General features: G+C 39.1%; 2 protein-coding genes across 3 annotated transcripts; one reads left to right on the top strand and one right to left on the bottom strand.

Moving 5' to 3' along the window:
- The first annotated feature begins 16,110 nt into the window (after positions 1-16,110).
- On the top strand, positions 16,111-55,899 carry LOC146659600 (uncharacterized). Its single transcript, XM_085424208.1, has 3 exons — positions 16,111-16,278; positions 54,580-54,687; positions 55,251-55,899. Exons 1-3 carry the CDS (start codon positions 16,111-16,113, stop codon positions 55,686-55,688), a joined length of 714 nt encoding a protein of 237 aa, XP_085280334.1. The 3' UTR covers positions 55,689-55,899.
- Position 55,900: 1 nt separating this feature from the next.
- LOC146659599 (uncharacterized) lies at positions 55,901-66,881 on the bottom strand. Of its 2 annotated transcripts, XM_085423695.1 has the most exons (14): positions 66,671-66,881; positions 60,378-64,371; positions 59,985-60,022; positions 59,599-59,683; positions 59,409-59,499; positions 59,180-59,268; positions 58,972-59,099; positions 58,826-58,877; positions 57,889-57,986; positions 57,651-57,787; positions 57,502-57,567; positions 57,268-57,314; positions 56,954-57,102; positions 55,901-56,235 (listed from the first exon to the last, which is right to left on the bottom strand). In XM_085423695.1, the coding sequence occupies exons 3-14, from the start codon at positions 60,007-60,009 to the stop codon at positions 55,913-55,915; spliced, it is 1,290 nt and encodes a 429-aa protein (XP_085279821.1). In that variant the 5' UTR covers positions 60,010-60,022; positions 60,378-64,371; positions 66,671-66,881; the 3' UTR covers positions 55,901-55,912. The 2 variants fall into 2 exon arrangements, with proteins under 2 accessions (XP_085279821.1, XP_085279820.1); XM_085423694.1 differs by lacking the exon at positions 66,671-66,881 and having other exon boundaries at positions 60,378-65,525.
- Positions 66,882-72,089: the final 5,208 nt, after the last annotated feature.

The raw sequence follows: 72,089 nt of genomic DNA, 5'->3' as shown, positions 1-72,089 counted from the left end.
TTGTTTGCCATTTTTGCAAACGATTCCCATATCGACTCCAGTCGCCTCGAGTGATGTCACCACGTTGCACAGCATCATTTACCTGGCAGGAAACACGGCGCCTAAGCGGCACAAACGCTCAAAAGTTTGATTATACTTTACGAGAACGGATGCCAACAGGGCAACTTGCAATACTTGCAAAGTAGATATTTCATCAATGGGAGGAAACACTACGAATATGCAAAAGCATTTGCTCACAAAACACACGATAACCTTTAATGAATGTCGTGCTTTTAATTCCGACTCGTGAATTTCAACCCAGCAGCAGCGGTAACGTTCGCACGTCCTCTCCCGTTAATATGGCAAATAAATAATCAACTAACATTGTATATTATGTTAGTGCGATCTACCTTATTAAAAAAACTGCTATTACTGTGCGTGGAATTTAGATGACCATGATGAGAGAGACAGAGTCTGGCTGGCTCAGATGCTGGCACTTCTCGCTGCAGTCTACTGGTAGCATCTGCTTTCAGGCCAGGATAGATGAATGTCACCGAGCAGTGACACGAGCAGCCACACGTTGCAAAAACAACAACAACAAAAAAATACATCGGCAGGAAACCTGTTCACTGGGAACTTCATGGCATGGGTTTCCAACTCTGAGCTGCTCCTGTAGGTTTAATGTTTAAATGTCCAGGTATTTTTCTCTATATAGTGAATAAACTAATATAATTTTGCCCGAGAGGGCTTTACAATATTTAAATCATGGAACATTCTCTATACTCAAAACTCTTCACTACTGGAAATACAACTTTGAAACAGCTATATTTAATTTTAGGTTTTATTCCTGGAAGAGCATAGCTGTAATAGACGTATTTAGACAGAAAAAAATAAGCTTTCTAGCATGTCTCTAGTATTGTCACAGGGTCAGTTTAATTGTTTTCCAAAAATTGCTAACTATTGCTAACTAAACCTTGTGCAAGTGAAAACAAAACTTAATGCCCTGGCTACATTTAATGTGTTATCCTGTATGTAGACTGCTCATGGAGCATACAGTATGCATAGCAGAACTTAAGCCTAGAGCTACAGTGCTCATATGTTCATATACATTGCAGCACAGGCTGACACATCTTTTTTAAAGGTCTATAATGAAGTATTGTTCTGTCCTCACATTACTTGACCTCAATGCAGCCTTTGATAGTGTTAAACATAATATTTTACTTTACAGGCTTATAGTTTTGGCTGGTGCTGCTGGCTCCGCAGAACACTGTTTTTCCTACTTTTTACCTGGAAGGGCTCTGTTGGAGTGAGCAAGTTCTTCTTTAACACTAACCTCCTCAATGCTAGGTACATTATTATATTACTTCTACATCCTTTGTTAAGCCAAAAATAATTTGATCTTAAATAAATGATATTTTTCCTATAATTTTTACGCTGATGACATTCAGTTACATATGTAATTTAAGCCTCACCAAATGGATAGGCTGTCCACCCCAGTCCTTTGTTTATCACAGATCAGTAACTGGCTCTCCAACAGTTACCTTGTTTAGACCATTATCATAGCTCTTCCTGAAATACATTCAGGAATCAGTCAAACTCTTGCTTCCTTTTGCTCATTGGTATTGATAACATAGATGTAATATCTGATTCTTCCATGGGTTTTGATTCACATATCTCATTTTCCTTTTCCTTTATTTAAGAGATATTTCTAAGCTGCATGCTATAATCTCCTGGTATGCCCTCTTTTCTGGATTAAATAAATCATCTCCTTCAAACCTCCAAGAGACACAAAATGTGACAGCCAGATTAATTAATTCTCAGTAAGCTACATTACTACTGTTTTCTACTCCTTATAATAGACCCCAGTTGATTTTCAAGTTAATTCTCATACTTACCTACAGTGACCCTAATTGACAAAGGCCAGACTCCAGTCTTATTAGCTGTTTTTTGTTTGAGATTAAAGACTAGGATGGCCTAAGATGCTAGAACAGACAACTTCAGCTACATTTTGCTGACTTGGTGTCAGCTTGGCGTTCTTCAAAAAGCAGTTTGAATCTTTCCTGTTTCCCATTCCTGCTTCACTATGATCATTCCTAGAATTTTAGTTTGTTGAACGGTGCTTTGTGGCTTCATGTCTTTGAAAAGCACTTTATACATAAACTTTACACTGGTCACTTTAAACCACTACAAACTGTAAATTGTAACTTCTCCTAAGACTTCCCCTAAGACTTAAGCATATATTTATTTTCTTACTCTTTTTATATCTATTTATTAGCTTTTTTGCACTGATGGAACTGGAGCCTCGTCATCTCGTCTCTCTGTATGCTGCAATCCAAAGGGGACACTTCATAATTTTGATCTTTTTTTTTTTTTAACTTTATAGAAACTTCACATTTTTTGCAAGTCACATATATAATCAGTTTAATTAAAACTAATATGAATGCTTCATGACTCAACCTGCTGAAAAGAATAAATAAAATAAAACAGTGTGCTGAGTGTTGGGACTGGCTGTGCGGCTGACAGAGCTGGATCCAAGTACAAGACGGAAGCACGAGGAATAAACTAAAACAAAGTACAAAATAATACCAGTCAAAAACAAGGTAAGCCTATCCTTCAAACCAACAAGGAACTCATACTTTGAGGGAGGATGCAACAAGGAGCAGAAGGAAACAGACAATTCAAATACATGAGAGGAGATGAGGGCAGAGTGGACACACCTGGGGAACACAGCTGACAGAATCTAACTAATGAGACAAAACTGGACATAATGCACACAGGATGAGAGACTATCACAATAAAACAGGAAATCACTATGACTGAGACCAGGGCTAAGACCAACCTTAGACAAAGACAGAAGAGAAACAGAAACATGACTGGAAGGACAGAATAGGAATACAAAAAGGAATTAATAAACCTATGAACTAAGCAATCAGAAAATATAACATTACACGAAACAGGAATTATCATTATTATGAGAATTATGATGAGAATAATCAAGCCCAGGGACACAATATAGCACACAATATAACCAGAAGACTAAAAAACACAGAACGTAGAACCAAAATGCAACACAAAAAAATACAAACTCAAAACCCTTAGTCCAAGACCTAGGAATCTGTTAAACTATGTAATGCAGCACAGACAAAGGAGCACAAACATTTAAAGCCTTGCTGATTATTTTGTTTGTCACTGCAGCTCAAAGGGTTCAGGTTGTTGTAGATTTATAACATGGTTCATCAAAGTGAAACCATCTGATAAGAAAGACTGAGATTACTGTGGGAGTAAAATGTCTTATCTTTATGCTCATAGCATGTTGGATGTGAAAATGATCCTGCAGCTAAGAGAGTAGTTACAGTCTATCACCTAAAATCACATTTTTAACAAACTCATTTCTTTTTACCAGATTGGAATTATGTCTTTCTTCAAGGCATTCAAGACTTTTTCAGTAGTAAAAAAAGTGACTATTATCTTTCTTTAACCTCAACCTAGAGCTCTGATCATCTATGTATAATCATAAAAGAGCTTTGTCTGATCATTTTACTCTCACAATGAATATTCCAATTATACATTAATCAACATGTGCTTATTATGCTGATTTGAAAAACAAATTATACTCTGCGCTGCATGTAACTGTATACAGTTGCAATTTCAGGAGAAGTGTATGCTAAGCAAAATATGTAAATATCTAAGTATACCTGCTGCAGGGGCTCTGCATAACATTAATGTCTGCTTGCTCCTTTTTTCTATCATTAACTTTATGCATTTAGACTATTTCTGGCAGGCACCCATGAGTAATGTAAGCTTAAACATTTTTCAAAGTAACATGCCATACGAAATGCAATATTTATCCACCAAGATAGAAGATCTCTTCTTCCTTCTTTTCTGCAGCAAATTAATCTGGATTTCACCTACAACAGGTGCTAACTGTCATGGTCCTGAGTCTGCCGACTCAGTGTTTTGTGTTTCTTTATGCTTTTGTTTATCCTGAGTATGTATTCTGTTATGATTTGCCATTTGTTAGGTTTCTGTTCTGTGCTTACCCTGGTCCCACTTCTGTGATCTGTCTGTTTAGTTAGTTTAGGGTCTTGTCTGGTTCTTTGTGTCTGAGTTTCCTGTTTTATTCTGAAGGTCCCTGTCTTGTGTGAGTGTGTTCAGTTTACGTTTCCCCTGTCCCGTCAGCTCTGACACTAACAGAACCAAGACATCACGTAAAGACAAGGTAATGTATTGGGAATGGCTGAGAAACTTTTTAAAAATAATAACAACTTTCAACAATCCCAGGAAGGAGAAGCTAGTACAAAATAAGAAAATATGATTTGCGAAGGCCATATTTCATGATAAGCATGTTGCCATAGGGTGTTTTGGTCCCACTGCTGCGTTGTTACTGTGCTCTTTACAGGATTAGTAAAAAATAAAGTTTAACCTTCAGCATGTAAATGTTGAAATGCAAATACTGCCCACTCACAGACTACCAAGGAAAAACCATGATCTAAAACTCTTCACAAGGTCAGGAACTGGTTTCTTATCATAGTCTGAGACAAATGGAGAACCTAATTTTGTAATGTAGTCATTTTAAATTTAAAAATCAAAGTTTCATTAACCTTTATTGTATTCAGCCTCATCCATGAAACCACAGAAGTCTCATACATCCCTCTTAACGTTATTAGTAGCATGCAGGACTCCATAACTCTTTGTTACAGTGGGGCAAAAAAGTATTTAGTCAGCCACCGATTGTGCAAGTTCCCCCACCTAAAATGATGACAGAGGTCAGTAATTTGCACCAGAGGTACACTTCAACTGTGAGAGACAGAATGTGAAAAAAAAATCCATGAATCCACATGGTAGGATTTGTAAAGAATTTATTCGTAAATCAGGGTGGAAAATAAGTATTTGGTCAATAACAAAAATACAACTCAATACTTTGTAACATAACCTTTGTTGGCAATAACAGAGGTCAAACGTTTACTATAGGTCTTTACCAGGTTTGCACACACAGTAGCTGGTATTTTGGCCCATTCCTCCATGCAGATCTTCTCGAGAGCAGTGATGTTTTGGGGCTGTCGCCGAGCAACACGGACTTTCAACTCCCGCCACAGATTTTCTATGGGGTTGAGGTCTGGAGACTGGCTAGGCCACTCCAGGACTTTCAAATGCTTCTTACGGAGCCACTCCTTTGTTGCCCGGGCGGTGTGTTTTGGATCATTGTCATGTTGGAAGACCCAGCCTCGTTTCATCTTCAAAGTTCTCACTGATGGAAGGAGGTTTTGGCTCAAAATCTCACGATACATGGCCCCATTCATTCTGTCCTTAACACGGATCAGTCGTCCTGTCCCCTTGGCAGAAAAACAGCCCCATAGCATGATGTTTCCACCCCCATGCTTCACAGTAGGTATGGTGTTCTTGGGATGCAACTCAGTATTCTTCTTCCTCCAAACACGACGAGTTGAGTTTATACCAAAAAGTTCTACTTTGGTTTCATCTGACCACATGACATTCTCCCAATCCTCTGCTGTATCATCCATGTGCTCTCTGGCAAACTTCAGACGGGCCTGGACATGCACTGACTTCAGCAGCGGAACACGTCTGGCACTGCGGGATTTGATTCCCTGCCGTTGTAGTGTGTTACTGATGGTGACCTTTGTTACTTTGGTCCCAGCTCTCTGCAGGTCATTCACCAGGTCCCCCCGTGTGGTTCTGGGATCTTTGCTCACCGTTCTCATGATCATTTTGACCCCACGGGATGAGATCTTGCGTGGAGCCCCAGATCGAGGGAGATTATCAGTGGTCTTGTATGTCTTCCATTTTCTGATGATTGCTCCCACAGTTGATTTTTTCACACCAAGCTGCTTGCCTATTGTAGATTCACTCTTCCCAGTCTGGTGCAGGTCTACAATACTTTTCCTGGTGTCCTTCGAAAGCTCTTTGGTCTTGGCCATGGCGGAGTTTGAAGTCTGACTGTTTGAGGCTGTGGACAGGTGTCTTTTATACAGATGATGAGTTCAAACAGGTGCCATTCATACAGGTAACGAGTGGGGGACAGAAAAGCTTCTTACAGAGGACGTTACAGGTCTGTGAGAGCCAGAGATTTTCCATGTTTGAGGTGACCAAATACTTATTTTCCACCCTAATTTACGAATAAATTCTTTACAAATCCTACCATGTGAATTCATGGATTTTTTTTTCACATTCTGTCTCTCACAGTTGAAGTGTACCTCTGGTGCAAATTACTGACCTCTGTCATCATTTTAAGTGGGGGAACTTGCACAATCGGTGGCTGACTAAATACTTTTTTGCCCCACTGTACATGTCACTCCTCATCCATCCAAATCCTCTCAGCCAGAATAAAACGATATGTTTATCTTGTCTTTTGTGTTTTTTGATGGCTTATTAAGAATTATGCACTGCCGAGTTCAAAGTGATGATTGGCACCATGCCCGTGTTCTTACAGGAAAATGTACAGCAATTTAATTGATTTATTGCAAAAAGGCTCTCAAAAAGAGGTGTGTATATGCTCCAAAAAGAGTTTCTTATGATGTTCATACTGCTTGGATTTCTCATGGTTCTGATGGACAAAGTTTGACTTGTCATTGGTCAGGATAGATTTCATTCACTACAGATTTCAAACTTACATTTAGGCGCAATAGTTCCACAACTGAAGCTTTCTATGATGCATTTCATGTACTGCAGTGTGCTTTGAAAGTTTGAGCCCACGCCAACCATTTGGCCTTTTTTGCCCTCGTGGGATGAGGTTTAGAGACCAGAATTCACGCTCTGAGACCTTTCGTCTCCTTTCCACTGGACGTTTGCTGATTGGAGTCTTGTGTTCTTGATTTAGAAAGTTTTGCTTCTGTGCTTTTTTTTTTTTTTTTTTTTCCCTGGAAAAAAAATCAAATCTGTCATGGTCCCTGTGCCTCACCAGCTGATTCTGTATTAGGCAACATGTTTTCTCTCTCTCTCTCTCTCTCTCTCTCTCTCTCTCTCTCTCTCCTGCCGGGGCGATGCTCATTATGGGCTCCCGCCCCTGGCCCACGCACCTGCTGCCGATCGGGATAATCACAAGGCCGATTTAAGACAGCAGCACTGTGTCACTCGTCGCTGGATCGTTGAGTTATCAGCGTCAGTCGCTCAGTAGATTGTAAATAAGGATCTGTGAGTTCGTTCCGTCTGTTCGCCTCTAACTATAATCTCTGTGTACAGATCTATCCCGGACCTTTCCCTGCCTGCCTGTCATCCCGTGGACGAGTGAGTGGATGGTGTTTCCCCAGTGTGGGGAGTGAAGAGAGAGAGCCTTTGGAGGACGTCAGATTCCCGTCTTTTCCCTCACATACCCCGGAACCCTGGACCCCCCTCCCCTCCCTCCAGCACTTTGTAAATAGCATCACCTGGTGTCGTTGTGTAAATAAAATCTGTAAATCCTGTAAGGAGTCCCGGTCTGCGCCTGAGTCCGTTAACTGAAACCTGACAAAATCAAAATCAAATCTAAACTTTTGCTTGGCCTTATCGTGCTTTTGAGTAAAGGCTTTGGAAATAGGACAGCCCTTTTTTTCTGAGAATAAAATTTGATTTCATACATTCTTTTACTTAATTTTGATATTTAAATATTGATATTATCGTGTATTTGCCACTTTTTCAATACTAGGTTGTGGAGGCAGCAGCTTAAGCAGAGAAGCTCAGACCTCTCCCCCCCATCCACCTCTTCCACCTCATGGGAGATGGATGGGAAGAACACTCAGGTGTTCCAAGGCCAGCCAAAAGACATAATCTTTCCAGCATGTCCTGGGTCTACCCTCTTCCTCCTCCTGATAGGACATGCCCAGAACACCTCAACAAGGCAGCACCCAGAGGGCATCCTAATCAGATGCCCGAACCCTCTCAGTTGACCCCTTTCAAGGAGAAGCATCTCTACTCTGAGCTCCTCTACGTTCCACAACATACCAGTGCAGCATCTGCATCACTGCAGATGTAGCACCAACCCATCTGTCAGTCTCTGAACCTTTCCCCTCCATGGTGGTCAACATTCTCCTCCCTGAGCTAGAGTGGGCACTCCACCCTTTTTAGTTTTACCATGGCCTCAGATTTGGAGGTGCTGATTCTCATTCCTGCCACTTCATAGTCAGCCGTGAACCACTCTAGTGTGAGCCCGAGGCCACCACCTAATGCCAACAGAACCACGTCATCTGCAAAAAACAAAAACAAGATCCTGAGGCAACCAAAGTGGAAACCTTCATATTTCCCATTCATCAATATGCTAGTTAACATAAATATTTATTTGTCAGTACTTTTGAAAACTTCTGTATCCTCAAACCTTCTTAATATTTCTGTTTGCAGTGACTCTTTCCTGCTGCTGAACTGAGAGACCTTCAGAATGGCTGCCAGAGGGTGCATTGCATAACCACGCTCCCTCTGAAATACATCATATTATTTTCATACAGTTTAAACAAATGGATCATTCATTCCTCTAAATGTCATGAGTTATTATCATGTGAATATTCTTATTATGGAAAAGAGTTAAGAAGTTGGACAGAAAGTTACATAACACAAAAGCATTATGGTGCACTTTTCGGAGAGACAACCGCACTGAAATCTATTGTTAAGTTTAGTATGGATCCAAATGCAGAATAAAAATGGCAATAAAACAAATAGAGATTTATAGCTGGCAGTTAGTGTTCAGGGAAAAAAGTGAACAAATTCAAAATGATACAGACTGCAAAAAATAACACAGGAAAACAGGAGGGAGATGTGACACAGAAGAAAATAGTCAAGACAGCCGGAAAGACTTGAAGTACAGCCCAACACAAGACACCAGAGAAAACTAATTATCAACATCAAACAGGAAGCAAGTAAAACAGAAATGCAGAATCCAGAATATTAACAGTTAACCAGACGTCAGACTGAGAAACAGAATTTAAAGAACAAAAGGAACAGACAAGAAAAGACTTAATCTACCATTTAAAAAAATCTAAATGTGAACCAAAATGCAAGATATCGATTTTGAATCTAGAATAATGGAATCAGAGACTCAACAATAATATTATCTGCTCAACTGAAAAAGAAATCAGAATAAATATATAAAGTAAAAAAAAAATTAAAACTGAATTCAAATGCAAAAATAAAACAAAAACATATAACTATGTCTACACAGTTTGTCTACAAAACGAAACAACAGCGTAAAAAGAGTAGAGCAGGACAGTTCATAAGGTTCATTTGCACAATTAAACAACAGTTGAGAAAAAGTAGAACATAAAGTGACACCATGCTGTTGCTGACTTATGGGACTGTGTGAGTCACTCGTTAAAAGTACAATGCACTGAGCCATAAACCCTCTTCTACTGTCAGGCAAATGTCCAGGCGTTCAGCTAAAACTTTAATTTAAGTCTAATGTAGATTACAGCAATTTAATTGGTCTATCCAAGAAACTGTCGGATCCGCAATTTCCTGTGACCGTTTCATTTTAAGAGGTGCCACTGTGACACATGTTGAACATCGTAACGTCACAAAAGAAAGGGCTAGGCTTTTTAAACATCCCCCATTTAAGCTTCCTTTAAGTTACAACCAGCCCAGGGATTATACAATTCTGCTGCTTTGTGCAAAAAAGGATGCACGTCTATTCTTTTAGTAAGGCACATGGGCACTTTCGGTAGATAAAGTCACAGCAAAGTCTCAAAAGAGCTGACGCAGATGTGATTTGACGGACTGATCAGTGAGCCCTGCTCACGCTCCTTCAATCACTGTCTGACTCTTCAGCCTCATTGTCTACGCATCACTAAGCATGACTACACATCTGTATGCATGACCAAAGACACACATCTTTGTCTCCCTGAACTTGTGCTGAGTTTCCATGAATTTCCAAGCCCCTAAATCCTGAGACAAAAAGTAAAGTCAGATAACATGCCTGCCTCTTCTGGAGGAAGGATGCCCCTTGTGTCTCTGTCATCTTTCTCCAGTTAAAGGGAATAATTTCCCCATCTTAACCGAGGCAAGACAAGGAAGGCATGTGCTGTACATGGTGCAAAGCTAGTTTTTATTCTGTCAAAGCTTTCAGTTTGCTGAGTCAGTCAGCAGTCTCTGATGGGCTGAACATTAAAACATTTGTTGGTTAATTCAGTGTATTGCATTTCTATAACTTAAGGTTCATCTGTGTGTTATAAAAAAGCTTGTAAAGCTTAGAGGAGAAAGACTTTTTGCAGTGCTAAATGCTAATTAAGATAGGGAGCTAACCGCTAATATGCTCGTAAGTCAGCAACAAGCCAGGAGTAGTAGAAGTGCTGTCAGTGCCACAATTTATTTAATTTTAACTGTGCTGTTTATCCCATTTTGAAATGTGACATGTATAATTTAATTCAGAAAGGTTTGATAAAGGCGGCGAAAAGCTCTTAGCTGTAGTAAGGTATATATATTTGCTTTGGTAAAGCCCAAAAGAAAATAGAAGTTGTCTAAAAATTTATATTTTACATGCTAACTTGCCTCCAGCACTAGAAACCCGCTAGCTCTAGTTAACAGTTTTAAATAGGCCAAAACACTGATCTTGAATTAAATCTTTCACATGAACACGTTGCCAACAGGAAGGAGTTCAAGATCACATTTAATCAATAATTTTATTTAGAATCAAACATACATTCATAAATGTAGGCAAACTGCAAAAGCCACAACGGGGTTTTAGAAATAATACAAAAAGAAGAAAAAGGAGCCATATGCTTTCTTCATCTATAGGTCTATTTGCATATGGCACGTCTGTGTGTGATTTTTTGCTTATATGACTGTGTTTGTGTTTGTATGAGTGTACGTGGCTCATCTGCTGCCTGTCTGTGATGCCAGTGACACGGCCATAACCCTGAGCCCTAGACCACTACCAGCAGCTGAGACAGTGCCAGAGGGAGGGAGTCGCCAGCTGGAGGGAGAGGATGAGAGATATACCCTTCAAAGTTGGAGCAATGATACAGCCTCTCAACACACTTTGTCTTTGCAATTCTCATTATGTCTCAACTATCAGCAGTGCAGATGGGAGGATATGCAATAAGCATCACTCACTCCGAAAGCAAACCAGTGTGAATTTCAATGCTCCCTATCAGATGGTTGATCTCTTAGTGTTCTTTGAAAGTCTTCTGTAATCACATTTCATTGAGCTATGGAAAGTTGTGAGGGCGGTGCCTGAAAAGACACACAGATCTCCCCCTGCTTCTGGCTTACTTTTATCACAAAGGTCCAGGTTGTGTTGGTCTATACTAGCAATGGGACAAGTAAAGAAACAAGATGGAGGACCCCTTTGTGCGAAAAGTTTTCTTTGGAGACACAAGACTCCAAAGAAAAATTGATGTGTCACTGCTTGTAGAGTATATTTACAATTGCGACCAGAAATTATGGTGTTAAATGAACGAAAGCCAAAAAAGCTTTGCAGATCACCTCAGCACCTGCGCTACATTTACTTTACAAATAATGTTTGTTCTCACAGGTGGTCAATAATGAAGAGAGTTGATTTGGGACTATAAGGAACATTATCGTGCAAAAACTGCTGATCAGAACTTTCTGTTGATAGCTGGCTAACTACAGTTTTTACTCACCAAAGAAAAGTGCTGAGCGCTTGGAAATGAATGACATTGTTAAATATAAACTGAACTCCACAACTACAAACCCCTGCATCAAGTGTTACTTTATTGCCATGGAGGAAAATGTGTGTCTGATTGACAACAGGACTGCCTTTAATGTCAAGACGTCTTCTTGGGCTTCTTAAAGTCCTTTTGTGGGATGTGGTGCTGCAAAGCACCCGCGTGTAGGGATGCAATTTTTCTGTTGAGGGATCACAAAGCCTCAATTGGCACTGACAGGGAAATCTGTAGGGGTATGATTGTGAGGAATTCACTGCCTGATCTGGACTCAACTGGGTTTCTATTTTTGGACCTCGGTGCTGATTACAGTCTATTCATAACGGACATCATGTTCCAGCATGAGGTTATTTATTGGTGCAGTTTTTTACCAGCACACCGTGTGCAGTGGCGGTATGTTTTGGCCCCTTAGGTGACGAGAGAAGCTGAACTGCCAGCTGATCATGACCAGGCAGTAGGGAAGGACGCCTGGTGTACAAATCTGTACAGTGTGGCCCCAGTCCAAGAAATCTTAAAATCCAACCTTCAGCAGACAACAGTTCAAAGCAGCAGTGGTGACGCCGAATCATAATGAGCCTTATTCTGCACCTCTTAGACTTTGCAAAACAATTAAAAACATTGCATAGCTGTGCAAGAATGTATGCAATGTATGCATTATTATAACACTTATGTTGCATCTCTCTCACACAGTGTCTATTACATTATCCATATATAAATATGGAGAGGCAGGGTTTATGTGTTACATCACTTGAAAATCAAAATCAAAACACCTCTGCCAAGAAAATGGTTATGTTTCCCTGCTCATCTTCTCCAGATACATATAAGGCTTTAGACTATTCCTCTATTATTAACATAATGAAAAACACCTTTCAACTTCAACCAAATTCAATACAGTATATTTCTTTTGCCCCCTGCTAGCCATTAGAAAAAAAACTTAAGTTACTTCTACATTCACTTGACTTTTCAGACTCAAGGTGTACATTCATGTTTTTTATTAAATAATACACTCAAAGCTTCTGCAGTGTCCTAAGTTAGGAAATCTTCCAAAAACTAGCCACTTGCAATGACTCTTGCAACTCCTGCATGTTGAATGGGCCCACTCAGAACCGTATATCATAAATCATAAATGGTGAGAGACGTGTAGAAAGGTAAGTTTGTCTAATTTTATTTGACCAGTTCTGCAAATCGATGAGCAGGAATTCTATCGGGCAATGTTGTAGCATTTTTGGATCATCTAGGGAGGAGGTTAAAGGTGGTCTTGTCAAATATTGATTTGACAAAACCCATCATAACAGCACTTTTTCTTTTGTTGAACTTGAAGATTTGCAGGTTAAATCTGCCAGTCAGAGCTAATACTGAAATCAGAAATACATTCCTAACAAAAGAAGTGTTTCCAAGTCTTGACTGAAAAAAAAAAGACTTTGCAGACAAAAGGTGGAAGATAAATTCCAAGTTGAACTAGGAGAAACAGCCACAGAGACTGACAGTACATCTGTCCAGTTACAGCTGTCTCACAGTACCAATCGATTAGCTGATGCAGATACACAGTGCCGTACCTGGCAAAGGCTGGTGTACATTTTCTCTCCCTTCCCCTGAGTTGAATATATGCATTTTGGGAAGACAAGGGTTTCCTCTGTGTGTGAGGTGTGTGTAATGAATTAAATCAGACTGTGAGCTTCACTGCCTAAGTAACTGCCCTTCTGCACAGGCGAGAACGTTATAGAATGACATCGTACACTTTTCCTTGCATTCACTCTCCACTCGACTGTAAAAGGGCTTTAATGTCATTCCATTAAAGTGAACTAAAGCAACAGACTGTAACATAGACTTGCATTATCTGTATGATAATTTAAAACTGGTGGAGCAATGCAACATGTCAGCTTGAAATCGTGGAGGCTTCTCTGGAATACAGAGAGAAGGATTAATTTCCAACAACGATTTCTTTATTTTATTTATTTTTTAAGCAAACCATTTCTTCCTTTCCATACTCCCTCCCAAGAGAGTCGGTAAAACGAAGTGATGGAAAAAAAGTCCTCTGAAATCCTTCTCACTCATCAAGAAGTCTTATCAAAACCATGGAATGTGATTACGCCTGAGATAAGAAGATCTAAGTAATTATACAGAAGGATATGCTGTCTCTTTTAGGCTGTTGACCAAATCCATTATGTATGACTTAGTGGTTGCTTAGTGAACATAATCCATGATTACTGCACACCTGGGAGGTGGTGTTTGATATATTTCTGTGGATTAAAAATGGAAAATCAAGGCGATTTGTGATACACTACTGAAGAACATTTCTTGAGCTGACAGGCTGTTGTGAGAAGAGAATTAAAATGAGAAGAGACAGTCTGAAGGTTAGGACGCTCAGAGATTCTTTTATGCCTACTGAGAAGGTTTTAGTGGAGGAATAAAAGAAGCGGTGTCTTTGTCTAAAGGACATTCATTTTGTGGCCATCATTTCTGTCTTTACTCGTAATATTTTATCTCAAGACTGATTGCTGAGATCTGTTCAACAAGAAGTCAAACAGGATGAGAAAGATGAGCTGTCAGACAAACATCCAGAGGTAAACAAACAGACAATTTATTGGTTGAACCGCATATTTGAAGGGGAAATCAAAAGCAAACACACGCAAAGTGTCTATTATAAAATCTCAATTATACAGCAAAAAAATAAAAAACACAAACTGTGAGCCACCATTGTTTTAAAACAACTGCCAAAATGGAATTGTACCATTGTGCATAATAAAAGTGAGCGAGAGGAAAAAATAATAACTATTTTATAACTATATTTATGTCCTTTATTCATAAAGCTTTCTCTTTCACAATTTTCTTATTCACCAAAAACATGCAAATTAAACATGATTTAAGAAAATGATTAGAAATGGAAATGGAATAGGCATATCCGGTATTGTCAACTTACGTTTGGTGACACACTTGCAGCCAAATGCTAACACGTTGTCAGCGTAAAGCTCATTACTGTGAGGGTAGACACAAAGTTCACCAAACTAAACTATGAGGGAACCCTCATGAAAACACTGGCAAAAGAATAAAGACACTTAAATCACCATTATCCAGTTGAACATGGACCCTTTAAATGAGCTCACAAAGGCAAAATGGCTAAAGCTAAAGTTCGCTGCTCCATGCCAGCCACAAGCAAAATGCCTTGGTATGAGCCTTGGTATGAGCAGAGGATCAAAGTAGTTATGAGGAAAGTTAAAGAGAAAAGCAGCTGCCTATCTGCTTTTTTGTGGTAAGGTGCTGGTGTACAAAAACTCATCTTCAGTTCATTATTTCTACGTCTTCACAGAGATTGCTGAGAGTTGTTGTCTAAGTCAGAGAAGCTCCTGTAACTTCAGTTTAGGATAAACTGTAAAGGCTAATCATTTCTTTTATTGCAAAAAAAATATTTTGCATTGAAGAAAATTCGATTTTTGCTTGTACATACTGCGAGTTAGTGGAAAGAGAATTAGAATCAGCAGGTTATGCTTTGGAATTGGTCAAGAGAATTGCAATCCATTCATCTCTAATTGCGTTGTGTGAGAAAAATGCAAAAGGGCCCACAGTCTCTCACAGCATGAGACACAAAAGTCTTATGAGACATACTGTACATATAATAAGTACACAAGAGATTACTTTCGCATAGGGAATGGTGGGATATCCTCTGTTTACTTTAGTTCTGGACATTCTGACTATGTGTTTTCACTAATACTGGTTATACTGAACAAAACACTACCCACCACTCTCTTGGGGTAACTACAAACTGTACTCCTCCCAAAACTGCATGCCTCCCGGGGCTTTTTTTCTGTTTCTATGCATACTGCTAGTTAGAATGCTAACTTGATATTTGGAGGGAACACAACTACAAATGTAAAAATTGGAAGATGATTTGATCAGAGATGTGTATGTTCTGTTGGGTTTTATAACAACAAAAGAGAATTTACAAGCTTTACGGTCCTGGCTATAGAGTGTGACTGAAAGCACATGCTTTATGCACACAGACACACACTTACACATGTGGTGTTCAGATCCAGTGTACCCATGGATTATAAAAGTCTGGAGGAGATGTGTCCTTTCATTCTGTCCTTAACCTGCATAGCCTGTTGTCAGCTTGTGTGTGTTTGTGGGATGAGGTAGGGAATGGGGGCTGTATTTGTATCTATATCTATATGTGTGTGTGTTTGTGTGAGAGAGAGAGGAAGATGTGAGAAAGATGAGGGGGGAGAAATGGGGCTGTATTTGTTTCTATGCCTGTTTCTGTGCCTCTGTGTGTTTTGTCTTTCTGTTCCTGCGTTTCCTGTGCAAGGTTCCTACATTGTTACATTTTAAACACCTACACCTTTCTGCTCTCCCTTTCCCGCACGCTTTGGTCTCGGTTTTTCAGGATCTATTCTATATTTCCTCATGTTCTGTCCCAGCTGTAATTCGGGGGTGTGACACAACAGAGAAATATCTTTCATGTGTTGCTCATTGTTGATCAAGGTGGCAAAAATGTTCGTTATTCAGAGAAGCTCAGGGATTTTAGAAGAGAAAGATGAAGAAGACTTCAGAATATGGGGCCTTTATTGGACAGGACAAAGCAGACAGTATGCTGGAGGTTGGGGACAGAGTGAGAGGGAACGATACTCGCAGGAAATGGTCTGGGTCACGTCCCTGCAGTGAGTACTCTAGCCTTCAGTACACGGGTCACCTGCTCCACCAGGTGAGCTATAGAACCACTGTCTAATCAGTCTGACAGTCAGTTTGCAGACGATGTTGAGACTGATCATCAGTCAGCTCCAAAAGAAGCCAATCGCAGCCAGCAAGGGGAGAAATATCGATGTCAAAAAATGCTGAGCGTGAATGGCCTTCTGTGATATAGACTGACATGAATCTGCTTCTACTTCATTAAAAAACAACAAAAAACCCCAAACATTAATAGTGATGAGAGACCTTGCTATATATATATATATTTGCTCATGCTAAACATGTCTTTCGACTTATTTCTTGGTTATGATGGACTTTTGTTTTTTATTACATTTTGTCAGAAACATGAATAGTAATTTTATTTATAAATGTGCTTAAAAGAGGTAAATTCTAAGTATTTACTCTATATGTGTTCTCTATTGCATGGCAATGATATAACGTACATTTCTAGTATCTGTAAATAAATTGTTATGGGTGTTGAATAAGCAAGGAGCCACCACCTTTAGCCCGAGTTTTCCTGTGGACTGCATCTCCTACTGCTGTGTGTGCACCCACATTACTTGCATATCCTAATCTTTTATTTTATTCCACTTTGATTTCAGATTCTACATTATGTACATTTGTGTAAATGTCTGTGCTTGGGGAGATTTCTTTATTAGTTTTGACAGTCCAGATTACTGTTGTATTTTTTTATTATGGGTATTCTTGATGGTTATGGAAAATGCTATAACAATCAATGTGTGCTTAAAATATAAAGCAATACATGTATACATCACTGAGAGGTTCACACTTTGCTTTAAAGTACTTACACTCACAAAGACCCACAAAATGAGGTCAAAATACTTCTTGCAAACAACAACAATAATTTATTACCTTACCTTAATTTAGGGATGTTATAGATCAAGAGATCATGATTATCTTTTTCAGCGGCAGAAAACAAAAAATCTGGTTGTGTATTATGTACATTCTGTTTTTAGACATTTTAGTCATTAAGATAAAGTTTTTCTTTTTTCACAGTGACACTGAATATAAGAAAAAAAAAATAAATGACTTACATTGTAAAGGATCAACAATATGCTAGAGGCCCCATGCTTATTTTTTCAAGTGCACACAGACTAATGGTGGCAACAAGCGATAGCCATCTGGAGATTTCTGTGTCCTCAGCACCTATAGTATTCATCTTGTATGTCTCGTCCTGCTTTCTTCTTCCCCTTTATTATTTCATAGTTGCTCCAGATAACAAAAAGAGAAAGCAGACAGAGCTACAGATAAGAGGGACAATGAGCCAAAAAGGAATGGAGAAAAAAAAAGAAATACGAGGACAGCAGAGTGCTCTGACTGCTGACAGAGACTCCACAAGGAAAGGAGAGCGTCTGGTGGCCGGGCCTTAGTCCATGGGGCCCGGCCGGGAGGCCCTGGCGGACTGACCCCCGGCTGCCAAGACTGGCAATAGGGACATGGAATACATGTATTACAAGTATCGTTATTACTAATGGAAACAGAGGAGTAACTAAACATCTGACACAATGAATAAAAAGTGGTGGAGGGACCTGAAGAGGCTATGCTGCTAGCGAGTAGGCTACAAGCTAAGCTAAGCTAGCAAATCCCTAAAGACACAGTGAGTGAATACTGTTAGTGAAACACCACTGTGCATTGTAATAAGATCAGGAAGTGATGCTCTACCGAAAGAGAAAGAGCCAACAACAAGTGAGATTGCCACCCAAAGGAGCATGGACTGGTACCCTAAAACAGCGGTCCCCAACCCCCGGGCCTCGGACCGGTACCAGTCCGTGAGTCTTTTGGTACCGGGCCGCGAGAGTAGAGGCTCAGGTGTGAAATGTATGGTTTTCAGGGTTTTTATCGGTTTTCAGCGTTATTTTGTTATTGTTTTTATCGTCAACTCGGTTTTCCTGGGTCTTTTCACGTGTGTTATGAATAAATCTTCTTTTTTTTGGTACCGGTACTAGTTTTATTTTGTTGTACTTATCCGCGACACCTTAAAGGCCAGTCCGTGAAAATATTGTCGGGCATAAACCGGTCCGTGGCGCAAAAAAGGTTGGGGACCGCTGCCCTAAAAAATGAGCCGAGTCAGAGCTTAGTAGGCACTAGTGGAAAAGGGGCATTTGTGGAGTGGTCCAGAAGAAATGTTCCTCTTTTGAATTTCAGCAAGACAAAAGGGATTGCGGTTGACTTCCACAGGAAAGATTATGTTGACTAAGCCCAACAACATCAAGGATCCATCAGCATTTGTCTATCTATCAGTCTATATTATCTTTTCATGTCGTATAGAAAACTGTTGGTATAGCATGATCAGCCAAATATAGCAGGTAAAGAAGAACACACTTCCCTACCCCTCACAGTTATTTTTCTTCCTGCAATTGCAGGCTAGTGGAGTTCCAGTTCACATGGCTTTCCTTTAGTTTTTTTTTTTTTTTTTTTTTTTTTTTTTCTAAATGACATCAGAAACAGCAGTATGCGACATTACGTGATGGCAGAGCTTCAGTTCATCCTTTGTCATTTTTTTTTTTTTTTTTTTTTAATAAATAGGACAGGGGGAATGAATGAGAGAGAGAGGGGGAGAGCTTTCCTTTAGTTTTTAAAAGAGAAACTGCTGTACCATTTTCTCAGTATTTACTTGCAATAATTTCAGCCACAACAAGCTGACAGATGGATTTATAATGTCAACTGTGGTTTATGTTAGTAAATCATTCCAAAAAAATGATTTTATCTTCATTGTTTTAGGGTTATTTCAGTAGAGGCAAAAGAACATTAGTTATTATAAATAATAAAGAACACTATTTTCCTCCCCACATTGTTTGAAACTATATTAATTTTGTTGGTTGGATTGAAAGGTCGTCAAGGGGGTAATAAATCAGCACCACCAAACAAGAACATTAAAGGTGGGTGTTCCAATTAACTTGCGGACTATGCCCACTTTCAACATGCATTGCCTTTAAAAAAAAATATTATTAATAATTGCTTTCTAATTTTATATTGTTGTAATGAAAAGAGCTGGATGTGTGACCTGACAGTTCTCTTTTTCATACTACAAAAATTTTGCTTTGGCATTTGATGTAAATCGTGCAGAATTGTCTAAGCCATATGATTTTCCCAGGAAGCAAGCAATGTGTTTAATGTTCATTTATTTGCTTTTTTTTTTTTTTTTTTTTAAATGACATCAGAAACAGCAGTATGCGACATTACGTGATGGCAGAGCTTCAGTTCATCCTTTGTCATTTTTTTTTTTTTTTTTTTTTTAATAAATAGGACAGGGGGAATGAATGAGAGAAAGAGGGGGAGAGAAAGAAAGAAAACCAAAGGGGAGAAGAGACGGTGAGAAGGGGGGGGAAGAGAGAGAAAAAAAAAAAAGAACTCCTGGGTCACCTGTATGGAGAAAAAAAAACAAACAAACAAACAAAAACAAACAGAGGAGACAGCAAACAACAAAGAGCAACATAATAATAGAGAAAACAAAGCACCATCACAATAAACTAGCTAGTCATAGATATCAATATTTACTAAATAATAAACGATATTGTGCAGCACGCAAGATAGACAGCGCACAGTGTGCTTTGAGGCAGCAGCCAAGAAAGCTTTAGTCCGCGTCTGTGAATACCCATGTGTGCATACCTGTGTGGATCAGCATGCTTGCATTCCAAAGGTTTCTCCATGTAATGATCTGCTAGGGAGTGTGGGGGGGCCACAGCCCCGTCCTCCAGGGTGTGAAGCGGGTATGGAGGAGATCAAAACTCCAGACATCCAGAGGCCCCCAGAACACAAGAGACCATGGAAGACCAACAGAGGGGCAGCCGCGCCACTGTTCCAGTAAGAGCTGAGGAGAGTCCCAGATGAGGGCTCGCCCAGCAGCCGCGGAGCAGAAGTCAGGGGGAGTTGCAGTGACGCGCCCGTGAGCTCCGCCGGCCCCCAGCTGTGCCTGAGTGACCGAGCCCCAGGCCGAGAGGCCGGGGGCACCCCACCTCCAAAGGGGCCCGAGCGAGCCCCAGGCCCCAGGCCCCGACAAGCGGCCGCCAAGGAGTGAGCCGGTGTGTACCCGGACGCCCACCCCCAGACACAAAGAACCACCAACACACCGACACCTGAGGGAGTCCGCCACCGGCAGGGGAAGTGGTGGTGGGTGGAGATAGGCCTCCAAACCTTGGAGGGCCTGAGGTGTCCCCAGAGAGGTGGCGTCTGATACCCAACCTGACATATAGACACAGACATACAGGCACACACAGACACAAACATCCATTCCCACCCTCATGCTCTCATATGCACTCACTCCACACTCAACCAACGTGGAGACAGACATAAAGAGACGCTGTACACACAATCACACTCCCCAAGCGTACTCTACAAACCGGGTCTAGGTACCCTTGCCCCTGGAGGGGGGAATTGCACCCAGACCCCCTGCGGTGGGGAGAGGCAGACCACCCCGACTCCGCAGCAGCAGGGAGGCCCCACACCCCAGACCGCAGTCGGACGGCCAACTCCTCCTACTAGCCCTCCCGCTCCAGCAGGCCGCAGAGAATGGGGGTGGGAGAAGACTCCAAACCTCCCTCCACCCGCTCATTGTAGTGTTGATGCATATGTGTTCTAAGGTGCAATTATCATTTATTTGCTTTAAAGTTTTATCGTAAGGTTGAATTTCTTGTTCACAAATTCTGTCTCAGATTCATTCTTGTCAGAGACTGAAGCACAAACAAACCAGATGATTCAGAGAAATAAGTAAACCACATGGACCACCATGGTCTTTCATAACAAACCAGCTTTTCATGGGTAATATAAGCTGAGGATCAAGCTTCCCTGTTATGTTGATGAGTGCAAATAATTATTCAGTAATTGAAAATTGCAGTCACAGTGGTAGTACTGCTAATGAGTTCGCTGTACTCTATATTATCCTGATGGTAACCATAGAGAGGCACAGAGGGGGAGGGCAGGCTGTCAAAGAGGCATGCAGTGCAGTGCTTCAACTCTGCCCCATACAGCCATGATGAAGTGGCTCAATCTATCTTGTTGGCTCCCAGTAAAGAACAGGCTCATTTGGCCGCTGTGCTGATGACAGATGGGAGACGCCACAAGCTTTTCCCTCCAAAAGGCCGGGACCCCTGGCTTTCAGATCTGTGGACTGAATTCTGAGTGTCGGGGGGGGTAGTCACACCAAGTCTTGGGAGGGTAGATGATGTCACCGTTTATGATCCACTGCTGCTTGATAGCGTTTAATGTTTGGATACTGATAAACATATCTGTATATCTATACTACTACTAATATTTTTAATTCATAAATATATTTAAGTTGTGTTGACTTTAAGCAGTCAATGTGTACTGCGTTTTACATTCTTTGCATAATAACGCATTTAAGTATTAAGATGTGGATAACCAGAGAATATATCTTATGTAAGTATAAAGGCTAAAAACTGTTTTGCAAAAAAGATAATTAAATTTTCTTTGGAATACTTTGGATACTCATAAACTATCTTACAGTGCTGAAGCTATAAATGAACACTTTTAATGTGTTACTGACACAACAGCACTACGCAGCTTATCCCAGCACAAGCAGTGCATTATTTGATTGTTTTTTTTCACTCTATGATTTAACAATTAAAGCATTAAATGTCCATGTAAGATGCACCGAGTCACCCTCATGTCAGTTTGTGGGAGTGTCATATATCTGTGTACTGGCCAGAGGGGCCGATGGCGCGATATGGCAGCCTCGCTTCTGTCAGTCTGCCCCAGGGCAGCTGTGGCTACAACCGTAGCTTGCCTCCACCAGTGTGTGAAAGTGAATGAATAGTGGCATTGTAAAGCGCTTTGGGTGCCTTGAAAAGCGCTATATAAATCCAATCCATTATTATTATTATTATTGCAAAGGAACATAGTGCTATACAGATAGACATGTAAAAAATTTATACTTTATGTGCTAAAACAACCTTAAAATTATTTCATTATAGAGAGTTTGCTTGTTATAATGTCTGTGGTCTCGAAGGCAGGGCCTAGACTAAAGAACCAGCAGCAGCACAATCACAAACAAGACCAGCCTACAGATTTCTGCATATTTTCAGAATGTTCTTTGGTGACAGTACAAAGCTGCAATATGTATAGAACGGTCCATGACACTCTTGAAATGTGTAAAGATATAATTTGATTTAATTAATGGTGTCTGTTATTCAGAATAACACTGCATCCCAGGTTTTAATGGTTTAACGTATGTAAAGTATGCCCGTGTCCTCCACTTGCTCTCCTCTCTGCAACATTACCCCTAATGTCACAGCAAACATGAGCAAAATACTAATTAAAAAAAAACAGGGTTGGGTAATGGCATTGTCTCATACAAGATATTCATAGTCGTCACAAACTTCATCTGCGTAATTACACCTCCCAGTTCAATAATGCTGAGAGCAAGGCACTAATTGCCTTCTGTGTAATTGTGTTACCTTTCTCCTGGTGTCTTACCTTCACTGGAAGAAATTAAAAAAGCTTATAGGGCTGACCATCTGCACCACGCAAACTAGCGTGAATCAGACTCTACACTCTACACTGACACTCATGCAAATATTGTTGCCATTTAACATCGCTAAGCAGGTAGAAAAATGACTATTGATGACAAGTTGTTAGTGAATAATAGGGTTAAAATGCAGTGTGCCATAGGTGCATTATACTGTGCATCATTTTTTATTTTTGAAATCACATTATAGCTTCACAGTCGATATGAAAGACTTGATAAATGCTGTCACTGGCACAGAAATTGCCTCAGTGCTTGAAGCTACTAACACACACAAGCATTCACGCCAACAATGTGGCATAATTCATCTCCTGAAAAATATTGATAATTTACATGCATTTGTGGTTTAGATCATCTAAAAATTATGTAAATGTATTGAACAAGATCCAGGGGGTTAGAAACTGCAGTGAACTCAGAAAAGAAATTGGAACTTTGGTTTCAAACGAGCACTATAGTTAACATTTACATCGACACTTAAACTTTATGAGTTCTGGGACTCAGGCAACAAAAATTAAAAAATATTAGCGGATATAGATTTGGTCATACTCTTGCCTATGTCAAGATCTCTTTCATTGTGGCAGCTATTGTGTTTTTAGACTGATCTGTGGAAATCCTGTTATGATCACTTTTGGATCATCAAAGTCAAATTTCACAGTAGACCTCAGATTTTGGCCACACCATCCTGTCACACAAAATTTAAGTCTTTATTCAAACATGCATCTTACATCAAAATACAACATATGACATGTACACCTAATATCTTTAATACATCTCTGCCACGGTGCTCTGTTTCCACCTGTCTAAAACTGTTGTAATACGGCAATAACAGACTTCCATGACTACAGATCAGTGGCATTAACACCTTATGAAATCCTTATAGAGACTTGTGCTGAAATATATCAAGGCTGCTCTCCCACCTGAAATAGACCGCTACCAATATGCTTAAACAACAACAGATGAACAGATTATGTCAGCTCCACCACCTTCCAAATCCTATTGGTCCACCTGGAACAACCAGAGACATATAAAAGGTTATTCGTGGACTAGAGCTCTGCCTTTAATACAATCCTTCCAGGCAAACTGTCCAAAGGTAGATAGTGTGGTGGAAGCCTAGGTTAGAAATCTTCTGGAACAAAGGACTTTTCAACCAACCAATCACACTCCATCAAGGTGGGCCAACACTGCTCCTCCTCCCTGTCTCTCAATACAGTAATCCCGCAGGGCTGAGTGCTGAGTCCTTTTCTGTAGTCCCTGTAAACACGCGACTATAAGCCTACCCACAATACCAATGCCATCATTAAATTTGCAGATGATGTAACTTTGGAGGGTCTGATCAACAGAGCAGATGAGACAGGATACAGGGAGGAGGTGCAGAAGTTGACAGACTGGGTGCAATTAACAACCAGACTTCAAACAACAAGAAACAAAGGAGCTCCTCATTGATTCCAGAAGAAAAAGGGTGGATCACCAGCCGCTGGTGATAAATGGGAAATGTGTAGAGAGGGTGTTAACATGTAAGTTACTGGGCACATATATAGCGGAGGACCTCACGTGGACACACAACACAGACTGTTTGATCGGAAAGGCACAGCAGCAAGTACACTTCCCGAGGACTCTCAGGAAGATCAACCTGCCACGTCTGCTGGTGTCTTTCTATCACCGCTCCATTGAGAGTGCCCTGACCTATGGCATCTTAGTGTGGTACAGCAGCCGCTCTGTGGAGGACAAAAAGGCCCTGCTGAGAGTTATCAGAACTACAGAGAAAATAACAAACACACACCTACCTGCCCTGAACAATATCTTCACATCCTGCTGCCTTCAGAAAGCAACAACCATCATAAAGGACTCATCACACTGTGCCCACCATCTCTTTGAACTTCTGCCCTCAGGCAGACAGGACATCACAAACACACATGACTCCAGTTTTGAACACTTTTTACACAAATGTCACCGCTCCCCTAAATGCTACTATGAAGTCACCCAAACAATGATTTGGGAATGACATTTATGTTTGTAGCATATATTGGCACATTGAAATGACTCTGCCTGAGTGAATTTTATTTACTTATTCTCTTCTGCTATTATTACTTTTACTATTTTTATACTTTATAAAGAGATACATTTTTAAGCAGTGCTGCAGAGTAATTCTATTTTATATTGTACAATGACAAATAAAGGGACCTTGAACCTACACCCACTGAACAAGATATTTCAGTCCAAAAGAACAGCCAAGTAATTGATGTCATGTCCCAATTTATGTATATAAAGGTGTAGTTAAAACATATCAAATTAAAGACGAAAGTAGTTCAATTAGTTAAAACTCTTTAAAAATGTCTACAACTATACACACTGATTCAGATTGTCATATTGTCTTGAAGCGACTGTTGTTGTAATTTGGTGCTATGTAAATAAAACTGAATTAAAGTGAATATTTTCAGTTTAATTGAGTTTCTCATTCCAGTTTCTCATTCCAAAAGGGACCAGAGGTTAGTCAGAAAAGTTCAAAGAATGACAAAAGGATAATTTAACCTATACCTCTAAAATATGCACTTAACTAGGGAGAAAAAAACAAATTGATAGAACACAATGTTCTATCAATTAACAAGCAATCGTAGTTAAAGAGCAGCCATACCTGTCATGTTTCCTGCACTTCACAGTTCACGCCCTCTGTCTAGCTTGAAAAAGATATTTTTATCCTATGATTATGAATAATGCAAACACTAATCCGGTCTGATAGTCCACTCAGGACTATAATGTGCAGGTTGAAACCCGTGGCAGTTGAATGGAAACCTGTCTAACACAATAGGCTGTAACATGAAAAAAATTCTTGTTTCAAATTAAACAGACTTTCAATCAGCTCCATTTGGACTTACATTTTATCTGTTGGAGGTATATGCTCCCTATTCCCAGCATGACTCAGTGATGTGTCCAAGTTATTTTTAACATAGTGTGCATTTCAACTTTTCCTTCTCTCCCTCATAGGATTTGAGCCCTGATTTTGTTTTTGCCTGTGTCTCAGTCCCCTTCACTATCACTAGTAAGAAAAAAGTGGCACTTGTGTATATTGAAAAATAAAGTAAAGATGAAAAGTGGTGGAAAACTGAAATCCTTCACAAACCACAGAGCTTCTTGTCGCATAATGGATTTGATCTTGTTGCATTTCAATACCACCAAAACAGTCAATTAAAGCACTCAATTTAAATAAAAAAATTATATCAGAATCAGAATCAGAATCAGAATGGGTTTATTGCCAGATGTTGAGGTTTACAACATTAGGAAATTGCTGCGGTGCTTCAGTGCAGACAATAAGAATTAAAGTGCTATGTAGAAAGAAGATATGTGCATGAGATATACATGAGATATATACATGAGAATAAGAATTATGAGTGCTACGTAGAAAGATATATACATGAGTGCAGGTGGTGATCAGTGCCAAACATGAAATGATGCAGTGACACAGCGTAGGGTCATGTGTTGGTGGCGGGGACAGTCATGTGGTTATTGTTCATGTGTCCAACAGCAGAGGGGAAGAAACTGTTTTTGTGGCGAGAGGTTCTGGTGCGAATATAGTGCCAATTCACAATAACACTCACCTCAATGCACTTTATATTGTAATGTAAAGACCCTACAATATTCAAAAGAAGCCCCAATAATCAAACAAGCCCATATGAGAAAAAAATCCAGAAGAACCAGGCTCGGGAAGGGACAGCCATCAGCTGTGACTAATTAGCTCATTTAGATACAGTGGGCCCAGTGAAATGTGCTAGTTTGTGACCAGCTTAGAAGCCGGGAGTTGCTCCATTCATTCATCTACTTATCGTTCATCCATTTTTGTTCCCTTCTCCCATGTTGGGTTGCAGTAGCAGCAGTTCATGAGGGTATTGCAGAGGTCATTTTCTAGATCCACCTGGGAGATCTCATCTAGACTTGAGGCGATACACAACAGTCTGGTCTGTACCACAAGGAGAGAGAGAGCCATTATCTTTCACTTCAGGGAGCGTGACTCCAGTAAGTGGGTCATTATGGAGTTTCACACTGAGCTTCAACTGTTATTTCCATTATTCATTAATATTTTAATTTATTTTTTAATCTATTAACCTATCAAGTAAAATAACTATTTAAAAATGTGCGAGACAAAGGTGCATCACAGCAGCCAAGCAATGGCCAAAAAAGTCAGATAAAGGAATGAGACTTCAAAATTCAGCATATCTTCACATTCCAGTGCCTGGAAGAAAAGAGAGGCAGTGTATTTTTCAAAAATAGCGTACTATCGTGCATTTCAATAATAAAACATAAGACTGACAAAATGAAGGAGAAAAAAAAGACTTATAATTGTCTAATCTGCGTTTAGAGATGTGCAAACCAAATTTCAAAGCCCTTCGGAAGTGTTTGTCGGTAAACTAAGTTACTAAAGGCTCAGAATGGCAATTCATTATCTAAGTGGTAATGTAGCTATAGGGCTTTTGGTTGTTGATTAAATTCTATCATATTTAATTCAGACTTGTCACTTTTTCATGAATTAAGTAGCCTACTTGGTTCTTGACTCTGTTTCCCAGGTTCTTTTCTGTCATTTCTCACACAGTCGAACAGTAAGACGCATCTCCTGACAATTTTGTGACACGGATCAGCAGTCAAAATCAATAAGTGGTTTATGTCCCACTTGGTCAGCTGTCTTTCTTTCTTGTTTTTCTTCCTTCTGTCTCTCTGTTTCTCTTTCTGTCAGTAAAACAAAACCTTTGTTTACTACTGCATGCAAATAAAAATCAATAAGTAATTAAAAAAATAGTTCAGTATCAAATTTTCAAGACGATTTTGAGGGACCTTAAATTACATATAACGGTTGGGAAGACTGCTGAACTATTGCTCAAAGTCATGTGAAAACACTTGTGACTGTCAGATATTGTTTTGTCATTAAATTAATGGTTCAGTAGTCAAACAGGTGATGAAAATGTTTCTTTTTCAACAAAATAAAACACAAAACTGAGCAGATCTTAAATGATAGTTCAGAAACTGATAAGCTGAAATCCAGGATAATGCATATGACATTCTTACATTCAGAGTAATAAAAGTGAGTTGTATCACTGAAAGCACCTGAATACTTACAAAATGGACCTTGAGCTGAGATTGCATGGAAAACCCTGTCAACTGTTGTGCAAAGCACAGAAAGAATAAATGAAGCTAAATGGGGAGGCCTTGCAGTTATTCTGCTTCACTGCAGAGCAAGACTTTTACTGGTCATTGAATGGATTTGTCTCAGTTTCTTCATGTTTTCATCCTCTTTAAGATTAAGAGTTTGGGAGTTAATGAGAGTTTCCCACTTCAAAGTTATTTGTGGTTGAAAAACGTTAGGCTTTTTCACATGAGCAAAGCAAAGAAGTGTCAGTGTCTCGAATCCTGACACCATATCCACTATATAAAAAAATAAGCTGACAGATCATTAAAAGGAAGAAGGATTTGAACACTTTTGGCCACATTCGGTCTTTGGATTAAAACTAATAAATAATGTTAGCGGAAGAGCTTCTTCTTCATCTGTAAGCATGCATCTTCCCTCTCTTTTTTCCCACTTTGTATCAGCTTGCGTGCATAACTAATAATCCGGTTATTTAGCATTACTCTCATGTTTTGGCATGCACTGCTGTTTCAACAAAAGTTCATGCTGAGCCCAAGTGCATCATGGTCCTATAATGTAGCTGTGACTTTGTATCTCATGCAGCTCATGGATGTAAACTCTTGCACCTGTCACAACAGCAGATGTCAGCTCTGTCAGAGTGTTTTACTGTCCCTACATAGACATTCAGTATTGCAGCTATAGATCAGATGATGTCTCATGATCATGAAGCATAATTACCAGAATAGCCTGATTTGTCTGTCTTTGTCTGGGCCCCACTCTTTATAGCTGTATAGAGTGCACTTCATATATTTAGAGTGTGATATTTTTTTTAGTATGCCAGTTCATATGTTCATCACAATTCAGTATTCAAAGACTAAGTTTCTGATTTGTTGATCTGATGCACAATATGGGGAAAAAAACACTAACACTGGATCTGAAATCACACTGTCTTTTTACAAGAAATAAAACAGAAGCAGCAAAGCTGGACAGACAAGTAATTCCTGAGACTGTATATAGAAGATGCACACAGTGAACGCGATGACAAACGTTTATTTCATGACGTCACATTTTGGAGGCTCAACTTCAGTATTTTGGCTGTCACCATGGTGATGTCTGTGAAGCCAGACGTGTTCATATTTGGATCAAAGGGTTGGAGTGCAGTGTTATCAGCTAAAACTAGCAGGATTTGTTAGCAACCTGCATTCATCCAAGCTGTAGGAATGCATAATATGGATAGGCAATCTAAAAAACAATATGGGAACTGAATTCACTGAGCAAGCAAGCAAAGTTTTATTGATAGAGCTCATTTGTTTCCAGGTGGAAGCACATTGTTCTGCACAAAGCACAAGCTCCAAGAATGAATTCTTGGGCGTTCAGTTCAGTGACTCAAATTAACAAGGGGTCATGCTCACGACCTTTAGCCTTACTGGTATACTACTGTACTTACTGTTATTAATAAGTAATTAAAAAAAATCTCTCTCTGTAAAGTTATTGTGAGGGGAAACAATTCATAGAAACCATGCGCACTTACAAAGGAACCTACTGACCAAACTAAACACAAACAACACATTGGGAAGACATGTCAGAGAGGTAGGCTGATAGGGAAAAAAAACCAACAAAAATACATAATATGAGGTGAGAGGAGTAGAAAAAAAACTTCACTCAGACTGAGCTCATAGTGGGAGAACAGTTTGATAACAGAAAAAAAAACAGAAAAAAATGTCCTCAGTAAAATATTCTTGTTTTTTCACACTTCTTAGGCAAATCTAACTGCAAGTTTTTTCATATAAAGAGTTAAATGAGTGCATATCCTTCAATCAAGTTCGAGGTCACTGCAAAAATATTCATGGAATATTCTTGTGACAGATATTAGCTCTGGACTTGAAAACATGGCACTTTTCCAACACTAAATGCCACCATTAAGTTCAAAACTTCACACTGAGACTCACTGAAGTCACACTTTAGAGGTTAGCGCCCATTTATGACAATGCCTCTTGCACCTCGTTGCTGGATTAATGTACCTCAGCGTTCTATCGCACACACCACTAAGCTCCCAATGGCCAGCAAGAGCCGGATTTTTCGTGAAGGTCGCACAATGTGAATGTAAATAGTTACTCAGCCGAGACATAACTGCTGACAACATTTTTAAAGTCCACCTACTGCCAACATTTGTCTCATTAGTGACCACACAGGTGTGTTAACATGTTGCTCGCAGCATTGTAAAAGAGGAAATGATGTCTTGTATTCATCCCTTCACGAGCCACTAGACCTCAGTTGGACCAAAGCGTCCTGATTTACAGCTTTATAATAAAAACTGTGGAGGTAGGTAAGAGTATATGATGTATTTCATAAAAGTAATTTGTGCAAGCTCGAAAGAAGCAGTAGTGTTGAACGTACTACTTATGCATGAGGAAGAAAGCATTTTTGTGAATAAAAAGGAAGCAGCTGGGAGTGATGAATACAAACAGTTTATCAGAAAAAGTGCACATTCTACAAGTTTCTATAAGTGGAAAATAATATAAGTGAGTTTGGAATTTTAGGCAAAATCACATCTAGCAATATGCATTATTTTGATCTGAGCAGATTTAGCACACAGTGAACAAGAGCAGGCCACCTACTGGATCAATCTTGACTAATAACCCAGTCTCACCATGGAAACTATTCTAAATCCAAAACTAGTTCCGAAATCATAACCGCAGTGTGTCTGGCAATTGTGCCCTCAGGCTTTGTCACTGTGCCAAGCTGAAAAAAGAATTCATAACAAACGTGAGCATGATAAGATCAATTTTGTGGATGTATTCATTTTGTCGAGGTTGTTTAGAGAGTGTTGCCGCATGTTTTTATTTTTTTTTTTTATTTTTTTTTTTTATAAATTTTATTTTCAGTCACAGCAGCATGTTAACAACAAAACATTGAACATACAGTAGTTTGCTGTTCAGTATTTACAATACCCCAAAAGATAACAGAAATAGAGAAGGAAAAAACAAACAAACAAACCAAAGAAACCCCTACAAAACAACAAAAAACAAACAAACAACAACAAACAAATAGAAAAATAAAATGTATAGGGGACATTCAGCGTACAGTTAGCTATGATAGCGATATAGAGATATGGTATCTGGTCATGATAAGGTGGTCATTTTAAATGTTTCCATGTACATCAGGAATGGCTGCCATGCCTTAAGAAATTTGGTGGTTGAACCTGCCAGTGTATATCTCATCTTTTGTAAATGTAAAAACCTCATGAGCTCCGCAAGCCACTGTTCATGTGTGGGAGGAGCTTCCTGCTTCCATCTTAAAAGTATAAGGCGCCTTGCGATAAGTGAAGCAAAGGCAATAGAATTCGAATAGCATTTTGGCAAAGTGATGTCTTGAGGTATCACCCCAAAGATAGTCGTTAGAGCAGAAGGATCATATTTAACGTTATACATCTCTCACAGAGTGTTAAATATAGACACCCAATAGGTATGAAGATTGGGGCATGTCCAAAAGGTATGAAGGAGCGAACCTGTTTCTGCTTTACATCTGTTACACAGAGGGTCAGCTCCTGGATAGAACTTGGCTAACTTTTCCTTGGAGATATGTAATCGGTGTAGGACCTTAAATTGAAGGAGCCCATGCCTGGCACATATCGAAGAAGAGTGTACCCTCTGGAGAAAAGATTGCAAAAGTGTTGCCGCATGTTTAGCGTCGTATAGGCCCTGAGAAGGTATCAATACAACGTCTCGCTGAGGATCAGCCATTTTAATTACGTCCACCTCTTTGCTATCACCATCTGGTTTGAGCCTGGATGGGCCTCCTCCAGCAAGATGCTATTCAAATCAATTGCAGCAATCTGCACAATGCTAGCATGATAAGCCATGCTGACATATTTTGTGGCCTTTCTAAAGCAGTTTTATTTTGAATAGATAACGTTTATTACATCCTAAAGTAATCTTTCTTGGTTTGAAAACATTCCCTCTAACTTGTTCAGTGGGGGGTTTTGCTAAAGGACCTATTGAAATCAAAACAAAAGGTTTAAATAGAATTATATGCTGTCAGATTGTTAATAATCGCCTTGTAGATTTAATGAGGTAATGCTAACCGCGACCCGGTTCCGGATAAAGCGGATGAAGATGGATGGATGGATGGATGGAATGCTAAATACCAGCTTAAGTAATTATGCCTTTATTTTCTCCAGGGCTGTTGTTGCTAGTGTTAATGAAATTTTATATAAGAAGACTTTCTTTTTGACAACTTCCTGGCCATGCTTGTTATATTTTGCATCTATTTTTAAATGGGAGTGAACATGATTAGAAATGAGTATATAAGTGAGACAGCTCAGATTCAGTGGTTTGAAGACAAAGTTATAGAGGCAAAGTTGAGATGGTTTGGACCTGTGCAGAGGAGGGATATGCTGGACAAAGGATGATGAATATGGAGCTGCCAGGCAGGTGGAAAGGAGGAAGACCACAGAGAACATTCATGGATGTAGCGAAGGAGGACATACAGGCTGCTGATGTGACAGAAGAGGATACAAGGGATAGGGTGAAATGGAGGCAGATGATCCACTGTGACGACCCCTAAAGGGAGCAGCTGAAAGTAGAAAAATATTTATGCCATTGATTTTACAAGTAGTACATACACAACGCGATCAATAGTTTCTTGCTTAACACAGCGAATATTGTCTAGCAATGAATTGTATGAGTTATATAGGTTCACAAACATGCCTGTTAATGAAATGATCCTCAGTATAAGATGTTGATGTTGATTCAGATGCTCTGAATGTCACAGACAGTCAATGGCTGTGTGGAGAGAGTGAATTTGTTTGATTTGCAGTGTGCCTCCTTGACATTAACGAGCAGAGGATATATAATATATCTAATACTACAGTTCTTCTCCTGGCAAGGTTCAGCGGAATCTCCTGTAGCTCTACTATGAAATAAATCAATAGTCCTGAAACTCAGTAATTGCTATGAGACTACTGAAATCCATCATCCAAAATGTTTACTTAATTAGGTTTATTTAACTCTAATGGGTATGTAGGTGAGTCATTTTAAAAGTATGTGAGCATAATAGTCTCTGCCGTGCCAAGACAAATGACCTTTGAACCACAAAAAGATCAGGACTGAAGGACAGAAAGAAGCCCGGTCAGTGTATGAGGAAAATAAGGATGGAGGGCTCATTATTGGCTTTTCACTGTCAGTCTCAGTGGCTTCAATGACATACAGGACTCTGTAATTCCCTTTCAATTTCTCTGTCAGCCTTCCTCACTAAGTCCAAGGCAGACAAAAATAGGGAGGGAGGATTATGGAGAGTTCGACCGACAATAACAGTAACAGTTGAACGGAACTGAGATAAGGTGGTCCAACAGATAAAAATAACGACAAAAGAGTGTGCAACACTATGCTGCTTTGGGAAGATGTACTAAGAAGACAGGCCGTGGGAGCAAAGAAAAAATGGAGACGATGAGGTGTGGGAAGAACAAGTTTGTCAGAATTGGAGGAGTGTTAATGAGTATTTCAGAGTGGTGAGCCCCGTGGTGAGAAAAAAAGAGATTAAAATCTGGACTGTCAATGGCGAAGGGTGCATTAGTCCAAAGATGGGCTCATTTAAACTGTAGACAGGATCAATTGGACCTCCTAATGCAGTACAACGAGATGGCCTCCTCCGGCAAGAAAGGGTCAAGCACTCAGCTCCTGCATGCAGAATACAGCTTAATTTGACTTAATAATGCAGTTCTGACTTTAGAGAAAATCCATGCATATGCTACTGCGCATACACCATCAATGAATAAAAGCCAATTTGTCTATAAATGCTATAAATGCCTGATGGCTATTTATATCTTTCTCTTCTCTCCTTTTATTCCATGAATAAGTGGAACGACTTTGTTGTTATGGAGATGGATTCCAAGCAACAGCAGATGCATAATACAGGCAGTGAAATGGACATAGTTGCTTTGTTCTTAAGAATTACACGAAGAGAGGATGCAGTAGTGCAGTATGTTTTAATTAGTAAGCACTTTCTGTAAAGTTGTATTTACAAATATTGGTAAAATTAACTATTAACCCTCTCCAGGCAGACGTTGCAGATTTGCAATAGTTAAGAACTAACAACCTGATTACCCCACATACATATTTTATGAGTTTTTTTTACTCAGAAGTACCACTGCAGGACTTGGTTGTGCATTAGCAACAAAAAACTTAATTTGGGCCTGAGAGGGTTAATCAAGTGAGTAATATATAAGGATAAGTACTATTCCCCATAAAAAAGGACCCAGTTTGGGATTTTGGGCTTAATCTCAGTGCCCTCCATAACCTTTCTAACCATCTGCAGGCTGTTATCAGCAAAAAAAAGTTTGGCTAATTCCACATTGGCCATCCATCCATCTTCTTAAGTGCTTATCCAATTCAGGGTCACAAGCAGGAGGGGCAGTGTGTACCCTATTCCAGCTGACACTGAGTCAAAGGAGGGGAACATCCTGGACAAGTGTCCGTTCCATCACAGAGCTTACACATATCACAGAATCAGACAACTGTTAGGCTGCTATTTAGACAGGGGTGGTGGATGAAGGCAAATAACAATACTAGAAATTCGTAGATAACCCATGACAATGATAACGATCTATCTTTTATCAAAGTGTAGCTGCTCACTAACATGTTACCAGACTCATGTTGATAATATTTCTGTTTGTTATAAAGCAGGTAACCGGCTCTTTAGAAACATGACTGGGATATTTGATGTTACAGACTTCCCCTAAAAACTTCAGCTGAGTTCTATAAACAACCAGCTTCAAACCACTGAAACACTTTAAAGAGCAAATCATATTAAGTTTTATAAAACTTGTGGATGCAAGCTATATTAAGTGTAGCTTGCATCCACCAGTGTGTGAATGTGAGAGTGAACGAATAGTGGAATTGTAAAGCGCTTTGAGTGCCTGTATAAATGCAATCCATTATTATTATCATTCATTATTGAAAATATATTTTATCTTCAGTGCCTTTTACATTTTGATTAAAATATCTCTACACAGTGATCCACCATTATTCAAAAACTCTATCAGACCAACAAAATGAACAAATAAATAAATAAAAATAACAATAGAAAATAAAAAGTGCTTCCAGATCACTTGGAATAGACAAAAACTGAGTACTGGCCTTGAGACTAGGACTAAATATAATATGTTTGCGGATGCTCAGTGCCACGTTTGGCGTGCAATGTTTTTTTCCCCACAACGATCTCGTATTTAACATTGCTTCAATTTTTTTCCCCTTTTTTCGTTTTGCAATAACAGCAGATGGTCTCTCATTGTTTCTTCTTTCCCGGTACAGCACTTGTCTGCAGAAGAGTTGTCATTAATAAAAACAAAATACTGAAACAGCCAAATAAAGACTCCTGCATTTTGTAAGTGATGATTTTTTTCCAGTAATTTTAGATATGTACACATCAAGTCAAGTCAAGTTTATTTATAAAGCACATTTAAAAAAATGGATACACATGCTACGGTATCGGGTTTGGACAAGTATATGCAGTTCCCAGTCCAACATCCATATTGTAGAATCATAATCAGGTGGGTCATGGTCTGAGACTGAACTACATCTGTCAAATAGCTCTTTTGGTGTCCAGAGGAATTCAGATCTGGGCTGCTTATAGACTTCAAACAGATTTACGATTATTGTTTTGATTTCCTCATAGTTATATGTTTTCCTTATTGTTACCATATGGCTAAAGAGATTAGGATAATGATGCAAGTTGTGGTTTTGTACACGATGGCATAGCAAGGTGCAAAGCTTCATTAACCATAGAAATGCTGGCTCGTTAGTTCTACAATATTGAAAACTGACTCACTGACCAAATAATGTTGAATAACAACTTTGTTGGGTTATTAATTATGTCATATGCATTTACTGTAATGACCCAGCCCACATGGATTTCTAGGACACCAAATATATCAGTGCAATAATTAAATATTTGTACTTTTTGAAGTTTATATTCTACCCAGAGCTTTACACAGCAGGTTTTTGCCTAAACTATAATATAAGTTTTTGGAAGATTCATTCAAAAGTCCTCATTAGAAATAAAAGACTCTTGGGTCTCATCTAAATCACAGAACATATTTCTTTTCTTTCTTTACAGAAAAAGCCTCCCACTGCTTCGCAATCCACCAACATTTTCGTCTAAAACAGCAGCAGTGTGTGTTAAACACTGCAGGAAAACAACTTTGTAACAGCCACGCTAATATCTGCTACATGTAAGAACAGGGAAGCTTTGGAGTGATGCTAAAAAGGTAATGTTTGATATCAAGTTAAAAGCTACAAAAGTACTGAGAGCTGGATAAAGTGACACTTATAAAAGCAAAGCTTTATCTTTGGCCACTTTCCCAGGCTGGCCTCTACTACTTGGCGTGATCACAATAAAACTGGTTTTCACAGTTAGCCCCTGCTGTGAGGCTGCAGGAGAGACACTTGTCTTGGCGAAACATGCATGATTAAAGTGAACTATCCCAGTATGGAAAGTGCGAAACTACTATTTCTAAGACTAAAAGCTTAAATAATTACACAGCTTTCACCTGAGAGCTCGGCTGCAGGTCAGGGAAATTTAGCACCTGTAAGCATTTGGTCATTCTTTTGGGTGGAGTGCACTTTCTAAAGTTCATTTAATCAACATACGTTCTCTTATAATAGCTGTGATTGTTAGTAATAAATGGCAACTTCACTCACTATTAATTAATAAATGACTCCCTTTGTGACATTAAAATCTAGAAAGAAAATAAGCCATTGTGTAATCAATCAAAGTGTTTAATGATGACAAAATAAATGCCACCGAAATGCCAGGAGATTTAATTGTTGCTGCTAATGTGGATAAATCAGAAATAATTCACACATTAACAGAAGCTTTTCATTTATGTGAAAGATGTTTCGCTCCAGTACTAGATTTATGTAATTTCATCTGTCTTTTCAAGCCTCCGAATGGTGCCTTTAAAAGGAGCACTGCAGAAATTACAACATTTGGCTGTGAGCCTAACGTCTTCAAAACATGCTAAAAGTGGCGTCGCCATTATGAACAAATCATCACTAGACCCAGAATCCATTGCTGTTGGTGAAAGCTTTGAAGTATGAGAGGCAATTTTCACAGTATAATTTTGATGCAGTTTGACATATGAAGACGTTTTTGTTTCCAGCAGAATTAATACAGTCGTGGCAGGAGTGCACATCGACAATGGTAGTAACGCCTAAATTTATTCCAAAATTTTCAAACACCCTGCAAACAAATAATGGCTTGTAACATATTATATTGGATTTGAATGTAGCTGTAAACAGCCTTACAATGAGCATATTATATGGCTGTTTACCATCTAGAGTTTTTAAACCATTTTTATCACATAGTGTGTGGCTGTAGGCTTCAGGAGGCATTTGCTAAGCTGACAGTTATTTCCAAGGTGAAGAACAAATGTTAAACCTTAATATGCTGATAAACATGGTTCAATACAGTTTGCCACTTTATTTCTGTATAAAGCATAATTGCTGTGCTTATCCTCCACTGTGTTTATTAAATAATATACAATATATTATAAGAAAATATGAGAAAATGTTAGACTGTTCGTATCTGGGGTACACAAGCATTCTACCAAGTAACTTACATGAACCGTAGTTGAACATGTCTAACAAGGTCAAACCTGACAGAAGCTGTTATCCCTTATTGATTTTTCTTATCAGATCAATGCCAGTTGTGAGTGAGGTGATATAGATAATACAGAAGGCCCATGGTAGCATGTAGTTGATGGTCCCTGTGCCTCCCCGGCCAGCCTGTCCCCTACCTGTCTGCCTGATTGGGCTCCCGCCCTTGGCCCACGCACCTGCAGCTGATCTCGAGTGAATTGCAGTTGATCTCTGGCTCTTCTTAAGGCTGGGGCTCTGAGCTATTCGTCTCTGGAATATTGAGTGACCCTCGTCAGTATTGCCTGGCTTCATTGTGAATTAGTTGTTCCCGTGCTTGCCGCCGACTTACCTTCGTCTATGTTTATAGGTTTATCTGGACCCGCCCGTTTTGATTCCTGGACCCCGCGAGTGTGAGTGGGTTGCTCGTGTGAGGAGTGTTTGGACGAGGAGCGGAGCAAGTGTGAAGACGTGTGTTTACCCCCTATTGACCCCCGGGACCCTGGTGTTCCCGCCCCCCCCCCCTTCACGTGTACATAGCGCACCGGAGTGATTAATAAAGTGTTGTTGAACCGTGCTACCTCAGTCTGCGCCTGAGTCAGTTCCGCCACCGTGACACTAACGGCTACTTGACATTAGATTATCTGAACTCACTCCATTGAGTTCAGATAAAGCTATTTGTTTTTCCTAACAAAAATAGAGAGCTGCACTATCAAATCCATTATTTTGAACACTTTTGCAGTCTAACTATTGCGTTTTTTTAGACACCAGTAACTAAAAACCACTTTTTCCTTTCCGTTTCTACAATATTAGCACAACGTGTAGTAATTGGCTTACTTTGAACCATCATAGGCAAATAGCAAAATTGAAAATGAAAAACATTAATAATTCTTTTAAAAGATCATCGTGGTCATTTCTAAATGACACATTAAAAAGCTTGGAATTACTTATTAGGGTTCCAATTTGAGGAGACTCTAACAGTGAGTACATGCAGGGGTTAAACTTACATTATTCCTATTAAATAAACTAAACTTTTCTTTTCTCAACTTTTGCTTCACAAAAACAATTGCACTACATATACAGTTGCAAGAATCCCTCTAAACATTAAGCATAATGTCTCACACACCTTAATGCTTCTAAAAACAAATGAGACACGTAAAAAAACATAAACACTCACATTCCCTCAACAAGCTTAACTGCCCTGCAGCCAAGCACATTAAAAAACAATTAGGGCTCTCTGCTTTCTCTGTGTTTAGTGGGGGTTTTTCACCACCTTGCATCGGCAGCAACCCACAGAGTCCAGCTGGTTCCCCAGGACTCAGTATACGGTGCTTCTTCAAAGAAAGACAGAAAGAAGACACAATGACAGGGGTGCAACTTCACTGTAACTCAAGTGTGTTGGACAGAATGAATTGGGATAGTGTCTTGAGTGTATAATGGCAGTGGAGTAAGCATTCATGTGTGGTAAGTCCCACTGGGCAGATACTGTTGTTGTAAGCGCTCTAATTATGTTGCTAGGCAGGCTGATGGACAGGCGTGGAGGATGTAAAGCCTCTGGAGAGGCAATCTTTGAAAGGACACACACATAAATACAGAAAGAAGAGGTTTTGCTTTACAGTACTTGGATTTCTATTAGGTAGATAGACCTTTACTTAAAGGTTGAGGGTAGTTAATTTGGAACAGTTGCAATTAAAAATGAGATTTAAAAAAAATTGTGATAAAATGAATGATTATTTTTGAAAGGTTTTTCATTTTGTTCTTTTATTACCCATCTCTGCAGGGAACCGCTCATTTCTGCTGATGTTCTACTTTGTAATTGTTTTAAATCACATGTCTAATCCTGAGGTATCTGCTGCTCCAGTACAAGAAAAGAGCATGTTTTTTTTTATCATTTTTTTAAAAAACTATTTCAAAAGTTTGCATAGATAGATAGATAGATAGATAGATAGATAGATAGATAGATAGATAGATAGATAGATAGATAGATAGATAGATAGATAGATAGATAGATAGATAGATAGATAGATAGAAATAATTTTATTTCAAACATGCAAATATAACTGAAATAACAAGAGAAAAAAGAAAAACAAAACTTAAAAAACATCAAGTTTTCATGTATATGTATATGTCTACAGAATGTGTGTGCTTGAAAGGAGTAGGATGAAGTTTACACTTTTCCTGTTCCTACCCCCTTATTTCAGATTTCATTACTTGCAAATCCATATTCAGAATTTGACATTATATGATCCATACATGTTTAACTATATACGAGTCTACACTCATATGCAACACATGGACATACACAAATAAAACAATTTTAGCATGTAAACCAAAATGACAGCAAACTACATTTTAACATAAACGCACTCTGTGGTTAACACCTGCTTAATCTCTGAGCTTATTTTATATCTACGTGACAAACACCTTAAAGAACACTTTAAGCTTGGGGTACTCTGGCCTTGAGCTGAAAATAAGGACAAGGCTTCAATAGAGCACAACGAGACAACTCAGTCACTGAGAGGAAGATTTCCTATATTCATGCAATTTATTATTTTTAAACAATTGTGTGAATTTTTGTAAGTTAAATTACTTTTCTTAATTTTCATCTGTACAGGTGTTCCACATACTAACTCCTGTGACTGTAATACTGTGATATTTTACATTTGTCCTTACTACTGACTTGCTGAACATTGTTTTGCAGTTCTGAGGTCAACCAAATCCTTACATTTGAGAATATTTAATTGATGGCATCACCTACAGTAAAACCTGGGACAAACACATAATAAAAATCTAAAATAAGTGGTAGCAACGCATAATGACCACATTCAAATAATAATAAAAAAGCTGTGGAAAGAACAAGGTTTATTAAAACCATTTATTATCTGTATCTTACCAAAAGCTAAATAACATTTGTTGCGCTGTCTACACCCCATTTTCATAACACATGGAAAAATACACTTAATTCGAATATCCTAGTTTTAAAACACATCTAGCTTCAACAACATGCAAGTGCCTATGTCTAAGTGTGATGCATGCCTTACTCACACAATATAACAAATTATATGCTGACTTGGCTCAGCTTACGGCAAGCACATCACAGGAGCAAAGTGAGTGTGCCCTGATGCCATATACTGTGTCATGCTTTTAACCAAGGTGACAGATTCTCACCTGGAAGAAATAGGTGCCTCTTGTTTGTATAATTTATCATCATATGGCATGGTAACATTTTGACATTTAAGTCATGCATCATTTTTACAACTAAATGTATCCCTACAGCCAAGCTTTCAAATATATTTTGTGCGACATTTCATTTTTTATTCATGTTATAATATGTATATATAGAGAATAAGCATAAAACTAGCTGGCTAGAAATGCACTTATGGTCATTTTTCTTGAATTTTGTAAGACACTGTTTAAATTCTGGTTTGTGGTACTCAGTCTCCATCAGTGCTCACACAATTACTCAACTACTTTTGCAGCTATTTCAGGTCAGAATCGAACATATACTTTGTACGGGACTAAAGATTATTTCTTTTTCTAGCACTGGGGAGAAAAGAAAACCTTTCATAAAATGTAAGGAGACTGAATGAGGTATTTTAGTAGGCAATATACAGCAAAAAGTGCATTTTATATTTTATATTTGGCCTACTATCAAGCTTTTTCAAAAGGGTTTAAATGGGTATGTCTGTGAAAAGCATCATATTTATGTAAGAATAAAATATATATATTTTTTACATTCAGCAACAGTCATCATCACAGGATTCGCCATCACACTGGTTACAGATTGCTTCACCTTGTCAGACTTAGCTCCATCAGCAGGCGACTTGGAGGGGGATAATCCCCGCCAATCAATTATCCTTCACAGCCAAAGTCATCAGGCAGCATTGACTGAGCTTATTTCAGCAGTCGACAAATCAAAGGGGGAAAATGAAGGGAAGCATTTAAGTGAAGTGCGCACATTGCACAAACCTGTATAACCTTCTAATGGGGTCGTACATATCAGCATTTCCCTTCCGTTGACACTAAAATGAGGGATACAAGTTACTTGCTTGTGACTTGCTTCTTTTAGTGCTGTGGCTTTGTCACATTTTATATGGGAATCAAACGATTTGTAATGGGGGAAAGCAGGGTTGATGTATTGAGATTCAGTAAATGGTTCCTTTGCACAAAGCAGACGGGAACTTGGGTCACTCTTCACTGGCATCCACACCAAGCACCAAGCCATTATTTTTTCTCACGTTGGAGAGACCTCTCTCAAATCATCCAGCACTGATTGACTTGGCTCAGCTTAAGGCAAACACATCATCTCCCCCTACCACCACTTCCCCTGCCAGTGGCGGACCCCCTCAGACATCGGTGCGTTGGTGGTTCTTTGTGTCCGGGGATGGGCGTCCAGGTACACACCGGCTCACTCCTTGGCGGCCGCTTATCGGGGCCTGGAGCCTGGGGCTCGCTCGGGCCACTTCGGAGGTGGGGTGCCCCCGGCCTCTCGGCCTGGGGCTCGGTCACTCAGGCGCAGCTGGCTGCCGGCGGAGCTCACGGGCGCGTCACTGCAACTCCCCCTGGCTTCTGCTCCGCGGCTGCTGAGTGAGCCCTCATCTGGGACTCTCCTCAGCTCTTTCCGGGACAGTGGCGCAGCTGCCCCTCTGTTGGTCTTCCTTGGTCTCTTGTGTTCTGGGGGCCTCTGGATGTCTGGAGTTTTGATCTCCTCCATACCTGCTTCATGCCCTGGAGGACGGGGCTGTGGCCCCCCCACACCCTCTAGCAGATTATTACATGAAGGAACCTTTTAAAAAACAAAAAACAAGCGCGTCCATGCTCACAGGTGTACACACGGGTGATCACACCCACAAACTACACCCTTTTTGGCTCCTACCTCAAAGCACACTGTGTTCTGTTGATCTTATGTGCTGCACAATAATGTTTAACATTTAGTATTTACTGTCATATTCCCATATATCATTGTGATGTTGTTTATTCTATTACTCTTGTTCTCTTCTGCTTGCTTTCTTTTTTCTTTCTCAGCAGGTGATCCAGGTGATTGATATATGCATTTTTTTTTTCTCTGCCCGTTCTGTTGGTTTTTGTCTTTTGCCCTTCTCCCCCGTCCCTCTTCTCAGCTGTTTCTCTTTCCCTCTTTCTTTCTCCCCTTCTTTCCCCCAGTCAAGTCTGTCCCGTATTCAGTAAGTGAAAATAAAATAAACAATAAAAGGTGAATCAAATGGACCATTACGGCAAGGCTGGGATGGTCAGTTTGGTAAAAGGGCATCTTTCTTTGCCTTTAGACAACAATTCTGATGGCAAAAGAGCCAAACGGGACAGGCCAAAAAAAAAAAAAAAAAAAAAAAAAAAAACCACATCATAGGAACAAAGTGAGTGTGCTGTTTGATGGGTGGTGTTGATGGTGCGCTCCCTCTGGCACCCCATGTCTGCATTTCATAATCAGGAACTTACAACATGCTGAAGAGACAGAGGAGATATGCACTAGAGTCTGGCTGATGGCATTCATTTCAATTGCGACCAATTTATTCTCCCAAATAATACAAGCACTAATCTAATAATGACAAGGAGGGGAAATTGCTTCTCACCAGCACTCTGCCACGCAGGAATACTCAAAATGTGTACGTGTGTGTCCTGGGGTGCAAAAATGTGTTGCATTTCCTTCAATTGTGAGAATGTGAGCATGGATTTTTTTCATTCACAATTTTCGTTACAGTTTGCATTTAGCAAGATAAATGACAGTATATATGCATGTGTGTGCATGTGTTCACGCATGTGCATGATTACATGTGTGTGAATGGCAGGCTGAAACTAATTCTTCGTACTATTATCATTATGAGACAGGGTGAGCAGAGCTGAGAGCGGATTACTGCCTTAGTCATCCTCTACATCACTTACTTTAATAAAACTTCAAGCCTGTGATTACATTTCATATGCAGATACAATATGCTCTGTGAATAGACAATGAGCACCGAGGTTAACTCCTGTGTCGCTCTAATTCAGTGCTCCTTTAATGTGCACACGTCTACTAACACATGACTTGTAACTGCACAGCCTATTAAAATAACCTAGAAATGTAATTACAGTAAGTAAGACTGGGATTACCATAGTAGATCAATACTCTAATAACTCCATAATGGCATTTAAGTGTTTGATCTGGCAATAAGTGATATTTTGGCCAAGTTATCTCATTTATTTATTTTATGTTAATGGTAAACAGTTGAATATTTAGACAATGAGAAACGTATCAATATTCGTAACTCATTTTAACTTGTAGTTTTGTCCATTAGATGAACATTCTGTGCGAAAGTCATATAATCCTAAATTCTTTTAGTCACAGTTATTTATAGAGCACATTTCAAAATAATATACAATGACCAAAATGCTGCTCAACATAGTAAAAAGTTTTAAGTTCTTGAAATGAAGGCAGCTTGTCTCCTTTTTGGTGTGTGGAGACCACACACCAAAAAGGTGTGTGGTCTCCACACATCTCTTATCTGTAAGAATTCCTAAGAAGTCCAAGGTAGACCTAGTTAAAATCTAGAGGGAGTGTCACCTTCAGCCTTCACTCGCACCTTGACCCATGTTGCCTTAATAACTCACGTGATGGCAGAGCCCGTCTTTGTGACAATAGTGACCGAAACCTTGACTAATGTGACCCTTAATCACGTACATGATTACATGGTATGTCAGTGACGTTCAGGACCATCAGCAATTGGTCAAGTTCTCTAGGGATTAAATGCATGGGACTTTCCATCAAGTTTTAGATGATAGGTACGTCTTCATAAAACAAAAAGTTGTGGTCCCTTTATTTCAACCTCTTAAGACTACCATGACAAAATATGCATGTCTGTCCCTCTGGAGACATTAATTTGAAGCATCCCATTGGAGATAATTTTCCTTTCCTTTAATGAGTCACTTTAACAACAGTGACTCATTGGTTTATGAGAGATTGCAGTGCTGAGTTAGTAACAAAAGCAGGGAATTTTGTTTGACAAGGTGCATTAATACATCACAGGGGTGTGACACACATGCAGGGACCAGGTAACTGGTTCTAATTAACAGACTAATAAGATACTATAATTTCACTCACAGCACTAAAGCAAAAACCTCTTGGATGGGTTGTACCTGGGCTATAGCCATCTGTGTCTATCAATCAAAGTGGCAAGCCTCTAACTCCAGTATCCAGGTGCTGCTAGAGTAACTTCAGTTTTTAGCACTTATGCATTGGCTTCATTTTTTAGCCCTAAAAGTTGCTACTAACGTAAAAGTAGTCCTTTGCAAGAATCTAAAAATAACCAGTGTTGGGGCAGATCCTATACAAAGCAGCAATTATTTCCAAAGGTCAGCTGCAACATCAATTTAGCAATCTACCCTCGTTTGTAATAGTTGTGTTAGATTTAGACTTCAGATGGATGGTGCGCTGAAACCTATATAAAATTACATTATTTTGTCTAATCTAGACGAAAAAATACCATAACTGACTATAACTGCAGATCTTTCACAGAAAGCTGTTTTTTGATTTGTGAAAACACTCTTGGTTAGCAAAAACTGATTAAAGAGCTAACTCACTGTCCAAGTTATTTACTGTAGGATGGTAAGGGGCAAGCATGGAGGTGAGAAACACCCAAAATATCTGGATGGCCAAATAATATAACACTGGTTTTTCTTGTATTAAGATTGATGATACAGTGATGGCTGGAAACTTGTTTAGTTAAACTTCAGTAGCTGTGATTAAAACAGTGTTCATTCATATGGCAGTGGAAAGGAATGCTGGGAAGGGAGCTGAAAGCACTAATGCAGCATTCATTCAGGGACAAAAGAATGGGAACAACAAAAGCTCTGGTGGACAAAAAGAACACAAAGACTCGTCTCACATTTGAAAACAAAAAACAAAAAAACATCTTGATGATCTCCAAGACTGAGAAAATATTCTGTGGACTGACAAGACAAGACAAGAAGAAGAACGTTTTGGAAGGTTTAAGTCATGTTACATGTGATGTAAATGTGCGTACCAAACACGATGATAATGATTAGATTTCAGGTCCTTCTTCTGTGGAAATAGCTCCGAGTTTGAATTCAGGAGACAGACACCCTCCCTATTTGTAAGATTAGTAATAAAACTTAAAAAAATAATTAACTTATTGTTAGGACTGGATCAGTCAGATGACCCTGACATTTTCCTTAATTGTGGTGCAGGGGGTTTAGGCTTTGTCTAATATAAAAAGTTGTGTTACAAATATGCAAAAGATGAAGAAATCTGCAATGGGGCAAACACTTCTCCACCGGACTGTACATCACAAAAGTAAATGTGCTGCTTCCAACCTCTGTCCAAATACAATCATATGTTGGTAGGATATTATTTTTAAAATAGTCCTCCATGTCATTACTCACCACTTGTCTTTGACGCTAAGCAATAAAAAAAAAAGAAAAAAAGAAGAAGAATCACGTCAAGCTGACCTGCCTAAATTGATCTTTTGCATGATCTGTATATGTGTGTGTATGTGAATGGCCTTCATGCATGTCAGGCATGGATCAGGTTTGGTACAGCGCATGTGTCATTCCGCTGACACACCTCACAGGGGGAACCGAAGGACTACAGCAGGGTTGACAATGCGTGACTAAATGCCCCCCGTGAACCTGCCTGAATGAAGCTGACTGCTCCAATGAGGCAGGGCAGACGAGACAAAGCACATGTGGGCAAGGGGAAGAGAAAGCGATGGAAGAGGCTGGGCTGGATATGTCAGTTTTCCCTGGCAGGGGAAAAGGAGACTTTGTGTTGGAGCTAAAGGATGGGAAACTCGGCACTGACCCGACCATGGCGGGACGCTGAAAAACCGGAAGTATTGTTCCTTGATTTGGTTTTTAGGGCGTTTTGTTTCTTTTGAGAAATGAGGAAAACCTTGACAATAAGCTTGATGGATGTCTGCGCCTCTGCCCTCTAACATCCCTGACGATTATTCTTTGTGCTATGACAGTTTGGAGGTTTGCAGGAAATCGGTGAAAAGGAGAGGTTTGATTTTCCACCTGATGAGCTTATTGTTCACAATAAATGCACTGAGTTTGTCTCTCAAGCTGAGACCTACGATTAGGTCCATAAGTATTCGGACAATGAAACAACTTTCACCACCTCAGTTGGTTTTAAATCAAACCGATATAAATGTGATGAAAGTACAGACTTTAATCTTTAATTCATTTAAATTTTGTCACAATCCAGGGTCTGCAACCCAGCGTTCAACATTTCAGTTTTGTTTAAGGTTGTTTTCTTTTGTTAGTTTGTTATTTGTTCATTAGAGTTTCATATTCTATCTTTAGTTCCTGTTTTGTTTGCCATGATCTTTTTTTCAGCTTAAGTTTTGTTTTCTTTTGTGTTTGGTAATTAAAGTTATTATTTATAGTTAATCCCATGAGTTTGTGTCCTGTCCTCTGTTTTACTTGTCAAGTCTCCAGGTTGGTGTTTGATGTCCCATGTTTACTTATTTCCCATTTTGTTTTGGTAGTTCTGTCACAGTGGGGATCGCTGGTGTGTTTATGGAGTGGACCCAAAAACAGACGCAGGAGAACAGGAAACGAAACGTAACGAAAAGTGAGCAGTTTATTTGGCTGAATACTAAAAAACAAAACACAAAGGAAGGCAACTAAGCTAAACCTAAACTGGGAATAAACTAAACAAACTATGAAAACTATGACAGGGGACATGAAAATGAAGCTGAACAGGCACATGTAAAACGTAGACGAGAAATAATCCAAACATGAGCATGAACATGAACCTGAACTGTTGTAAGAAAATTCTGTGACCTGACATGATTTGACATGGAGAAACAGACAACCCGACAAAGAACGGAAGAAGACAGAGGACTTAAATACACAGGAGTGTAATGAGGAAAATAGAAACACTTGGGCAAACACAGCTGACACAAACGATCATAACGCAAGAGGGGAAGTGAAACTAAACACACCAAACATGGACACGCTAGACCAGGGGTGGGCAATCTCAGTCCATGAGGGCCGGTGTCCCTGCAGGTTTTAGATCTCACCTTGGGTCAACACACCTGAATTACATGATTAGTTCGTTACCAGTCCTCTGGAGAACTTCAGGACATGTTGAGGAGCTAATTTAGCCATTTAAATCAGCTGTGTTGGTTCGAGGACACATCTAAAACCTGCAGGGACACTGGCCCTCATGGACTGAGATTGCCCACCCCTGCACTAGACCTTTAAAAAATAACACATGAAACATGGAGAGACGTAGACATGACAACACGAGCTTGACAATGGAACATGTAGACATAAAACACATGACAGACTGGGGAGGCATGGAACACAAGGAGAGGTAACTGGGAACAGAAGAGGCACGAGCATAACTTACACGTTTAACATAAAGGACAAGGTAGACTACTAAGAAGACAGGAAAAGACTCATAAACATGGAGACCTAAAATGTAAACCAGACTAAGATTGAACTAGGACACACCAATACTAATATTAGAACTTAACATTATCTCGTAGTACTCAAAAATACAAAATAACTCAACTATAACCTTAAGAGCAACACACAAACTAAATATTGTAGGTCAAGTTCTTAGGCTCTTGTGTGATTTCGCTCATATTTTGAATATATAACATTTGATTTTGGCTGACTTTTGGACTTCTCTTTATCATAATAAAGGTTTGACTTTTGTTAAGTAACTCAGTCCCAAGAGTTTGCATTTGGGCCCACATTTCTATTTAAATCCTGGCACAATAGTAAGTCGACAATTCACTGGCAAACAGCGTCATGGCTAATTGAGGCAAACTTAGAAGCTAAAAGATCTGGAAGTGATTCCAAGAGTTGGACTTAGATTTAGTAACTGTTCACTAAAACTTTCAAAGGAAAGATGTCAGTGAAGGCCAGGAAGGCCAGGAGTAAAAAAACTAAATAAACCCAAGAGGCAGCAAAAGCCGCAGGCCAAATCAACAGTCTGGTACATTCTTAAAAAGAACAAATGCACTGGCCACTTCAGCAACACCAAAAGGCCTGAAAGACCACACAAGACAACTAAACTCTATGATAGAATTATTTTTGATGTTTAAGAAGAGCAACTTCACGACATCTAACCAGGTCAAGAGGTCTCTCAAACAGGCAGGTAAATCATTGTCAAAGTTGACAGTTAAAATATGGCTTCCCAAATACAAATACCAGGTTTAAAGGAAGATTGAATTCTGAAGTATACAGGGCTATACTCTATTCTCAACTTCAGTCAATTAATAAAAACTGATCAGTCTGCACCACAGTGCAAATGGATAATGAGCCAAAGCATATTCTAAAAGCAACCCAAAAGTTTTTTGTCAACACAAAGAAATCAGATATTCTTCAGCGGTCTCAGCCCAATACAGCATGCTCTTCAGTTATTGAAGAAATTGAAACTGAAGGCACAGAGACCCACAAAAGAGTAGTAACTGAAGGCAGCTGCAGTCAAGGCCCAGCAGAGCATCTCACTGAAAGGAATTCAGCATGTGGTGATGACCATGTGTTCTCGATTTCAGGCAGTCATTTAATGCAAAGGATTTCCATCCAATAATGTTGGTTTGTAAATTACTCTTGAGCTTCTGAAAATAGATGACTATGTGTAAAAAAAATATCTTTAAACAGTTGATGCAATACTTTTGAACCTGAAAGTTTGCACTGTGGTGATGTACAGAGGAAAAACGGTATCTCTACTGTTTTATTTTCTTCTCTATTCTATGGTCGAAAACTAAGAAAAACAACCAAAAAGGTCAAATAAGGGTACGCATTTACAACATCCACCTTTTTTGGGTAATGCAAAGTCAAGTAGTGGTGCTCAAAACCAGAGTCTGGGCCAGCCCATATTGAACTAATCAATCACCCAATTCAGTATCTTGTTGAAATTGGCTAATTATCCTGGAGCACAGAGGAAAAATCTATCTTGCTGATGACTCTGATTGGGTCAGCCACACTCAAGCTGATTATAAAGGGGGCTTGATTGTGTAGGAAAAGGTGTCGACCGCCTGCTGCCATTGGAGCAAAAACAAAGAATACTGGCCTGTTATTTGTTCTCCAAAACATTAGATGGCACTTTAATCTGAACATTAAAAATGTTTTTAGACTTAAGTGAAGCGAACTGACATATTTAGCTGCTGAACATTAAAAAAGGCAGGGGTAGATTTATTAACTCATTCACTGCCATTGACGTCTATAGACGTCAATTACGTTTTTCAATGGGAGGGGCTAGAATACAACCTCGGGCAGCTTGTCAGTGAACATCAGACTGCTTGAAATGTATTTTTCACAAAAAGCTCGTTTTCTCCCTTTTTGTGGTCAAAACAGGCATTTTTGGTGGAACCCACCTCTCTTCTACAGCTGATTACTAAAGAATGGAAAATGGTAGAAACAAGCTTTTTTTTTTGGATGGAAGAAGAGAGTCTGTTCTTCATTTTGGTAGGTTCAGCGTTTATATGATCATAACACACAGTTTTCTGTGGCTCTTCAAAAATGAGTAAAAATGCTCAAAAACCCTGGCAGTGAATGAGTTAAGTTAGGATATCGAGAACAAAAACCACATAACATGACTGTATTAGCAGATGTTCATACACAAAACTGAATTTAATATTGTCAGCACTCCCTGACATTTTCATCACTAAAAGCAAAAGCACAGATAGCTGTCATTTCTGATAGATAATCATGTGTTGCTATAAGCTCTGGTTTGTATCAAGGTTAAGTTTGTTTCAGTGTGTGGGTTCAAATGTTATCGTATTTCCTTGGCTGACACCAAATAATACAATTTGATTTTCTTCTGATTTCTGTCATTTGAATCATGTTTCAAACTGACATTCTGCAATCTCAATTTCATTAGCAAAGAAGCAGAGGCACTCATATTATACCGCATGCTTGGTTGGCAATGGACACTGCTTTGCCTTTAAACTTTGTTATGTTTTGAGCATAAATTTTGGTTTATTCATCATTTTGAAGCAAACAACCAATTATGCAAATAGCACAGAAAAAACAGCCCATTCAGCAGATTTCAAATGGTCTTTTTCTTGTCTTCTCTCAGCGTCTGTTGTGTTCTTTGTGTATTTTTGATAAATCAAGTAAAGCTACAGGCTATGCATCACTCTGTGTCATCTGTCAGAAGGAAATGAATGGTTACTTGGAGCTTTACACAGGGCTTTTGTATCCTGTTCCCTTTGAGGACAGCTACCATGGGAGAGCAGATGAGAAGAAGTGAGCAACAAAGAAAAATCTGATTTAGAGTCTCCTCTGAGAAATTTATCTGCGATATTAACATCTGATATCTGAAACATGACTGCTCGTGTGTGCATCAGGACAAAGTAACCTTTAAATTTTCCCAGGACGTGCCACTGAGTCTGGATGATGAGTAAGTAAAGCAAGGGGAGAAAAATCAATACCAAACACAGGGGTCCATCACAAATGAGGGAATGGAGATTCATACAACAGTCCACTAAAAATAGATAAAAAACAACAACTGAGAAGTGGTAATCAGGCAGCTCAGGGGAAGAATCTCTGAGTGTGGCAGTCTTTTTAGGCCTTCAAATCCCTGACTGTGCAGAGTAGGCCAAAGCCAGCTGCCTGCAGTTTGCCACTCCCGTCCCCACTCCACCTTATCGTTTATTTCCACTCCTGTCCTTGGAAAGTAATGCTGTCTTCCCATCCAAGTCCTTTCCCATCCCTCTGCCCCATCTCTAATCCAAGTGTCAACATTCGCCTTGGAGCACTTGTCAAACACTTAGATGGAGCATACACATATGGTGAACGTCATATACACATAGATGGATACAACGCACACACATACACAAACACGCACACACAGATGGATCCTCTGACAGGGCTTTCAACATAAAGTGACCAAAACATATGCCTGTCAGCACATACTGACAATTAAGGGCCGGATTGTGATGAGACACAGTTGGATCCCTCCGTCTCTCTTTGTTTATAGAGTTTTGAAACATGCATGCACATTTACTTTATTTAGTTATTCTTATAGCAACCTCATTATGGGATTCACAGTTCCTTTTATTTGTTCACCTTTGGCATCAAAGATGTTCCAAGTAGGCATTGTTATCTCCAATTTTAGTTCTAGTACATGTTCCATTAAAAGTTCACTTGATAGGCAATTTTTGTCCAAGACCACAAAACTGTCTTGGAGCTAAACTTTGTCCTCTACTCAATTGTAAGGAACTTCCTATAAGAATAATTATCTGTCACAATTTGCAAAGGAGAATCGTGTTGAGAGAGTGAGGAGTGGACCCAAACGCAGGCAAATAGAGACAAAGGTGGAGGATAACAGAAAGCGAGCCTTTATTGATGGCTGAACAAAACAACCAACAGGTGGAATGGAGAAAATGAGCCAAACCCTAAGCATAAAATAACACGAACCTGAAACAAGAAATTATAATAGAGGGGACAGAGAGCAGAGGTTACACAGGGGATGACTGGCACACAGACCAACAAAGAGCAAAGGACAACACACACCATAAATACACACCAGTTAACAAAGGGGAATGGACAACAGTAGGGAGACAGGGCTGGGATAAATCTGACATAACGAGACACAGGAAGTAATTCAAATTCAAATTCCAATTTTTATTTGTCACGTACACAGTCATACACAGTACGATATGTGGTGAAATGCTTGGACAACTGCTCGTGACCTAAAGAAAACAAAAAAGGAAAAGGCTATGAATGAGATAGGAAATAAATATGAAAAATTAAAAAGGGTAAATTTAACTAGGTAGGAATAAAATATAAATTAAGGTTAAAAATGAAATAACTGTACAACACAAATTAGAATGAAGGGTAAATTTAACTGGGAAGAATAAGATAAAGATAAATATATAAATTAAAGTTGAAAATAAAATAACTGTACAACAAAATACACAATACACAATATAGAACTATATAAGAATGTATGAAGAAATCTAAATATAAATAAATATATACACAATAACAGCAGCTGTACAAGTATTAACCGGAAATGAAGAATATAGTGACCAGTGTTGTGCAAAACCAAAGTCCAGAAAGTCCAGTGTGTGTGTAAGAACCATATGTGTGGGTCAGTACTGTGTGGTGGTGTGATTGAGAGACCGTATCGCCTGCGGGAAGAAGCTCCTCCTCAGTCTCTCTGTGTTGGTCTTCAGGGAGCGGAATCGCTTTCCTGACCTCAGCAGAGAGAACAGTCTGTTGTTGGGATGGCTGAGGTCCTTCACGATCTTCCTGGCCTTGGTCCAGCACCGCCTGCTGTAGATTGAGTGCAGGTCAGGGAGCTCGGAGCGGATGGTGCGCTCAGCTGACCGCACAACCCTCTGTAGAGCTCGTCTGTCCTGCATGGTGCTGTTCCCGAACCAGGTTAAGATGTTTCCCGCCAGGATGCTCTCTATGGTGCAGGAGTAAAAGTTCCTGAGCACCTTGGAGGGCAGTTGGAAGTCTCTCAAGCGTCTGAGGTGGTAGAGACGCTGTCGGGCCTTTTTCACCACGGTGTTGATGTGACAGGACCATGACAGGTCCTGCGTGATGTGAACTCCGAGGTATTTGAAGCTGTCCACTCTCTCCACTGGGCACTCGTTGATGACGGGGGTCTGGTAGTTCCTCTCCTGCTTAGTGCTGAAGTCCACTATCAGCTCCTTTGTCTTACTGACGTTTAGAAGGAGGTTGTTCCTCTGGCACCAGTTCTCCAGATTCCTAATCTCCTTCAGGTAGGCCGTCTCGTTGTTATCAGAGATCAGGCCCACCACGACGGTGTTGTCAGCAAACTTGATGATGGTGGTGGAGCTGGTAGTGGCCACACAGTCATATGTGTACAGCAGTAAAGCAGACTATACTGACAAAGGACCAGGACTATCAAGGTAAAACAGGAAACACACAGGCTGAACTCAAGGCACGTAAGCAGCAAGAAACGTAACACAGTGACCCTTCCCAAGAACAGGAGGCACAGAAAAAGAACAGAAACCTAAAAACCCAGGAACTATAAACATAATACAAACAGAAAACCATAACTCACAGAATAAAACTTAAAGCAAACACACAAAACACTGGGTCGCTGACCCAACCCTCAGCATAGCCCACCGACAGATATAGAACACTGACACAGGATCTCACACTGGCATTTTTTACCTTCCTCACCAAAATGCAGACAAAGCAACCTCACAAACTACAAAGTAAAAAAATATAATTACTGTTAAAATCTATTCAAAGTAATTGACCTGGATCAAAGTATAGGAACAAAATAACAACATAAATGACCCCTTGGGAAAAGTTATAATTTGATGCCAGGGGTACGGTGTACATTTTAGGACATCGTCAGGTATCAGACAAAAAATTGTCAGGTGTCAGTTGTCAAAAAAAAAAATTGTCAGGTATCAGAAAAAAAATTGTCAGGTGTCAGAAAAAAAATTGTCAGGTGTCAGTTGTCAAAAAAAAAAAAGTCAGGTATCAGACAAAAAATTGTCAGGTGTCAGTCAAAAAATTGTCAGGTGTCAGTTGTCAAAAAAAAAAAAAGTCAGGTGTCAGAAAAAAAGTTGTCAGGTGTCAGAACACAAGGTACCAGAGAGAAAATCTTCCTGCAGGTGGCGCTGTTGTCATGTCCCACCCGAATTGATTTCCAAATATGTCATCAACGTGTGACCGTGGGAGAGCGTAAGGTCATTGACCTCACCGGAGTTTTACCGTGGTTCAGGCTCCTAATGACACAAGGTAAGTTTAACTTTTTCTCCCTTTTGTTCATATTTTTGCCACAGTTGTGTTATATTAAGTTGCAGTTATGCTGTGAAAGTTACATATCAGAGACGGAAAGCCAGTTTTGTACGAAACCAAATCAGTACTATTTTTGTCTGGCTAATTCATTCTAGCTAGCGACAGTGGTGAAACGTGATTCAAATTTAAACTGTTCAGTAATTGTTTTGTATACATTTCAGCAAATGGACAAGCTGAAAGCTCACGAGCAGTTGCATTTGAATACTAATCCTATTTGAAGTAATACATTTCCAGTGGTAGACATGTTAGATTGTCACACCTGGCTATGCATTGTTTTATTAATATTATATATTGTCTTGATAGCTTGAAGGGGATGATGCCGGTTTCATATCACTGGACTTATCCATGGCAGTAGAGTACATCCATGCACAGAGAATCATTCACCAGGATATAAAGCCAGCAAATGTCATGGTAAGCCATATTGTATTTTTCTTTTTCTCCACTTTGTTTTTGAAGATCAAAATAAAAATAGTATATTATTTATTTAACTTTATTCTCTTCAGTCTATTAAACACTACATTTGAACAATGAGAAACTTTTCTGGCATATTCATATAAAGGATTTTTTTTTTAAAGTAAGAAGCCTTACATTGTTTCTTTAATAGTCCAATTTTTCTTTAATATGTTGGTTCTTGCACACCTACAAAATTCCCAAACATGTTGTAAGTTTAGGCTTTACAAACTGAAAGTTTCTATTATTTTATTAGTCTGTACCACTTGCTTAAGTGGAATGGGGATTAAAAAATGCACAGGACTATAAAACCGGGTTGGATCATTAACCAATCTGTTAATTTTAATGTTGGGTATAATAAACAATCTCAGAATAAATCTGCAGTGATTGGGTGATCTGGGTGCTAAAAGCTTTGAGGGTTTTTTTTTTCCCCAATTATGAGCTGTGGTCTTTGGAATGACATTTTTGATAACATTTGTGAAATTTTAGACAACCTGGTAAGTTCTCATATGTATACCTTATAGGTTCACCACCCTTCTAAGAAGGCAGTCCTGACAGACTGGGGCATGGCAAACATAAGAGACACTGTGATGCTTCGTCAAGGGAGTAAGTTCACTGCCCAGGCTACTGGTCCAGCTGGTGGCACATATCTTTACATGGCCCCTGAATGCATACTGATGTTTGAAGAGGCCTCGTTCCAGACAGACATGTGGTCCCTCGGAGCCACATATCTGGAGATCCTGACGGGTTCCGCTCCGTGGATGGTTAAAAAACAAAGAGAACTGGCTGCACTAATGGCCACCAAAACCCCACCACATGCCCTATCACATCTCAGTGACAAAAACAGTTTTCTTGGTGGTTTGGTGAGCTATGACCCAGACTCAAGGCCTTCCGCATCTGATGTTGTTAAGTTTCTCAAGTCAGGCCTTGATCTTACGAGCCGATATGGCTACAAGTGGTAATGTTGCTACAGTCTGCAGTTCAAAAGTCTTTCAATGTGAATTATGTTCTACATTATTGTTAACAAAAGTTGTGGTAAATGAAACACTGAATCATTATGAAAGATGGCACCTTGTCAATTGTATTTCAACATTTTATTGTACATTTTGTTGGTCAGACAGTTTTCAAATTACCTGTTGATTTTAAACAAGGATAAATAAATGTTAACAAACACTGTTGTATGATTTTATTGGTCATTGGAAATGTTTACTGGTGCACCTTCCATCCTCTCTCTCTTCAGAAAGATGTATATGTCATTTGCCTCGGCAAACGTAGAAAGTGTAGGAACTGCATTTCTGTTCATGGCAGTTGTGAGCTCTTGGACTAGCATGAGGTATGCAGCAAGGCAACCATCAGGTGTGCAGGGAAACTGGCTGTTTTCTAAAATGTTCTGGCACATGTCTCTGAATTCCTGGTTTGCTACCAGTGAAGGCTCTTCCCTCTCACAGATTAATTGCTTGGCATAGTCTAAAAGGTCTGGGTCAACAATGTGCAGCACATTGCCATATCCTGCGAATGAAAGACAATATTGAAAAGATGTTCACTTTGAATGTTAAAAATAAATGAATAATGACAAAGCTGTTCTAGAACCTGTATAAGAAGCAGTCAGTGTTTACAGATGTTATTACAGAAACTTAAAGATGGAAATATCACTCAAACATTTAGATAAATTTTTAGTTAAAGGTGTCAATATGAAGCCATTTTAGTATTGACAGTAGAAATTCAGAAATCTCTTATTGTACTACAAGTAGGCTTCTTCGGAAGACACAAAAGAGAAAGCACATTATAACAGTTTTACGCTCATTACACTGGCTTCCAGTATATTTTAGAAAATTCATTTTAAAATTTTAGTAATGACTTTCAATGCTCCGAATCGTGAAGCTCCTGCCTTAATTTCTGATCTTATAGAACCCCACGCTCCCTCTCCCAGCCTGTGATCATCTAATCAATGGCTGTTAGTAGTCCCACCAGAAGACCAGAGGCAAGAGATCTTCCAAAGCGGTGGCTCCCAGGTCATGGAATGCTCTGCCTCCATCATTACGTTTCCTTGATTGCATTTATTCTGTATGTTCGATTGTGCTGTTTTATGTTTATCTGTTTTATATTATTGTGAAGCCACTTTGTGGTTTTTATCCTGTGAAGAGTGCTATATCAAAGTAAAAGTAAACTAATGAAAGTTAAAAAACAAACAAAAAAATAAAACCCCACAGGCTTTCAAATGACATACCAGGAGGTGGTGAGGTAAACAGAAGGTCGGGTTTCCCAAATGGACCAGGTGCATTGCGTTGCTTGCGGATGTCATGGGTGTTCCAAACTGTTTGCTCCGTTTTTAAGTCTCTTTGAAGCAGTGGCAAGTGTGAGTACTGCAAGCAGTTGCTATGAAAAAGGAGAATTAAAAAATTAATATGTTCATCTGCTTCTTTGAGGTAGAATAAGTAAAAGCTAAATTTTAATCAGTACTCAAAAAACAAAGGCATTCCTAGACCACATACTTTCATACTGCTGCTTGATTATTTTTCATGTCTAAAAATATTGACTTACATGTGCACAGGATTGTCCAGTTCAAGGATCCCAGACTCCATCATGGCCTACGCATGTTGTTTTGAAAAAGACATAAGTTGTGAAGGTGAGAATTTCATTAGTGAAAAGGTACAGATGTACATAAACACAGATTCTGGCCTTGTGTTTTCAGATAAACTAATCCATCGTATGTTTAACGAAATTTGGATGGCTACTCTTTGTTAATAGGTTTTACAGGTGAAAGATTTGCTTTACCTCAAATGTTGTCAGCCATTTCTTAATCCATGTCCGCTTTAAAATACTGTTGAAACATTCAGCTCTCTAAACAACAGAAACATGACATTATCAGTTTTGTTGTCAGGTTGTTACTTTAGAAATAGTCATTTACCAGCTTAAAGACATACCTGGTTGTGCACTGATGTCCCCATTCTGAAGCACCTCCATGCCTGATTCCCAAGATCTCGCATGTGAAATGCCATCTGCATTTGACCCACAACAAGGTTCTCCTTTCCTCTGTCCCCCCGAATCATTTGAGGACAGCCTAAAGACACAAACTGAAGATAATTAGTGAATGATGAAAAAATAAATTTATTAACAAAATGTAATCTTTTTTAACCCCCCATTTTTTAGTATATTGCATACCACCCTGTTCTTGAACAGCCTCAAAGAAGTATCTGGCCACAAAGTTTTGCTTGCGGTTGGATGTGCCCACCTTTAGCCATAGAACCTTCCTGGAAAATCTGAAAAGAAAGAAACAGAAAAGTGGCCACTTGTACATATGATTTAATCATGTTTTGGCACTATGTTTGGTTTTTGTTACATTCCCCAAGAGTATGCTGGTTTTCCATTGTATTATGTCTAGGCGTTGTTTCTGGTTCCTCCGGCCATTTTGACTGCCATAGTTGTGTAGGCTTACATGCCTTTGGAATTGAATGTGACTCTTGACTGTGTTCAGACTGACGCGAGGGGAGAGCTGCCTTTTGTTTTGTAATCCCTTGTATTCTCCTGTTTATGTGTTGGTTAGGTAGGTTATCGTAAATTGTACATTTTATTTTCTTTGGAGTTAAATTCTGTTTACTTTATATCAGGGATGTTTTGTTTGTTGTGTTGGTCTTGGCCCTCCCTGAAATTAACTGCCAGTCTGAAATGGAACTTTAAGACTAGCAGGAAATAAGCCTTTTAAAAACCGCCATCTTGAATCCTCCTTCACTATTCATACTTTATCTTGGTCCCTTAGACCAGGCTTGGCCAAATCCAGACCTCGAGGGCCAGTGTCCTGCATGTTTTAGATATCACCCTGGGTAAACACACTTGAATAAAATGATTAGTTCATTACCAGGCCTCTGGAGAACTACAAAACATGTTGTGAGGGTAATTTAGCCATTTGAATCAGCTGTGGATCAAGGACACATCTAAAACCTGCAGGACACCGGCCCTCGAGGCCTGGACTTGCCCATCCCTGCCCTAGACTACTCAGGAGAGATAACACCTCAGTTTACCGCACATCCTTATCTTGAAGCAACTTTGTACTATCACTGAATATAATAAATTAAGTAGCGAATGCCATATTCAAACCTACCCATCAATCCCCAAATGTATCCACATTCCAAAGAACTTCAGTTTATCATTGCCTATATGAAACAACAAATAATAATTACAATTTGTTTCAACAGAAGTACCATCAAAACATGTTTGGAAGGTTAATTGAAAAGATAAAATAAATACCATCAATGTGCCGTGTGTCATTTGGACCACGGCTGATGTAATTCCGACGGGGAATTTTCTTCTTTCCAGGAGATCTCCTCTGAAGACCACTTGCATCCATATACCTCATTATATTAGCAACATCGTCTCTACAGTAACAATAGATTTTACTCTGAGCTCAACAGTAAAACAAGAGAACACTTGATCATATACACACTATTTAACCAACCTGTAACAAGGCCGCACTCCTCTGACATCCCTTACCCGCTTTACCATTGCCCTGATTCCTTGTTCAGGAGACCACTGTTTCATCTCACTCTAAAAAACAAACAAACAGACAATTGAATGTTTTTTTTTTTTAAATCACTACAGAAAATAACATTTATTGTTTCTACAATAGCTCATGACACAGACTTCAGGAAAATATATATTTTTTGCACTGATGTTTTAACGCTTACCTCCACAGCTTTGTGGATTTCAGTAAAAGGTCGTTGGGGGCATCTTCGCTTCAACCCTAGAAGTTTTAAAACTCGTCTCAGATGCCTCTCACTGTTAAAAGACAACACAGACTTACATTATATTAAATGCAAACTGCATGTTTTGTCATTTTAGAGAGTTGTCACGGAAACTGTTGAAATGCAGACTTACCTTATTTTATGCCCATATGAATTCAGTGCACAGCTGATTTCCTTTTGTTTTAAGCCTTTGTTGAACAATGTTATTATCATCATATCTTGAAAGGTTAAGTGTAACAACAACAGTCTAATTGATCACCCACCTCTTACACTGAACATAAGTAATTAACCAGTAAAGTACTAAATCTTTTTATGTGGCAATTACACTAAAAGCATCGTCTATTCAGTGCCCACAAATAAAACATGTGTAGCAAAAAATACACTTCTTTGATATGAAAGAGGTGAACAGTAGTTAATAAATAAGTTGTACTTTAGTCATTTATTTTTAATGCTCTTTTTTTAATAAAAAAAAAAAAAGTATTTTTGGTACAGTCATGGGAACCAGCCAGAGTCGGATACTCCTTTCATCATCGTCAGATGACATATTGCAGCAAAGTCTAAAAACAACAACAGAAAAAAACATATCGGGATCAAAAAATATCCCGACAGTAGCAATATAGAAAAGAGAAATAAAGAAAAAGAGCGACAGAAAGGATGCAGGCTGCTCGTGAGCTTTCAGCTTGTCCATTTGCTGAAATGTATACAAAACAATTACTGAACAGTTTAAATTTGAATCACGTTTCACCACTGTCGCTAGCTAGAATGAATTAGCCAGACAAAAATAGTACTGATTTGGTTTCGTACAAAACTGGCTTTCCGTCTCTGATATGTAACTTTCACAACATAACTGCAACTTAATATAACACAACTGTGGCAAAAATATGAACAAAAGGGAGAAAAAGTTAAACTTACCTTGTGTCGTTAGGAGCCTGAACCACGGTAAAACTCCGGTGAGGTCAATGACCTTACGCTCTCCCACGGTCACACGTTGATGACATATTTGGAAATCAATTCGGGTGGGACATGACAACAGCGCCACCTGCAGGAAGATTTTCTCTCTGGTACCTTGTGTTCTGATACCTGACAATTTTTTTTTTGACAACTGACACCTGACAATTTTTTTTCTGATACCTGACATTTTTTTTTCTGACACCTGACAATTTTTTTTCTGACACCTGACAATTTTTTTTCTGATACCTGACTTTTTTTTTTTGACAACTGACACCTGACAATTTTTTTTCTGACACCTGACAATTTTTTTTCTGATACCTGACAAATTTTTTTTTTGACAACTGACACCTGACAATTTTTTTTCTGATACCTGACTTTTTTTTTTTTTGACAACTGACACCTGACAATTTTTTGTCTGATACCTGACGATGTCCTAAAATGTACACCGTACTGGGGATATTTGTCCTTTTTCCTATAAAAAAACGTGTTTGGTTTTGATCAATTCTAATATTGCGCACATTTGCTGATACTTTGCATTGACATTTGGGGATTTATAGCAGCAGCCCATTAATTGTCAAACAGATTGTGAAACATCAGATCATGGCATAGCTTATTTGCGATATTAAAATCTCAAAACTGTGCGTTTAGATTATTTCTTATTGGTAGTGATGCAAGTTTGTCTGGATCGTTATTCACGGTAATGTTTTTGTGTCCATTTGTGTAGGTGTTTGGCAGTGCAGAGTGAAGGATTTTGGGTGGGTATGCAACAAATGTAGACATGTTTGTGCCAGCAATGCTTGTGGCGGCAGTGGCAACAGTCACAGCCTGAAGGTGATGATGCCAAGCATAGGCAAAACGGTGATTGGTTTAAAATTTTGCCTGAATAGGGACGAGAACAACAGCAGAAAGAGAAATATTTTCAGTAATGGGAGTTGAGCATATCATGACAGAAACATGCTCAAAACAACACCTATGATTTAAAAGTATTAACAGACTGCGCATCATTGAATTAACAATAATTTTGTCAAATAGTCTGCATGTACAAAGTGCTAAATACACGGTGTTTATGAACATTTTTATTTGGATGATTGATTATATACAATTTTGTTGAGGTTTTCTCAGTATTTTTGTAGGGAACTGGAAGTATATACAGTACAGTGCAGGAAATAATTATTTGATCCCCTGCTATAAGTTTGTTAAGTTTCACTTTAATGGAGAGACACTGAATATAAATGAAAAAGTCAGACACAACACATTACATAAAAGTTAGAAATGATTTGCATATCACTGAGTGAAAGTATTTGAGCCACAAGCAAAGCATGATTTAGTAGTTGGCAGAGAAACCCATGTTGCAAAGCTCAGCAGTGAGACTTTCCTCGTAGTTGAGCACCAGGTTTGCAGACATCTCAGGAGGGATTTTAAGACACTCCTCTTTACAAAAACTCTAAATCTTATAGGTTTCTTGGCTGCCGCTTGGCAACTCAAAGTTTCAGCTCCCTCCACAGATTTTCTATAAGAGCAAGCTCTGGAGACTAGGCCACTATATGACCTTGATGTGCTTCTTTTACTTTTTTGTTGCCTTGGTGGTATATTGTGGTGCTGGAAGACCCATCTATAACCCAGCTTCAGTGTTCTGGCTCTGAAAGGAAGTTGGCCCACTTGCCCTTCAGTGTGGAGAAGTCGTCTTGCACCCTTGAAAGAAAGGCAGCCCCAAAGTGCTTGACTATAGAGATTGTGTTCTTTGGGTCATACTCAGCATTTCTCTTCCTCCAGTCACAGCGGGTCAAGCTGAGGCCAGAGAGCCTTTATTTAGTTCTCAAGGCTTCTGAATTGTTCAAATGTTTACTATTAAACTTTAGGCAGGCCTGTACATGTGTTTTCTTGATTAGGGGGACCTTGTGGGTGCTAGATTTCAATATATTAAACAATAGTGTGTTACTAATAGTGCTTTGGGGGACTGTAGCCTGAACTGGCTTCAGATTATTAATAATTATTACTCTCCCATATAGTTTTGGGTGGATCTGGGACACTTTCTAATGATCATCCAACCCAATGAGCCAAGATCTTCCATTGCTGAACATTTGCATGAGTGCTGACCAGGTTTCTTGCAGCTGGTCTTGTACCCAATTCCAGCCTTGTGCAGATTTACAATCTTGTCCCTGGTCTTGATCTGGTTGGTTTTGCCCATGGTGCTGGAGAGGTTGGAATTAAAGAAACTGACTCTGTGGATAGGTGTGGACATAATGGGATCAGGAATAGCAGTAATTGACTGATTAATTGTAATCTATGTTCCACACGGGCACATCGATTTTTTTTTAATTGACATTCAGTCATAGTGACTGTACCTTTCTTTGTAAGTGAGCAAACTTACAAAATCAGGTGGGGAGAGTATAAATAGTTTAACCTCGCCCCCTGTCCTACTGTATATATTCTACACTTTCAGATTTCAAATTGAAATGGAGCAGTTTATGATAAATAATGAGTGATCACCACTAGTATACTCGTGCAGCATGCACATACACAAAAAAATAAACACGCAGGTGACTGTAAAGTATAAACATTACTCCAGTATACTGGACTTGTGTGGAAACCAGGGCAAGCACAGCTATCACCTCAGCATCTGCTTTTATTTCACTGTGGTTAACACTGCTTCAAGGTCTCGAGAACAGGGTTTCATGCATACATAAAATATGAGCACTAATGACCAGTTTCACCATTACTGCAACGTGCAATTACCATCATAATGATTTAGCATTCATTTGCTTTCACAGCAATGCGAAGAATTGAATTTAATTAATAATTTGCTAGTTAGGAATTAATTGGAGAATGCAGGATGTCACAGCTGTGTGAGTGTCCCCTGCCTTGAACTGAGGGTACAATTAAGTGATGATTGCCAGGCCTGCCATGTTGAAACATGACCCAGTCTGAAGATCAAATCGAAGCGTGATGATGGCGGTCTGGGAGGTAAAGTGACACTGACAAGAAAAAAAGATGGAGGGTGTTGGATTTTGGTGTTGTCACTATGTCATCATCCACGGAAGCAGTCTTCTGCTCACAGGGGGGAAGTATTAATTTTGTTGAACACTGACTCACGCAGACACATGCATTTACATTATCTTTACCATTGTTTGTATTAGAGAGAGCTTCCCATGCAATTTATGCCTCTTTATTTACAGAAAAGCATTAACACTAGAGAGTGAATGTTTCTGCAATATCCAGGACATTTTAGCATTTGGTTTTTCTGTCACTTCAAAAATTTAGACAAGAAAACTTTGAGCTTCTTGTCAAAAATACCTAAACTTGCATTTAAATTTCAATATAGGAAGAAAACTGATGATAAAAACAAACAAATAAACAAAAAGGAAAAAAGGAAAAAGAAATGATGAAAAGCAATCAATGGCTGAACAAGTTTGATTTGCAAATGATTAGCATTGTCTTCACCATCAGTTTCATCACAGATGGCAACTAATTTTAAACTAATTATTCAGACAGGAATACAGAACGTTCCTGCCCACATCTTAAATAGTGGATGTTCATAAGTAATGTTTAAGCTATGATGATTCTGTCATCTTCTTAAACCGACAAAATGGGTGCAAAACAAAAATCTTTTTCAAAAACTCTTCTCTGTTTAGTGAGCTGAGCATAAAGGTGGTCTATCTTTGTTCCTACCCTCACTTCTTGGTCATGAGCCTTGGGAAATGACTAAAAGAATGAGATCATAGGTACAAACAGCAGAAATGAGCTTCCTCTGAGGGATGACTGGGCTCAGCCTTAGAGACAGGGTGAGGTCCTTGATCATTTCAGATGCCTGAACCACCTCGGGAGGACGCCCTGATGCAGACCCAGGACATGCTGAAGAGATATACGTCTCTTGACTTGTTTGGGAACGTCTTGAAGCCCCCCTCAAATTGCTGGATAAGATGGCTGAGGAGAGGGAGGACCGGATGTCTGTACCCTGCAATCCAGACGTGAATAAGCAACAAAAAAATGCACGGATGTTCTGTGTTACACATTCTTTTTGTAGTTTGGGGGTGTTTAGTTACACTAAATTACATTAAATTACGCATGAAAAATATGCACATATTTAACTAATTTTTTTCTGAGTTATAATTACAGTGCCATCTGGATGCTCCAGTATTTGGTTATATTTGGACAGGACAGTCTAATATTAATTTGTTGTTGGTGGTACAACTTGGGTAAATTCAGCATGAAAGTTTTTGTAACATAAATGTAACGTTAAAAAGTATTGAAAATGATTTATTTTACAGTAGTATATCAATCAAAAAATTTTAATTAGTGTGTGCTCAAATATTGGATTTTGCCTGAGTGTTGAACTTTTTTAATGTATTTTAACTAGCTAATACTTTTTACAGTTTCTTACAATTTTACAAATCGGGCATGGTCTAGCAGAAGGTTTGGTTGATTTGAGACAGAATGACACATATGAGAGTGGGTTTGTAGTACAAAAATAGAAAAAAGTTAAAACCGTGGTAAAATCTAGGTCTATGTCCCTTAGGACCAGAGATGGGCTGTAACGTGTTACTTGTAATCTGATTACTTTTTTCAGGTAACGAGTAAAGTAAGGGATTACTATTGCAAAAACGGTAACTAGATTACCGTTACTTTCCCGTAGGAACGCTGCGTTACTAAAACCGTGATTTTTTTGTGAGAACGTCTCATGACAGTGACGTAAGCAAGTGCGACGTTCGTGGCAACAGCTGTGTGCAGATCAACAATGGATAATATATCGAGTGCGGGAGAGAGTATGAGCGTGCAGCGTTTAAAGCGTGGAAGCACTGACCTTACTTTGAGTTTGATTCCATAAAAAGTGACAAAAACATTAGTGTCTGTTGTGCGTGGGAAGAAAACTTCTTTTTACAGTGAAAAAAAACCCCCTAAACTTCCGAGCAAGCTCCGAGTGCGCTGCCACATGATGGGAAACTCACAGAGAAACTCGCGGATTCTTCAACTGACCGCTGTGGCACACCTGCACCAGGGTAAACCTCCGCCTACCCAACTCCTGTTTTACAGGTGAAAATAGAGCAACAGGACCGCTGAGTCTTTAATGTTATTTATTTTCTGCTGTGTTTTACTTGCATCTATTTGAAAGAGTGAGTGTAAACACTATATATATATATATATATATATATATATATATATATATATATATATATATATATATATATATAAATATATAATGTGCTGGAATGTGCAGAAAATAGGTTTAAATGTTGAACAGATTTCTTCCAGTCAGAGAATGTTGCATATTATTAAATTTTTGCTTGATGCATAAAGTTAAAAGGTTAAAACTAATGAAAACAAGTTTTAAAAAGAGACTTTTCCATTTGATTACATTTTGTATGATGGATTATGCAGAAAAAGTAGAATTGGGATGAAAGATCGATCACTTTATCACCTATTCAGATTGTAAATCATGTTTTTAAAAAGTAACTAAGTAATTAATTACTTTTGAAAATAAGTAATCAGTAAAGTAACGGGATTACTTTTTTGGGAAAAGTAATCGGTAATTAGTTACTGATTACTTTTTTCAAGTAACTTGACCAACACTGCTTAGGACTATGAACATGCTTAGCTGTTTCCATCTAATGCAACAGTATGCATTTGCTTTAGTAGTTGTTATGGGGAATGCCTTATGAAGACATGTTTTTGACCACTGCAGGAACTGTATCGTTCTGGAATGCTTAGATATCACGGAGGTAAAATAAATGACAAATGATGTACATATGATATAGATTTGGTAAGTAATGGTTTCAAAGAGTTTTAAAGTCTTTATTTTATATAAACAATCACAGCAAGAAAGAACAAAAGAAAGCTTAAAATTGATTTGTGAAACTATATAGTTGTGAGACAATTCAATGTGGCCTCTTCACTATGATCTTTTTTCTATCAAATAAGTTATTCATGCCATTGTTCCCACCACTTTTAAATGAATATCTAACTCCCATCCACTTTTAATCCACTTGTTTGGTTCAGGTAAGGAATGTGGATGTTTTCTCCAAAACTGGGAGCACTGGTGGGTTTAAACATCAATATTCCATAAGCCTAACATAACCCACGCTGACCTTTCAGCAGATCACCTGACTGCATACAGTAAAGACAGCGCAATAACATATAACCATGTATTGTGTGACACAATCAGGTTAAAAATAAATAGAAATCCAATCAGAGTTTTATTAAAAGCAAACAAAACCAGTTGGATTGTATCCACCTGCTGCTGAATGGCGGTCACTGACCTTAGCACAGCGAAGCACAAAGGTAATAACCAAGCATGTTCCCTGGAGGGCTCCTTTCTGTCCTCTAATCCATGTGAGACAAGCTGTGTTGCTCCACTGGAGATGAATAACTACAAAACTGAGTTTCAGTGCTGTCACGAGGGTCGTGTGTTCGGATCACACACCAAGAGCCTTTCTGCTTATTACGTGATCAACCCTGGACAAAGCAAGAACAAAGAGAAATAGGAAAGTTTGCGAGTTGACATGGCCCTCTTGGCAGACTAGGTGGTATTTGTCATAGTGGTCACGATGAGGGACTGGATATATCGGCAATGTTGCTTGGATAGACTGTTTGTTTTTGCCACTGGTCCCAGGCAGATAGAAACTTGAAAGGATTATGCACCTATCCACACTCGTCTGTAATCCTAAAAGAGGACAACAAACACCTGAGGCACTACGCCTCCACAAAGTCCACAAACATTACTATATACAATGCTGACAGGATGTTTGTGACTTAAAAAGCTGCTTTCCTCATTTACATCTCTCTTTTCATTCAAGGTCGGATAACCTCCCATGGGTAAACTACTGGTGGCAACGTAGATGAAAAGAAGTCCAGGCTATCTTCCCTGAAAAAGTTGTCAGATGTAAGGACCAATATTGCAGGAACAACATGTCATGTTTTTAGAAGAGATTCTTATGAAGGTATTGTTTGCTTTTCTGCTTTTAGAACTGTTGTGCATTACCACAAACAGAGATTTGATTGGCAAATAATCCTTCTTCATCTATGTGCATCCTGCATTTCTCACATGCAGTGATTGTAGGACACCTACCTATAAAAATATCTTTGGATTTAAAACCTCTACTAGTGTGAATCGACAAGCAACTAAAAGAGCTAAAAAAAATTAAGGGATACAGAAGTGCCAAAAACTGCATTTGTTACATTGGCTGCTTTGAACTGGCTTCAAAAACCAGGTCAGTCTTCACAAAGTGGCAGGCTAAAATGAAAAAACATATTTACAGCCTAGTCCAAAATATCAAGTTGGAGCTTTATGGAAAGTTTCCCTGTTCATAATAAATCTGAGAAGATTGAATTCTCGCACCCATCTTGGAAATTAAAGTAAAGGGCACTTTGACAGACTTTCCTAAGCAGGCAGCTGAAGGTGATCAGTATCTGAACAGAGTCACCGAACTGCATCTCTGCATTTTGTGGTGTTAGTGCCTTTTTTATGAGATGATGTTTTACATATTCTGGTTTTCCATGTGGTACAAACCATACACAAAGTTTGCGCTTCAGTTTTGGAGAGTTTGTATTATATCGCTGTGTTGCAAACAAAATTAGCTCTCATTAGCTGATAATTTAGCGCACTAACCATTCGTGCAAATATAGTAACTTCTGGCTTTGAAAAAATAACATGGTGAAAGCGGGTGACATCATGGTGGCTATGTCCATCATTTATACTGTCTATGATGTGAATACACTGGCTGCCCTTGTAATTTTTTAGATGTTTCCTTTTAAGAAGCTTATTTTATAAATCAAGGAGAGGCTGTCGACCCAAAGACCTCCAGACACAATCAGATAAATCCACTCACTTTTTTTTCTCCTTTTTTGTTTGGGTCTGCCGATTTGCTGGAGGTTGAAGTGGTAGTCTGTGCACTCCACTCAACATCAAATTAAAGTAAAAGTGGCTGAGGTATTGATTCAATTTTGACAGAAAAAGTTGAGCAGCATACATTAAATTTCAAAACTGTTTTGACCTCTGGATGTCTCTGCTGGACCATAATATTTAAAAGAGCCTTGCATTAGCAACCTGTCTTATCAGTGCATATGACACTCTGTCAGTGTAGGACTAAGCCTGCCAGGATCTAAAGCAAAAATCCCAGACTTGGTAGTGAACATTCTGTGAGGAAAAAAAAAGATTACTATTATTATTCTGAATGCCAAACTTTAAAATGCCTTCTTCTGCAGGTGACCACGGTTAAATAATTAAATTCAGGAATACAACTCTCCTGGGATGGGACATAATTCAGTGTTTGCACAGAGTCAGAACACCATATCTGAACTTACAAATGTCATTTTTAAAACTCGAAATTACAATTTTGTTCTTCAAACTGCCATTAAAATTTTTTCCATTTGCAGCTATCAGAGCCTTGCAGACCACTGGCTTTCTAGCTGATAATTTGTGAAGGTAATCAGCACACATGTCCTGAAATGCTCCTATGACACGAATGGTGTGATGGGCTCTTTTACCATGCGGCTGGTCTCACATGAGCATGTGTGGGTCAATAGACTTTCAACAAAATGCCAGCTGACTGGATCTCTCCACAGTTTGAAGCTGTGATTTGCATTATTGTCCAGTTTGAGATGGTAAGTGACACAAACCAGATGGGATCCACAAGTCATGATACTGTCAAAACAGACTGGTTACCTTTCTTGTTCGAGACCCCTTAATGCTGTACAAATCTCACACTTAGGAACTGCCAAACCATTACTTTCCTCCACCTTGACAGATGGCACCATCAAGCATCTTTTCATTTATTCTAAATGTCAGTTCTGTTCTGTCTTTTTCTGGTTTTTGGTGAGACACTGACATATTTATTTGGATACTGAAAATTGGGCTTCATGCTTATTATATTTGCCTAATCTTTTATGGTTTATAGCAATTAATGATTCAATGGGTAAAATAAGCATTGAACATGCCACTAATTTGTTAAGTAAATACGTTTCTAAAGGTGCTAGTGACAAGAAAAGTGAAAAGGCATGAGAAGTCATGACACCAGCTGAAATCTGAAATTAGAAAGCAGTCCGGCCATTTATTGCAAATTAATATCAAGGCCAATGGCCTATAAAAAGGTGTCTCATTACCAAGGTGTCACACAAGAAAAATCTCATGATGGGCAAAACCAATGAGCTCTCTCAAGGCCTTCACAAATTTATTGTTGTGAAACATACTGATGGCATTGGTTACTATAAAGGTTCCAGTGAGGACTGATGAAGACTGGATCAAAATCACACCTGAGAAATATATGCGACTAGTTTCTCCAAACAGATGGCATCTCAAGCTATCACCAACAAAGGCTTTTATACAAAGTCTTTAATAAATTTCAGTCTTAGAAAATTGATGACATGTTCAATACTTATTTTACCCACTGTATATTAGACATGATATATCACATTACATCATAGTCTTCTTTTAAAAACCAGAACATTTTTAAGGGGCTTGAAACTTTTGATCAGTAGTCTACTGTATCTTTTTGCTGCACCATCCTCTGTTCAGATATTACTTTAAAGTATCACTACCACTCTTCATCCTGCATTCATAAATGTCAGAAAGATAAATGATTTTTAAAAAAGAAAAGCATGATTCAAATGCAGTTCAAGTGGAACAAGTCAAGCATGCAAAGCAGGAACAGAAAAGGTAAAATCGAGACCTCTAACCAAATGCCTGGAGAAATGAACTGAGGCATACAGTGTATCTGTGCTGCTCCCTGCTTCCACGGGCCAGTGATGGATGGAAGTCAGCAGATTGTTGCAGCCCTGACCAATTCATCCAGGAGTGTTGTGACATCTATTTCTAATGGCATCTGTGTTCCATGAGAATCAAACCTAACACTGTCTGACAGAAACATATGTCTCCGCTGTGCCTGTATGACTCTGGCTTTCGTGGCTCAACTCTACTATAGGGATGAAAAGAGAAGATTTCTTTCGCAGGTTGTCACTAAGACATTCGGTAGCTGCTCCTCTGATGTGCGGGCTGCCCGATAGCTGACAGAGAAGCACTGACATCAGGAATACTTTCCACTAACTGTTACAACAGCCAGTGGAGGATAGATTCAATAGATTCAATCAAATCCTTTGGAGAAAAAAAAATGACTAGTGACGGTGTAACGTGTACTATATTTAATTCACAAAAAGCCACGGGAACCTTGGTGGGAATAACAAAGTTTAAGTCAGGGACTGGGAGGCTGTTTTTCTGTAAATCTGTTTTCTTCTCAGATGTTTGTTCACTTACTGTCTTTCATTCTATTATACCATCCTCACAAGAGGGCGATGTTTTTGCATGCAGAGCTGCATAATGCAATGGTATCAAGGTGAAAATGAAATGAATTTCTCAAACGCAAAAAGTAATGAGTTTGTATAGTGTTACAATACCTATTCTACTATACTGACTACCCATGTTAACCTATTCAGTACCTTGTAGTCATGACCAACACCTCCCAAGAAAGTAAATTTGTTTTTATTATCATTTTATTTTGCTTACTTTTGTAAATGCTCGCTATCGTCTCACCACTTTTTCACCCCAAAGTCTGTTTTCTATTTGACCTAACTTTTTTTCACTCGTAGTTTTAGTTTCATTTTAGTTAACTAGGATAACATGTTTCATATGAATGACTGTGCATTTATCAGTGAGATAAACGAGACCTGTGTTGAAAAGGTTTTATGCATTTTTTTGCCATTCAGTGGCCCGATAGGATGGCAGTGTCGGTATGATGGCTGGTAGGCAGAACTGCTTGCTTTGATCAAGAAGAAGAAGAAACTTAAATGCACTAAGATGCTCACTTGGTTCACTGACTTGATAGTAAAACTGAATGTTTAAGCTAAAGAAAACTTTCTTTTTTCTTCTTTTTTAGAAGTGAGTTAAATGAAAACATACTTTTTTTTATTTCCACGTGGTCTTAAAATTCAAAATGTTAGGCTGTGCTCACATTTGTTTTACTACATACCTAAATTCTTTCTTCAGTAGCAGGAAGTGACATTTGAAGAGCAGCAGAGAGGGGAAGTGTGGGGGGGAATCTACAGATCGAAGTCTGTCTGCTGTGAGCGACTGCAGAGGAAGAATGTTATGCTGGGTGTAAATGATCAGCTTCGAGCAGCTCAGAGAATGTGGTCGGATGAGGTATCAGACTAATCTTTGATCTCTCTCTCTCTCGCTCTCTCTCAAGAAAAAAGGTAATTTGTCTTTGAGCAACACAATCAAGCCCCAGTTCTGTCCGATAGAGTTTTTCAGGGGTTGTCAGAAGTTGAATACTGAGTTGACTGAAAATCTCAGTTGCATATGCAATAACTGTGCTTGCCTTTGTAGAGTATGTGTTAATAAGATTATCCCATAATGTTAACCATTCATTTCAGACTGAATTTCTCTTTGGCTGAGTGGCTTTAGCTGAGTGGAAGTCTATGTTTAAGGAAAGAATTGGAAATTGGTGGGCTGCGTACATCAGGTCACCAGCTGTTTGAAGGTGACACATGAGACAGGATAAAATCTGTTATTTTTGATCAGTAAAACTGATGGAAAAACCATAAACCCATTTAAGGTGAAGCTGTCCAAAAGTGTACCTCATTGTTCCCATGTGTACAGTTTGTCCCTTTCATGATAGTTTTGTTATTGCCGCAGCTTTCAGTGTTTATATTTAGAACAGCTGCAGAAACTCTGTGCTTTGTGTA

This window comes from Rhamphochromis longiceps, linkage group LG11, assembly GCF_057381845.1.
Source record: "Rhamphochromis longiceps isolate RC_006_pf linkage group LG11, R_longiceps_female_GT1.1, whole genome shotgun sequence".
Taxonomy (NCBI): Eukaryota; Metazoa; Chordata; class Actinopteri; order Cichliformes; family Cichlidae; genus Rhamphochromis; species Rhamphochromis longiceps.
The sequence above is the reverse complement of the archived record's forward strand: the minus strand, read 5'-3'. Positions and strand labels throughout refer to the sequence as shown.

Excerpts from the sequence above, each read along its gene's own strand:
- LOC146659599 (XM_085423695.1), bottom strand. The coding sequence starts at position 60,009 with ATGTCATCTGACGATGATGAAAGGA. Across the intron at positions 57,987-58,825 it reads ATACATTTGGGGATTGATGG|ATTTTCCAGGAAGGTTCTAT; the intron begins GTAGGTTTGAAT and ends CTTTCTTTTCAG. Across the intron at positions 57,568-57,650 it reads GGACATCAGTGCACAACCAG|AGAGCTGAATGTTTCAACAG; the intron begins GTATGTCTTTAA and ends TCTGTTGTTTAG.
- LOC146659600 (XM_085424208.1), top strand. The coding sequence starts at position 16,111 with ATGAAGAAGACTTCAGAATATGGGGCCTTTATTGGACAGGACAAAGCA. Across the intron at positions 16,279-54,579 it reads CGGGTCACCTGCTCCACCAG|CTTGAAGGGGATGATGCCGG; the intron begins GTGAGCTATAGA and ends TTGTCTTGATAG. Across the intron at positions 54,688-55,250 it reads TAAAGCCAGCAAATGTCATG|GTTCACCACCCTTCTAAGAA; the intron begins GTAAGCCATATT and ends TATACCTTATAG.